Raw genomic sequence first — 69,223 nt, 5'->3', positions numbered from 1 at the left:
TGCTCCTACTGCTGGCGCTAGGTTCAAGCCCTAATGTTGGACCAAACAGGGATGATGATGCTATAGCAGTGAAGAATGAAGTCTCTTCTCTCTCTAACTGGAATCTATTTACTCCCCCTCTGCCCCTTCCTGGCCTGTGACTGTCAGTGATTGGAAGGTTGTGGGGACTGGTCTTGGTGCTCTGAGATGTCTCACCAATGGTGTATGCCCCCTCTTCTGGCTGGTCACATAGCCCCTCCTGGGCTATGGCTGGACAGGATGCTGTGCTGCTGGGTGGATGGAGCAGTGTGCAGCTGAGTAGCCGTGGGGATACTGACTCTTGGCTATGTTTGCTCTGCAGAGCTCCTACCTGACACCATCCACTACAGAAACATCCTCTACTACAGACCTTCTGCCATGGGAGGCATGATCTGAGCCAGTGCCTTCTCCCTCCCCATAGACTGCTTCTACCCCAGGTGAGTGAGCATCCTCCATGCAGTGCTAGGGGCTGAGAACTGTCCCAACTTGCTTTAAGGAGCAAAGTCTCTCCCCATTACCTGGACATGTTCAGCCTCCTGCCGAGGGCGGCCTTGGCATTGCAGGTCTGCCCCACTGAGCTCTGTGAATGGCTAGGAGTCCTGGGTTGTCTTGCTGAGGATGGGGTTGTGACATTGCACTCCATACGTTAATGGAAATATGCTTATGAGTGTAAATGTAATGTAACTGGAATATGCTTTATGCAAAAGGTCTCTTGTAAGGTATTACAAAGATTATGATCTACTGAGTGTTCATCCTATTTGTATGAATGTATCATTCTTGTTTCTAAAACTAGAAATATGAAGTTAACTCTTAGGTCCTATTGTAATTATGCAAAGTGTGGGTCATTAATGGTGGTTTAGAATCTTGATGGCTCCCATTGATTAGGACAATTGGCTGTAGATGGTTTATTTACCTGCAAGCCTCCTTGTGGATGTGGGGGCCAGCCTGTGGGTAATGAAGAATGAGGTCTTACAGTGACAAGTGTCCGTGTCACCTGATACTGGAATCCATCTTAAACCTGGTGCTTTTCCATTTAGAGGGAGGAGTAGGGACCCAGAGAGACACAGGATTCCTGCCTTGGGCCACAGCTATAAAAGGGGGTGGAACAGAACAAAGGGGCCGGCAGTCATGAGGAATTGACTAGTTACCACCTGAGCTGGAACTAACAAGAACTGTACCGGGGAAAGGATTGGGCCCAGATTAGAAAGGAGTCTGGTCTGTGAAAGAAGCTTATTGGAACATCTCTGAGGTGAGATTTATCTGTATTCAGTTTCTTAAATGTATTAGGCTTAGACTAGGGAGGGTTGTTTTATTTTGCTTGGTAATTTACTTTGTTCTGTCTGTTATTACTTAGAACCATTTAAGTCCTACTTTTTATATTTAATAAAATCACTTGTTTATTAACCCAGAGTAAGTAATTAATACCTGGAGGAGTGTAGTGAGGTGGACGGGTCTCCCTCCTCCAGGGTGAGTGAGGGAGTGTTACCTGCCCCTTGGAGGGCGGAGCCTAAGCCTCCCCGCCCCCCTCGCCAGAAGGAGAAGGGCGAGGTCAGAAGTGTAAAAGACCAGACCCGCAGCCCTTTCGGGGGGAAACCTGCAGAGGAGAAGGACGTCCCACTGGTTCTGGAGCCACCCGAGGTGGATACCCCACCTAGCTCGGTCCATGCCTCAGACACGGACGACGACTGGCCTGGAGCTGCCATTTACCCGGAGGAGCTGAACAACGCCTGGACGCCGGAGGTACCCACCCCAGGGGAGGCAGGAAGTGGCCCAGAGGCAGCTACTGTAGGGCTGGCTGCAAAGCCCAGACCCCCAGCGTCGGTGTGTTGCGGCTGGATCCCTGCCGACCCCGGTGCAGCTGACTCTGCCCCTGCCAGGGCCCTGGGCTGGGACGTGAGGGAGTAGGGAGGGGCCTATGCCCCCCTGCCCCTGGGTGGCTGACCCTCGTTCCTCTGCAAGGGGCTCTCACTTGGAAGAGAAGTGGCCCCAGCCCCCTTAAGAATGTGTTGTTTGCTGGCTGCCTGAGCCCTGCAAGCCCAAGCCCCAGCCTACCTGTAAGACTGTGTTGTTTGCTGGCTGCCTGAGCCCCGGCAAGCCCAGTATTCAGGGAAACAGAGACAGAGCTGGAGAGGGAGACAGGCTATCATGGCCCTTCAGGGACCTCTCTCTCTTCCGGGGCGAGTGAGGGAGCGTTACAGGGAACAAACAGCTGTGCATATTTCTCTATCAGTGTTATAGAGGGTGGACAATTTGAGTTTACGCTGTATAAGTTTTATACAGAGTGAAATGGATTTATTGGTGGTTTGGATCCTACTGGGTGCTGGGTGTCTGATGCTAGAGACAGGAGCACTTGCTAAGCCGTTTTCAGTTAAGTCTGCAGCTTTGGGGGTGTGGGTAAGATCCTGGGTCTGTGTTGCAGCAGATTAGTGTATCTGGCTCAGCAAGGCAGAGTTTTGGAGGCTCAAATTGGCAGAGAAAATGGGCTCAGTGGTGGTCTCAGCACATCAGGTGACAGTCCCAAGGGGGTAACTGTGACTGAACCCATCACAGGGGTGACTGGGTCTGTGATGGAATATATCCTTTGGTTCACACCCTACACACTAATGAAATGATGCCTTACAAGGCATACCTTGTGAAAACATTTAAATTCCTCATTTGTTGATCAATATTATGTAAAAATATGCATAGCAGCACTTTATGTGAAGTTATAAACCTAAACAACAAAAGTCCAAACAAAAGTCAGAAACAGAAGCCAAGGTGACACTTCAGCCAGCTGTCAACAAGGCTGATGGCCCATTACCTGCTATGTGGCCATTCTTTAGCAGGAAAAGGGGCAGGGGCAAAAATCTACCTCATGACAAAGAACTGGCCTGGTGTCTCCTTCCACACAGACTATTTCTTTGCTAAGATGTAGGGTGTCTGTTTGCATCAGAAGCAAAGGGCAAGCTGAGGAATTGGTTTTCTAAATAAGCTTGGAACAGTCAAACCAAAGATAAGCCGAGGTCATGACTAAATATAATGGTGCCTATAATGCTGCTATGTGCATTTTGCCATGATGTTTACACATCACAAGGCATACCTTGTACAAACATTACACCACTGTGTAAGGAGTGAACACAAGTATAGTCTGTCATAAAGACATACACTTCTGGGGGAAGTTATGGGATTGGGGGTGCATTGGGGTCATCCTACATTATAACCATGACTGGTAAGAGCCAAGGTGTGGCTAGCTGCTGCAGCCTACACACAGGCATAGCTGGGAGTAATTTAGGGCTTGTCTACACTGGCAATTTACAGGGCTGCAACTTTCTCACTCAGGGGTGTGAAAAAACTACCCCTGAGCTCAGCAGGTTTCAGTGCTGTAAAGCGCCAGTGTAAACTGTGCACCAGCGCTGGGAGCCGCACCTCTCATGGAGGTGGGTGGCTTTTTTAATAATAATAAAAAAAGAGCACTGGGAAACAGCTCTCCCAGCACTCTGCCATGACTACACAAGCCACATTTAAGTGCTGCCACAGCAGCACTTCAGCATTGCCAGTGTAGGCTAGCCCTTACATACTGGAGGTGGTTATTGAGCACTCCAGGTTGGAGGCTGCAGCAGTAAGGCATTGTAAAGGGCCCCAGGTTACAGGATAGGGGGTGACAGCTCCCAACTAGTCTGGACTGTACCCTGGTATATCAGTCTATTACACAAAGGCAGAGTGTCAAGTCAAAGAGCTGGGCAACTCTAATACACGTAAAAAGAACAGGAGTACTTGTGGCACCTTAGACTAACACATTTATTTGAGCATAAGCTTTTGTGGGCTACAGCCCACTTCATCAGTTGCATAGTCTGGAACATATAGTAAGAAGATAGATAGAGATAGAGATATACATACAGATGGTATGGCTACTTCCACTTTTTCATGTTCTCTGTAAGAGGCTGATTAATTAAGATGAGCTATTATCAGCAGGTGGAAAAAAACTTTCTGTAATCAAGATGGCCCATTTTAGACAGTTGACAAGAAGGTGTGAGGATACTTAACATATTTTTCCCCATGTTAGATGCTATGATGTGTAACTGGAGTGTCCTGCTGGGATTAACTTTACAACTATGGGGGGTGGGGAAGGGGGAGAAGCAGGAGGGGCTACACAATGACTACCAGCATACCTCCAGGGGAGAGTGCCATATACCACCAGACAACAGGAGATCTTGGGTGTGTGGAAGAGGTAGTGACTGTCTCCTCTCTGTTCCAGGACTGGGAATGTCTCCTCCTTGGGCCTTTGGAGGAACCCTACAGCTCCACCCTAATGTACAGATGGCACCTGGACTTTACACCTGCACTCACTGTCCATAGACATCCAGGGCAGTCTCCTGGGGATCCCCCTCAATCTGTGGCTAAATGACAGGCCCGCACCTGGGAGCCCACTAGCCAGGCTTTTCTCCAGGGGATGGGCTAGGAATGGACTTCCTTGCCCATGCAGATACTACCTAAGTTGTAGACAAAGGGGGAACTGAGGCACCCCAAGTTTGGTCAATGCACCTCACCTGTATTCTCCCCCAGCCCTGCCAATGCCCCTCCTTCTCTTCCTGAGCTCCTTATCCTGACTCCTAGCCCCCTGCTATTCCAGCCCTATGCTCCCCCCATAGCTATTAGTACCCCTCAGTCCCACCCTGCAGCCTTGGGTTCCCCCTCCCACAGCTCTGATGCCCCACCCCCAATCCTCCAGTTTTCTTGCTGATCTCTCCTGCCTTACACCCCTTGCTCTGACAGACTCCTTGCTAATCTAGGGAGCTGGCTAGGCAGAAACAAGGAGGGCTCAGGTGAGTGTCCTCTTTCCCCCCCCCCCCGCCCTCCATTTTTGTTTTTGTTCTCTAATACCTGTGTTCTCTGTGGGGAAAAAGATGCCTGGCAGTGGGGGAACATTTGCAGCTGCAGAAGGCAGGGGGGCTGCTGCAGCCAGGGGCCGTGTTGAACACCAACACTCTGCAGGCCATCAGGGCTGTAGGTCATGTGTGGGGTGCACAGAGCATTAATCTCTAGATCTTGTGCATCTAGTCAAAGAGGCCAGGGATAAAGGAGCAAGGTGTTTGTCTAAGTACTGTGCCTTTAAGATGAAATTTCTCTGCTGCCCATGATGGGCACATGCTGACTTGTGCAGCAGAGGGGGCTGGCTGTGGCTGTACACTGCAATGGTGCTGCTTTACCTTGGGGGTTGTCTCCCCAGCAGCTTGTGTCTCAGGCCTGGTCTATACTACGCGTTTAAACCAAATTTAGCAGCATTAAACTGATTTAACCCTGCACCCGTCCACACAATGAGGCGCTTTATATTGATATAAAGGGCTCTTTAAACCGATCTCTGTACTCCTCCCTGACGAGAGTAGCGCTGAAATCAGTATTGCCATGTTGGATTAGGGTTAGTGTGGCCGCAAATCAATGGTACTGGCCTCCAGGCAGTATCCCACAGTGCACCATTGTGACCGCTCTGGAAAGCAATCTGAACTCGGATGCACTGGCCAGCTAGACAGGAAAAGCCCCACAAACTTTTGAATTTCATTTCCTGTTTGCTCAGCATGGAGCTCTGATCAGCACGGGTGGCAATGCAGTCTGTGACAAAGTCCCTCTTCTACCTTGGTGGGTCCTGTGCTTCTTGGCAGATTTGCTCACCTCAGTGATCTTCCCCTCTGGTGGAACCCACAGTCTGGATCAACTCCTCCTGTGTCTGATCAGGAGTTGGGAGGTTTGGGGGGAACCCAGGCCCACCCTCTACTCCGGGTTCCAGCCCAGGGCCCTGTGGAATGCAGCTGTCTATAGTGCCTCTTATAACAGCTGCATGACAGCTACAATTCCCTGGGCTACTTCCCCATGGCCTCCTCCAAACACCTTCTTTATCCTCACCACAGGTCCTTCCTCCTGGTGTCTGATAATGCTTGATTGTATGATAATTCCTCAATCCTCCAGCAGCACACCCTCTCAGTCACAGCTCCTTGTGCCTCTTGCTCCCAACTCCTCACACATACCTCTCTCCTCTGGCTCCTCCCACTTGACTGGAGTGAGCTCCCCTTTTTATACCAGGTGCCCTGATTAGCCTGCCCTGATTGGCTGCAGGTGCTCCAATCAATGTAGCTCTCTCCGGTGCCTTCTAGAAAGTTCTTAATTGGCCCCAGGTGCCTTAATTACCCTGGAGCAACTGCCATTTTGGTTCCCATGGTCCTAGGGATTTGCTTAGCCTGGGGCTAACATACCTGTTCCTAAGTACTTTCCTGTAGCCATCCGGCCTTGCTCCATCACAAGTCTCAAATCCAAAAAGAGCTCCAGCATGGACCGTATGGGAGATACTGGATCTGATTGCTGTATCGGGAGACAAATCTGTTCTATCAGAGCTCCATTACAGAAGATGAAATGACAAAGCATTTGAAAAAATCTCCAGGTTATGATAGACAGATGCCACAGCAGGGACTCAGCACAGTGCTGCGTGACAAGCGTAACGGAAAGCCAAAGAATCAAATGGACGCTCATGGAGGGAGGAAGGGGGACTGAGGACTCCAGCTATTCCACAGTCCCTGCAGTCTCCGAAAAGCATTTGCATTTTTAGCTGAGCTCCCAATGCCTGTAGGGTCAAAAACATTATCCGGGGTGGTTCAGGGTATATCTCGTCAATTTACCCCCCCTTTCCCCGCGTGAAAGAAAAGGAAAAAAAAATCGTTTCTTGCCTTTTTTCAATGTCACCGTATGTCTACTGCATGCTGCTGGTAGATGCAGTGCTGCGGCGCTGAACAGCAGCATCCCCTCCCCTCCCCTCCCCTCCGGCAGATGGTACAAAATGGTGGAAAACCATCATCATCCTGTGAGTGCTCCTGGTTGGCCTTGGTGAGATCAGCCGGGGGTGCCTGGGTAAAAATGGGAATGACTCCCTGTTATTCCTGGCAGACAGTACAAAATGTTTGGTAACCATCCTCATCATAGCAGCTGGAGCCTGAGCTCCATCAGCCCCCCCCCCTGCCCCGCTTTTGTGTCTAAAGAAAAGATTCTGTACTCCCTGGACTATCATAGCAGTGGGAGGCTGCCTCCCCCTCATTTTATCTCGCTAAAATGTCAGTGTTTCTTATTCCTGCATTCTTTATTACTTCATCATACAAATGGGGGGACACTGCCATGGTAGCCCAGGAGGGTTGGGGGAGGAGGGAAGCAACAGGTGGGGTTGTTGCAGGGGCACTCTCTAGAATGACATGCAGCTCATCATTTCTGTGGGATCTCTGGGGCTCTGACACAGAGCAGCTGTGCTCTCTAGTAGACTGGCCCCATATTCTAGGCAGGACTGACTCTATTTCTAGACAAAACATAAAGAAGGGAATGACTCAGGGAGTCATTCCTATTTTTGTCCATGCACCCCCCAGCCAACCTCAGCAAGGCCAGCCAGGAGCACCCATGACAGTAGCAGATGGTACAAAATGATTGATAACTGCCAATTTCCAATTGCAAACAGTGCAAAATGACTAATAACCATCATCTCATTGCTAATTTACAATAGCAGACAGTGCAATAGAGATGGTAACCATCTCTGCTACCTTGCAAAGGCAAGTGAATGCTGCTGTGTAGCACTGCAGTACCGCCTCTGTCAGCAGCATCCAGTACACACATGGTGACAGTGACAAAAGGCAAAACAGGCTCCATGGTTGCTGTGCTATGGCGTCTGCCAGGGCAATCCAGGAGAAAAAAGGCGCGAAATGATTGTCTGCTGTTGCTTTCACGGAGGAAGGATTGAGTGATGAGATTTACCCAGAATCACCCGCGACACTGTTTTTGCACCGTCATGCATTGGGATCTCAACCCAGAATTCCAATGGGCAGGGGAGCCTGCGGGAACTATGGGATAGCTATGGGATAGCTACCCACAGTGCAACACTTCGGAAATCGACGCTAGCCTCGGTACATGGACGCACACCGCCGAATTAATGTGCTTAGTGTGGCCGCGTGCACTCGACTTTATACAATCTGTTTTACAAAACCGGTTTATGTAAAATCGGAATAATCCCGTAGTGTAGACATACCCTCAATGGGGAAGCATCCATCCCTCTCCAAGGGCCGACGCTTCCTACTAGCCCCACCCAACCACCACAGTGGGCCTCCAGAGGCTTCCCAACAATAGGTCGGCCTCCGGTGCCAGTTTTGGTTTGATGTATTTCTGGAGACTTCATCATATGACAGTCTTTAATTAAACATTAATCTTTAATTTGTGGAGATGCCAGGACAATACCAGAGGGTTGGCAACCCTGCTGCGCTGGCTGGGTTGCTGTTCAGCTGGATACCTTCAAATATTTCAAGAGGCTAAAGCAGGACCAAAGCCATTTGGTTTGACCGGTCCGCTTCTCCATAGGTGCAGACAGAGGGGGGCCAGGCCAAACCTGAGTGATGCTCTAACCGTGTGCACCAGATGGCAATGCTAACTTGATTTGGGGGGCAACTGAAACTGGGAGCCTCAGGCAAACTTCCCCTCTTCCCAAACCCTACCCCAAGTGGATGGGGAAAATATTCTCCTTCAAAGAAGACAAGGGTTTTTGGGTGTCAACATGGGGCAGTCTTGCTAGCCCCAGAACTGGTGGGAAATTTGCCACTGTGATTCCAATTTTGGTGCCATTCACACAGTGAAAGAGCCTAAAACGCACACTGGGGGTGGTCAGGGAATGGAACCTAGGGAGATCAGAGTAGAGGGACTTCAGGGACTATGCAGCACAGAGTCACTGGGGGGGGGGGACACACACCCAACGAGCTGCCCCCATTGCCTTGAAGTTATACTGTAGTCAATTTGGGGCAGAGACCATCTTTTTGTCCTGTGTATGTACAGCACTCAGCAAATGGGGACCTGGATAAATATGTAATAACTAAAAGCGGATGAATTCCATTTACAGTTGGTAGGAGAAAGGCAAGACTGTTTCTTCTGATTATTATTATTAGTTTTGCAAAATCAACATTTTTCCCCACCCCATCTGATAATTTTGGGGGTGGTTGATGCTTCAAAAAAAACCCCCAAACCTGTTTTGTTTAGGCTGAGAAACTGCTATCGAGCTGCAGAAAGGTGATGAGATACAGTGGGAGTCTGCAGTGATATATCAACTGAACCCCAATGCCTTGCCTTTGTCCCAGGCAGGATGGGTAAGAGTGGTTCTTGGGTTATCAGAACTGCTCATTCAAAGAACGAAACCCAGCACTGCTTTCACTGACCCAGGAAGCAGGAAGACTGCCACCAAAAATGTACAGAGACAATACTGAAGGTTTCTCTTGTGGTGGCTAATTTGGTGCTTCTTGTTGCATGAAGCCTACAATACAAACAGTTACCAGCTACAAAGGGATAGCAGGGGTGTAGAATCAGGATTAACAGGAATTGCCAGAGCTGGGTGGGGGCTCAGTATGGGAATGGGGTGAACGGTTCTGTGGTCCAGGACTCCAGTGATTTCAACTGAAGCTGGAGTCATCCAGCACCTGTGAATAGCAGGCCTCTGGAGTCTCAGATTAGACACTCAAATCTAGTGGGTGCTTGAAAAATTAGTCCTTGACTGTTCTGTGTCTCAGTTTTCCATTAGTACAATGAGGAGGATCATTCCTTCCTCACTCACCAGAGGGGGGGGGGGGTTCATCCATCTGTACATAACACTAGAAGATTCCCTGCCTAGGAGAGAGGATGTTGTGGTCTTGCCCGTGTATGAGGATTTCATCTCCAAGTGCTGGAAGGGTTATAGTGAAACAATGGGTGGAAATTTTGCAACAAACCCAAAACCCCACCCCTCTCTTATCACAAAGGGGTTGTGAACAGACATAAGGTCTCTTATGGAAGTGGATGGGTGGCTTTTAATTTACCTTCACTGGGAAGGGGGCACATCACCACTCCTGGGAGATGAACCTACAACAGCAAGGGTTCTGGGTATTACAGGCCTGCTAGCTAGATCTCTTCTGGCCTGACAAGGCCCTGTCCAAATCTGTAGAGCAGGGGTGGCTTACCTGTGGCTCCAGAGCCACATGCGGCTCTTCAGAAGTTAATATGCGGCTCCTTGTATAGGCACCGACTCTGGGGCTGGAGCTACAGGTGCCAACTTTCCAATGTGCTGAGGGTTGCTCTCTGCTCAACCCCTGGCTCTGCCACAGGCCCTGCCCTCACTCCACCCCTCCCCGCCCCCTCCCCATAGCCTGCAGTGCCCTTGCTCCTCCCCCTCTGAACCTCGTGCATGCTATGAAACAGCTGATTGGGAGGTGCAGGGAGGTGCAGATCAACAGGGCTACCGGTGGGTGGGAGGCGCTGGGAACGGGGTGGGGGAGCTGATGGGGGGCTGCTGATGTATTACTGTGACTCTTTGGCAATGTACATTGGTAAATTCTGGCTCCTTCTCAGGCTCAGCTACGGCATCATCTATCTTCCCAATTTGGTGTTTGATAGGCTTTATCGCCTCCACTCGACTTTCCCATCATGTGGCACTCAGTGGTTTCAGTGTCAGAGAGGATGTTCCCAGATGTTGCTTCAAAATTTGCCATCGATGAGTTGATGCAGAGAAAAATACATAGATGCTTTGAATTACATTAAAAAATTCAGCAGCCTCACTAGAAGCTGATGCTGCATCTCTGAGTACCAAGTTCAATGAATGAGAACTGCATGGGACAAAAAAGGCTCAAGGGTTTAACTCTCGGATCTGTGTCTGCACTCCTCTGTTCTTTCCTCTCATGTTGGCACCATTATTGTAGCTCTGACCTCTCATGTCAGCTATCGCAATTTCCATATCTTCCAGCTTTCAAGAAGCACATTTGTCATACCAGCTCCTGTAGTATCATCAATGTCAATAAATTCTAGAAAATGCTCTCTGACAGTCACCATTGCAGGGACATTTTCACTAGGTTCTGTTGTTGTTACAAAATGCACCATTAAAGTCATTTGTTCTGTATGGCTGATATCAGGTGTGCAGTCCAGAATAACAGAGTAATATCTTGCTGACTTCAGATCTGCCACAATCTTGTACTTGACTTTTGTTGCCAGTAACTGTGTGATCTCATTTTGAATTGTTTTTCCAAGGTAGTGGTCTGTGTACATTTCTTAGGTGGTAACCCTTTTTAGATGCTCCTGGAGTACAGCATCAAACTCAGTCATCAGCTCCACAATTCTAAGGAAGTTTCCATTGTTTGGCACATACAGCTGAACTGAAGTGCCAGGCAGTGCTGATGTAACCAGCCAGAATGAGCTCTCTCCTGACATCTGGTGGTGAGCTGTGGAAAAGGACTTCAGTGGCTGATTTTTGTTTGGATGTGCACACCCACCCTGCCTAGCATGATGGACTGCCTGCCCAAATGGTCACTTTGTCTGCTGTGGGATCCCCAGTCTCTGTTACTGGGGGAAAGAGTAATAAAGCGTTGTTATCCTGGTTATGTGAATCAAGGACATTAGAACTGTCCTTGGCATTTTATGATGGAGGGACTCGCTCTCATCTAAGTAGCACTCACTAGGCAAGGGACATGGGTTTCAAACCCTGGTGAATTGACAGAGAGGCAGGAGATAGGTTTTTGTCGTGTGTGTGTGTGTGTGTGTGTGTGTGTGTGTGTGTGTGTGTGTGTGTGTGTGTGTGTGTGTGTGTGTGTGTGTGTGTGTGTGAGAGAGAGAGAGAGAGAGAGAGATGGATGGATGGATGGATGGATGGATGCTGCAGTAGCTGCCAGGTCACCTGTGTGTGTGTGTGTGTGCAATAAACGCTACTTATTTCTTCTCTCTTCAGTGTGCAATAAGAGAGCTATTTTTGACTCTATAAGAAATCTTGGTATACGCTACAGAGCAGGAATCACTGATATCCAGGTCTATGCATTAGCCCTAGTTTCAGCTAGTGGTGCACTAGCAGCTAAAATCACTATGAGCTGAAGTCACTAAAAAGCTGAAATTGCTGAGAGCTGTATTAAGTTGAGGGGGGCAAAGACAAGTTGGTGAGTAGCTAGTAGAAAGGCATGGATAGCAGGGCGGCTGGCAGTGAAGACTGCAGCAGAACCCCACAGAGAGACGTGACAATTGACCATCAACCCAAGCAGCAGAGCATGTAAGATGCACCCCCCACTTCCACCCAGGCTGGGAGGTAAATTGCAGAGGAACTTCTGAACTCTGCAGCTGCACTGACCAAGGTCAGAAACTGTGGGTGGGGTGACTGTTGGATTGCTGGACTTAAGAAACCAGAGGGGAAAAGGACACTGCTAAACTTACTTGGGGTGGATCTTTTGCTCATGATTTGTGTTATGAATCTTGTTTGTGGTGTTTCCCCAACATAATGCTGCATTGTTTCCCTCCTTTATTAAAAGGCTTTTATTACACTCAGATTCCGTGCTTGCGAGAGGGGAAGTATTGCCTCTTAGAGGCGCTGGGGGGGGGGGGGGGAAGGAGAAGGGGGTTTGTAATTGCCCCCACTCAGTGACCTGGGATGGGGCTCGAGCAGGTTTTGCATTATGTTATTGAAACAGAACCCCTAGATACTGAACCTGGCCCTGGTTGCTGCCAGCTCTGATGGGCAGAAGGATTACACTAGGGTTTGGGTAGCAAGCATTCTCACAATGGCAATAAGCCTTTTCAGAACATGTTGCCAGTAAAGAGACTCTGATGCAATCTTCTCTTGATGCTGATCATCTATGGTAGCCTTTAACCTTAGTCTCATCTCAAGCTCTTTCCACCTATGGAATGCTCTCTGGTGATTTGCTGTCTTCTCATGGCATGCCAGATTTCTAGTCAGATTTTTCCAGTCCTTTGTTCCTGTAGAACCCAATGTGGCTGGAACATTAGACTGGAAGAGTTTGCAACAGAAACAGTATGCAGCATTTTTGCAGTGTTTTTGAGTACCTAAGCCATGGCCTCTCCCCTTTGACACCATTGGGGATTTCATGCCAGTAACGTGTTGGATGGAAACTTCTATTTTCATTGTCTTTGGGGAACATGAAGCTTTTCCCTTCTGTGGCCCACGCAGTACAAGGAAGTCCCTCAGACTACTGCTTAAGTGGGAACTCAGCAGCAGCTATTTCTTGTGCCTCCACCACACTCTGATCTACACTTTTCTTCAGGAATGTGCATGGTTACATCCATTTGAGATGGAGATATGGATGCTGCAGTAGCTGCCAGGTCACCTGCACTCTGACTAACTGGAAGATCAGGCATCTCCTCACCACTCACATCCTCACTGGGGCCAGAAGGCTCAGCGTGAACATTTGTGTCTATGTATCTCAGGAGAGCTCCTTCCTGTTTAGATACAAAAGCTTCCTTTGCTTGCTTGCTTTTTCTGAATGCTGCCCCAGAGGGGCGTTTTCTTCTTTCACTCATGGCTGCTGTTCTGTGCCAGCTATAGTGGCTCTCAACACTCAGTTGAAGGGGACAAATAAGCAGGCTGGTAGCAGGGCCTGAGCGAGGGAAGATATCAGCGTCTTAAGGGCCTAACTGGCTCCTATTACTTCAGTTGATGGCCTGTTCTCCTCAAGTGGGTTCAGGGAAGCAGCAGGAAACTGGAAGCTCCCTGAGAAGCTGGTGTTAATCAGTCCAGACTCCTGGGGGTGCTAGAGAGATACATAAGAGGCTCCTCCTCCTCTTTCTTCCTGCAGCTCCTGCTGCTTTCTGTTATTCCCTCTCACCTTTTCGCCTGCCAGCCTGTTATGTCTCTTTTGCCCTCCTTCCTCCAGCACAGCACTCCACCATCTCTGTGCATCTAGAGCAGAGAGAATACATATGCACCAGCAGCAGACACAATTTTCTACACTTTGGGTCCTTGTGGCCCCCCGCCCCAGTCTGGCACCTGAGGTGGCTGCCTCAGTTCGCCTGATGGTAAGTCCAGCCCTGGTCCTCTGTAACAACAAACTCGCTCTTCCATCACCTCATTAAACCAGTAATACCCAGGGAAACTGAGTCCCACCCCCTCTGCATGCAAACCATTGGGAAAAAAACCAAGGAAATCCCCCACTTCATCACAGAGGTGACTTGGTAGAATGTGTAACCCAAGTTAATGGGTCTGATGGAAAAGGGAGCCAAGTTTGGTGAGGAGATGAGAGATGGGGAAGAGTGCTCACCTCACCAAGGGGATTGAGCCTGTGATTGGGTTAGCCTTGGGGGCTGGAAGAGTGACTAAGCCACTCAAGGAGGGGATGAGAGGAGAACTGCTGTGCCTCAGCGGAGCCTGGGCTCTCCCTGGGCCCACCTGAGGGGAATGCTGGCCCTCCCACTGCCACCTCTCTCTGGCTGGGGTGTTGCCTGGTTTTACCCTGAAAGGTATTTTCTGAACTGCTGTTTCTCAGAGTAGTTCAGAAAACAACAGGTCTTGGAAACAGTGAGGAAGCCACCTGTGCCATGGGAGACTTTATCCACTGAGTAATGCCTGGTGTTGCTGCCGAAAGTTTGGGCCCCTGAACAAATCGGGGCCCTCGGCACCTCACCACAGTCAAGCACCAATAGGCCTGCAACACCTCATCAAGGTACATGGGTTTCTCTGTTACAGAGCCCACTAGTGCGGAGTAATCCGGACTTGTAAATCCAGGGAAATCCACCCTGGGGGTTGTGTGGTGTTACTGATGTACCCACTCCACATCCATCTTCCCCTTTCCTTGATATGCTTCCTCTATATTTCCTCAGTAAATAAAGTGTTAGTTGCTGGTTCATGCATTACAAAGGTATCAGAGTGTATGTATACAGTATCTAGCTAGTCCTAGGGGTAAGTGCCAGGTTAGGGATAGTTGAAACTACGGGGAATGGCAGAGTTCCTGAGTCCCTTACACAGTCAGGGAGAGGCACCACCACTTAGTAGCTAAGAACCCAGGCTGCTGAAAGCCACTTCGGCCAAAGCAGAGGGACACCGGGTAACAGTTCCTGTTGATGATTAGCTGCCCATAGGAGTATTGGATCCAGTAAAAACCCCTTACGGGTGCCTTTCAACACTCCCTCCCCTGCTGTGCCTAACTGTGCATTTCTTGCATGCTGATCACTGGGGTTTCTGGATCCCAAGGGGCTGCTGCTGCATCACATTTCCCAAAGGTAGAAGGAGCTCACCCACAGCTGTGAGGATTCCTCGTCTGGACCGATCCTCCCTATGTTGTGTTTATAGTGTAGATGGTGTCCTTGCTTTACTTAGCATTGCTCTGCATCAAAGGGGGACTGAGGGCGAGTTCTGAGCCAGCCTCCATAGGTTTCATTTTAAAAGGCATTCTCTTATGGGCTTGTTTTGTCCTTTGCTAGGAAAAAGATACCACACTCCACCATTGGCAGTAGTGGGAGCTCTTGCAGCTGCAGAAGCCAGAGAGGCAGCTGCCACCAGGTTAAGCATTAAAACACCAAGACTTTGCAGGCCATCAGGAATGTTGTGCTCTATGGGATTGCAAGGCCCTGTGTGGGGTGCACACAGCATTAATCTCTAGCCCTGGTGCATCCAGTCAAAACAGGCCAGGGTCAAAGGGGCTTTGATTGGCTCCAAGTCCTATTGCTCTCCTTATCTTTCTCCCCATATTTTTTTTTCCCATCTCCCTAGGCAGTAATCTCATAGTAGGTCATGATGGCAGGAGTGGGGTACTGGAAGGGGAGGTGCCCACAGAAAGAGCAATCTCCAAAGACACAGCCCACAGTGTCAGAGCCTCCTCTGACCCAAGTCACCCTCCCATTGACCCCAGCCACTGGTGGGGGCTTGGACATAGCATGACCCAGAGTGGGTGAGGCAAGGAGCCCAGGTAGCGCTGCTACTGGGAATCCAGGCAGAAGGAGGGTTTAACTGGGCTGTTAATACCGTTAGCCGCCCATTCTCCACCAGCAGTGCCCTCCAGCCTGCCCTGCTACACCAAGGGCCCCAACGACCTCCCAATAACGATGCTACAGCTAGTGCCACAACAAGGGAGATTCCAGGCCTGGGGACTGACTACCCAGTGCCCCATTGGCCAGTGCCATACATTAAAAGGGGGCTCCAGGGTAAGCCCTTAATTATGGTGGAGGTCTGTGACTCTGCTGTGATGCAGCCTTGCTGCTGTGCTGTGTTTCCAGATGGAGGATGCCCTCCAGAGGCCCCATTACCCACATTCCCAGTTTCTCGTTGTCTGGAATAACTCACATGGTGCAGACGGCTGTTGCAGAGGGTTTATTTCAGGAGTGAGGGACAGAGACAGGCAGAGTTTGGGAATACAACCCACAGTCATCCCCAAGGGTCCATCCCACCAAGAGAGAGAGAGACCTGCTCTGGGGGAATGGGTGGGGCTGCTGAACGCTGGCATCCCTCACAGGAGAAAGGCCAGGACAAGTTTCACCTTCATGAGCACCCATTGTCATCAGGCTGGCCAGTGCCCTGGAGCTCAGTATGTGGAGAACCTGACCTCCAGCCTCTCCCCATGGGAGACGGCATAGCACCCAGCACCTGAAACATGAGGAGAGGACAGGGAAGGTAAGGGACGCAAATGGGGTCAGTGGCCTCTCAGCACTGGCCACCCAGCTCCATGCCAGCCCCTCCCTGTTCTCCTGGTTCTCATCCCTACATTCTCTTGTGCCTCTCACCCCCCTGTTCCCCTCCCCACACAACCCTCTCCCCCTCACACTTCCCCCTGCCACCACTCTCCCTTGCCATCACACCTAGTTTCAGTGGAATGCCGTTGCTCAGGAGCTGCCAGTAGGTGTGCTGGTTGTTATCGGCCTCCAGCCCCCGCACGGAGGTGATGTATGCGCCCCACACACTCAGTGTGTACGTGAAGCTACGGAGAGATAGAGTGAGTAACGCAGGAGGCCTGTTTACCACTGCCTCATAGCCTCCCCAACCCCCACTCCACAGGGACATGCAACCATGAGACTGAACCCCCTGCCATAAAGGTTGGGGGGAGGGGGATTGAGAAGCAGCCGAATTGGCCTCTGCGTGAATTCTGATCTCCTCATCCCAAGGAGACTGTGTCCAAATGAATGATGAGGAGGAACCAACCTTGATCCCCCAATACTTTAACTTGTCCCCAGCAAACTGCTGGCTGTGGGAGTCATGCAGGGTGGAGTAGCAGGGGCATTTCCCCCCCATGATCCTAGGAAACCCCTCCAATTTTTCCATCTCTGTTGCCCTAGTAGTGCCATGCTGCCATCTAGCCTGCTCTCTGCCAGGGCCCCTGGTACCAGCGATGAATGCTGGGTTGCCAGGCCGAGCAGGTACCTGAATCTTGTGGGATATCTCTTCTGGGCGACATCCATCACATTGAAAAAGAAGGAGTCCCGGGGCACGATGACACAGATGGAGTCATTAAAGGATTGGTTCACGCCATCCACAACAGTGTAGGTGACACCAATGTGGGGTTGAAGATGGGTGCGTGGAGCAGCTGTGGAAGTGGAGAGAGGGAGGTTATCTGTGTGGGTAGGAGAGAGGGTGAAGACCAGCCACTTATACCTTGGAGGAGGGTGAGTCTCCCACTGCAGGGACTCCTGTACCATTGGAGTCAAGAGGAGATCCACAGATCCTACCAGGAATTGGGTGGAGGTACAGGATTGCAAAGGGAGAAGCAAAGACAGAGAGGATCTGGGTGATGGCTCTGTGGCCAGGAGGTTAGCTGGAGTTGAAGACAGGGCCTCTGAAGCTATGACTCCCTACTGCTTGAGCTAAAAGCCAAGGAGCTTGAGCACTAGAGATCCATAAATCTCTAGGTCATCCAGCTACTAGAAGGAGACACAGGGATACATATAGAGCTGGCCTGGAATTTTTCAACAAACACATTTTTCACTCAAAAAGGCTGATTCGGTGTCAGAACTGTTCCGGAAGCAGTGATGGGTTGGAAGAAACTCTCACCTTGAAAAATGTTTGGTTAAAAAAACATCCATATTGGAAAGCTTTGGTTTTTCAATCGAAGCAACATTTTGTTCAGAAATTTTCGTAAATTTACACAGAAAAAAGTGAGAAAAGTGTGAAGTTGAAACATTTCAAAGTTATAGAAAGGACACATTTTGATTGACCCAAATTGTGGGTTTTGTTTTGTTTTGTTTTTTTGGATTTTCAGTTTGTGAAAATTTTTGACATTTTTTACTTTTTGGCCTCATGCTTTGAAATGTAGAAAATTCTCATGGAACAGGAAAACACCACCCCCTACCCGCCAGCCTTGCTAATGTGCTTCTGACTACCTTAGGTACTTTAGATGGCCCCATCACCATCCTTAACAACCACCCAATGAGGCAAGGCAGTGCTATTAAGCACATTGTATAGATGGGACTGAGACACAGGTTACATCTACACAAGAAAAAAACAAGCAAACCAAAAACCCTGTGACAGCAAGTCTCTGAGACTGGGTCAACTGATCTGGACTTGCACTGGGGAGTTAAAAATAGCAGTGTAGACGTTCAGGCTTGGGCTGGAGCCGGGGCTCTGAGACACAACCCCTTTGCCTGACACCTCCCACCCCGCAACCCTCACTGGCATTCCAGCTATGCAGAGATGCTCTGCACAGGCTGTTTCCACCTGGTAAAGGGAAGGCACAGTCTCTGCAGCCTTCCAGGTAGATAGGGTGTGACTCTGGCACCTGAGCCAGCCAGCATTTCCAGTGCCTGGTGCTGGCACAGTCCCATGCTGCAGGTCACCTATTTATTAGCCCAGAGACACCTGCATCCTTGATCCCTGCCCATCCCCCACCATGCCATGTGTGAAATTTTCCAGGCCGGGTGCAAGAGGCAGGAGACAGGGGAGGTGAGAGGCTGCCATGGCCTGGATGGTAGAGACAATGAGGCTATTGTGGTTCAGACTTTGTGTCAGGAAGGGAAACGCCTCCTGAGTCACCAGGAGAACTAGACGGCCCAGCTTTCAGGGAGTCACTGTGTTTGGGCAACATCCACACTGCACACCAGTGTCAGCAGCAGGAAGAGCAGGTATAGCTGGTGCCACAGTGAAAAGCAGGTTGTGCACACGCTGTGGTGTGCAGCTACATGTGCAAGGGGAAGGCTCCAGTAGCTCCCCACTGGTGGAGCCTTTCACTGCGGGGGGAGGGGTGGGAAGGCTGTGTTAAGGGGGAGCTGGCAGAGCCTTTCCCTGCTGCAGGAATCTGTGCCTATGCTGGGGAAAGGCTTTAGCAGTGCTAGTGCAGTGGGACACGGCATTGTTAAACATACCAGCCTAGATGGGGACGCGTGGCTAGGGCAAGTAAAGAGCCAGGTAGAGTGTGCATGTGGGTACATATCCAGGGCCGGCGCTTCCATTTAGGCGACCTAGGCGGTCGCCTAGTGCACCAGGATTTGGGGGAGCAGCATCTTGCTGCCCTTGGCGGCAATTCGGCGGTGGGGGGTCCTTCTGTGCTCCGGGTCTTCGGTGGCAATTCTGCGGCGGGTCCTTCACTCGCTCCGGGACCCGCCGCCGAAGTGCCCCGAAGACCGGAAGCGCGGAAGGACACCCCCCCCGCCTCAGAATTGCCACCAACGAACCGGAGCGTGGAAGGACCCCCGCCTAGGGTGCCAAAAACCCTGGTGCCGCTCCTGTACATACCCACTCCCTTCGGGTGTGTCTTTACCTTACTCACCCAAGCCACAAGCTGGACACTCACCCGTTCCTGGAATATCAGACATTCCGGCACTTTGGGGAATGGCAGAGGCATGCCTCTGTCAGTGTGCCAGCGCATGCAATGTCCTGCTCCATGGTGGGGGGGGGGAAGGGCACCATTTTAAAGAACTGGATGGGTAGAGTGGTGTTTCCCATCGGATACTGGACAGAGCTACGTTCAGTTTTGTCCCCATACAGATAGGGAAAACCTCTGAAAAAGAGGCCTGGCCGGTTTAATACCAGACAAGTGGCCTCCCTACTGAGCCATGCCTCATCAGCTACACTGCTATTTATACCTGTGCTAGTGGGGACTACTCATGTACGTACCCTACATTCCCCCAAAAGCAGGCAGTGTAGATGTACCTATAGACTCAACCCTGTTTCCGGGGGGGAAGGGATGTCTCTTTAAATCACTATGAGCTAAGCTGGTCTGACTCTGAACTCCATTCCCCTGCCCCCAGTGTGTCAGCTCCCTGGAAGCGAGGGTCATCCATGTAGATATCCACAATCCTCTAAAGTGATGCTGGCTTTGCTGGGTCTCTCCCATGCTACTGAGCTGGGGCAGGGGGAGAGGGGCACTCTACCCCATGGAGCATGCAGGGGGCAGTTTGCTCTGGAAGGAGGAGTCCAGACTCCAGAGTTCACATCCCAGCTAGATCACCCAGTTTCCCCATGCATAAGAGGAGTTCTGCAGAGGGCCCATTGATTTCTGGGTTCTCTCCCTTCCCCCTGCCACCCCAGAAATCACACTACAGAGGGGAGGAGCATATGGCACAAGGCCATTTGACTCACCACAGCCCTGGCACAGCCCCCCAGGGGTGAGGTACAGGAGCAGGAGCCCTGCTAGTGTGATCACCAAAGTCCTCATCATCCCTCTGTCTCCAGTCACTGTCTGGCTGTGCTGGGACCTGGACTAGGACCTGGTATTTATCAGCTGGAAGGAGGCGGGGACACTAGGGTGCCCTGCCCTCCTCCCCTGGCTTGCCTCACCCTGCTGCTTGTCCATAGCAGATGGGAGACATTGAGGAATTCCCAGTAATATGGGCAGTTCTGTGTCCCAGAGTCTGGCACAGACAGAGCCAGCCGGGGCTGTCAGACCACTACTCCCTCCCCATGGCCTCTGGGTGCTACAAGGAGCTAACTGGCACCTAGATGGAATTCTCTCTGTCACAATCCATACTCCCACTTCCCCAGTTGACTTGGTGTCTCAGGGCCCTGGATCGCATCTCACTGTGGGGCCGTAGGACTGTGAGACCACAGCTGGTTAACACCTCTGCATGGACACTCGGACACCATGGGCCACCCCAGTGAAGTTGTGCACCAGTGTAAGGGAGAGGGAATTTGGGCGTCTTGGTTTTATCCCTATCTGTTTTCCAAGGTCATTGTGTGCAGGTGCTTGTGGCTATAGGTGGGATTGAGGGGCATTACCAGAGCTGTCGTGGGGAGCTCAGGGCTGGGCTAGCAGGGGATTGTGGGTTGCAATTGAAGGGTATCAGTCGAACAGTGGGTGGAGGGAGCACAGGGCTAGGATACCAGAGTATTGGAGTTTGGGACTGAGGGACATGGGCAGAGCTGCGAGGCCAGGACTGGGGGGACAGGGGACTGTGGGTTGAGATAGAGGCTCATCACCAGAGTGGTGTGTGGCAGGCGTCCCAGGGATAGGATAGTGGGAGTCTAGGGTCAGGTTTGACAGGCATCGGCAGAACTGGGTGGGGGCTCAGGATGGGATTGAGGTGAGTGGTTCTGGGGTCCAGGACTCAATTGATTTCAACTGAACCCAGGGCTGCCCAGAACCTCTGAATAGCAGCCCCAGGAGTCTCAAATTAGGCACCCAAAACTAGTGAGTATGTGAAAAATTAGCCCTTGAATTTTCTGTACCTCAGTTTCCCATCAGTATAATGGGGGTAGTTATCCCTTCCCCACTCACCAATTGAGATGAGGGGAGAGTTAGTTCATCCATCTGTGCGTAGCACTTGGAGATCCTTGCCTGGGAGGTGGGGTGTCATGGTATTGCCTGGGTATGATAGTTTCATCCCCCAGTGCTGGAGGGATACAGGGAAACAATGGGCAGAAACTTTACAAACAAACCGGCTCTTATCACAAAAGTGCTGTGAACAGACATAAAGTCTCTTACAGAAGTGGGAGGTCGTTTTCAATATATGCTTACTAGGAAAGGGGCAGAGTTACCACCCCTTGGAACTGACCCTACAACCCCAAGGGCTCAGGGTTGCACACGTCTACTAGATGGAGCCTGCCTGGCTTTGGCCAGCTATTCTCATCTACCCCATTAAGGCTGCAGAGGATGGGACTGGCGCTGTGGCCCATGCTGGTAATGGAGGAATCGCAGACACCTGAGTGCTGCTGCCCCCAGTATAAAATGAGTCAATGTGGGCAGCTTTTTCTCATGTGGCTGTTTCCTGAAAGGGGTGGGTGGAAGATGGGAGCTCCTGTGGGTTGCTGGGCTTTGCTCCTCTTAGTCACTGGTGCTTGGGGTCAAAATGCTTTGGGTAAAGTGGGGGGAATGAGGGGTGCTGGCTGGGTGCAAACTGAGCCTCTTGCTGTGGTTTATCCTTTAGCTTTGTGGGGCCTTCCTGCTCTGGCCTCAAGGAAGGGTTGATGTGGGGCAGAGCTGGATCCAAGTCCTGTTTATTGCATATCTCCTTGTAACTCTATGTTCTGGGAAAGTAGAGCCTGGGGTTTCTTGATAGGAATGTATTCTGGGCACCTGCTCAGTGACTGATCTCCTGGCAGGGCGCCTACAAAGCTTCATGTATCCCTGGCCTACATGGGAAACCTCAGTCCCCCTGCAGATGCTGGACGTGGAAGTGGCTCTGTGCCATCTATCAGTCCATGTAAAACTCCCTCCTCGTGCAATTTCCCTAGGGGTTAAATGGCCACTCTCCTGTTTAGTAAAACAGTGGAGGCTGCTGCTGGTTAAGCCAGATGTTTAACAGTCTACACTCCAGCCTGTTGGTGATGGGGGTTGGGGAAACTGCTATCGAGCTGCAGAAAGGTGATGAGATATGGCTGGGATCTTCAGTGATATATCAGTTGAACTCCAATGCCTTGCCTTTGTCCCAGGCAGGATGGGTATGAGTGGTTCTTGGGTTTCAGAACTGCCTGCTCAAAGAACAAAACCCAGCACTGCTTTCACTGACCCAGGAAGACTGCCACTGAAAATGTACAGAGACAATACTGAAGGTTTCTCTTGTTGGGGCTAATTTGGTGCTTCTGGTTGCATGAAGCCTACAATACAAACAGTTACCAGCTGGACACTCTGTCTGCCCACCTGAGAGGCTTGTGGGGTGGTGTCCCTTAGTAGCTAGGCCAGGTGAGAGCTCTGAGTCTGAGGCCCTGGGTTTGAGTCCAAGCTCTGCAGGGGTGATGTTGCTGAAACCAAAGCTTTCCAGAGTAGCTGCTGGATTTCTGGGTACCTCATTTGGGGGTCTTGCTTGAGGCACCTATAGATTCAGTGGCTGCTGCCCAATATCTGACTCCATTTCCTGCCCGCCTGGCAGCAAGCTGCTGTGCATGTGGCATGGTGCTGTTGGAAGCATTGGTGCTCCTGAATGCCTTTTGGGTCCTTCAAGGATTAACGCTCTCGCTTTCTCCTGGCTTTATCAGCGAGATCTGTCACAACTGGTGTAACCTGCTGGCTGATGCAGAGCTTCCTTGTTCCTCCTCCACAGTCAGGGGGAGATGGCTGAAAGGCGGCTGTCTGGTATTTCAGCTCTGGGGTTGGTAGAGCCTGGCACTGCTCTGGCTCCAGTTTCCACTCCCCTGAAATGGAGGCGATTCCTGAAGGCCCATGTGTGTGAGATGTGGTTGGCTGGGGGCTATTTGGAGACCTAGTGTTGGCAGATTGGGGCCAAGTGAGCAGCCAGGGTAAGGGGGGGAACCCACATCCCCTAGCCAGGTATGCTGGCAAACCCCCAAATCTAGATGCAGCTATGATAACATAAGAGAACTTCTATCAGGTTAGCAAATGTCTTTCGGGGATGGTGACAGTGGTGGTATTACTGTGCAGACATGAAAATCGTCTTCTGTTGGCCTAAGCTCAGCCCACACTAGAGCGCTCTGCTGGTATAGCTGTGCTGGCAAAACATCTTTAGTTTAGATGGTACCTGAATCACCATAGACCCTGCATGTCCATGGTGGGCCATGGCAACTCAAAAGCCATCTGACCGCTGTGGGTATGACTGCACTGCCATTACACACTTGGGGCTGGTGCGTGTCAGCCGTCTCAGGCTTTGGCTGTAAAACTGCGGTGTAGACCTTCAGGCTGGAGCGTTGGCTCCAGAACCTGATGTTCTATCCTGAGCCTGAAGGTCTACACTGCAGTTTTACTGACCAAGCTCAAGCTAGCTGACGTGAGCCAGCTGTGGGTTCCTAATTGCAGTGCAGACATACCCTAGGGGCTCCAGGGACTCAGTGGCTGCCATAGGTCTCCAAGGACTGTCTGGTGTAGTGCAATGAGGTGGAAGGGACACATCACTGTCCGTCATGGATCCTCTAACAACATCACTGACACCCACCCTTTCTTCAACCAGGGGATGATCTGTTGGGGTGGTGGGGAGATCCCCTCTCCTGCTAGCACAGATCTGGTAGCTGGACCCTGGGAGATGTTTGGAATGGAGTAGAAGGAGCATGCTGGGGTCACAGCTACTGGATCAAATGTAATTATGGCCCTGAGCCTTGTAGTGATGTACGTAGATATCCAGCATCACTGACCATGTCTGGGCTGCCTGGGTTTCCCTGAACTCCTGTGTCCTGGGAGTGGTGTAAATCCCAAGATAGGATCTCTGGGTTTATGTCTGGAGGATGCTGTGGCTGTGAGTCTGGTAATCTCTGTGCGCCCTGTCTGCAGTGTCGATGGTGTGCGCAGCTCACAGCTCCAGATCACGGTGCAGGCAGATCTCTTTGGGAATGGCATGACCCTCGCTTCCAGGGAGCTGACACACTGGGGGCTGGCTGTGCCATGACAGCTGTTGGGCCAGATAGATTCCAGCTAGAATATCTGCTATTGGCATGCGGGGCCACCATGGAAGTGAGAGCAGAGACCAATGGGGGCTGGGTAGGTGAGTGGGTGTCAATCTCTCTTCCTGCTGAGGAAAGGCTGGTTTCAATCTTCAGCCTCCCCAACTTCCCCTTTATCCTGAGTAATTAAAATCCAGCCCTCTACATGTGAATGTCCAGCAGTCCACTCCACTGCTGGACACTGCAAGGAGGCTCTTCTTAAAAGTGCATACACCCTGTCCCATGCAGAAGAGGACTAATAAGGGGTCTATCTTGGAGCAAGCCCTTGGTGGAGGGAACCCCGGGGGAGAGGCTTTTTGGTATTGGATGGGTAACCCAGGCCATAGCATCTCGTTTCCTGACTACAGCTAAAGTGGGGGTGTTGTCAGTTGTGTTCTCTCCATGCGCTGTCCCAGCTCTGTGCAGGTAGCTGACACAGCAGACCTCTACAGTAATACCCAGAAAGACCACAAACTCCGTTTGGTGGAGAAGGTGCTCTGCCATGTTTATTGTCAATGAAGCACAGTGTGATGCTGTGTATAAGAAAGGTGACTGTTTATATCACTGTTACCATAAACCTTGTACCAAGTAATTGTGTATGTCATGATCAATAGAAAAGTTATGAATTGCTAAGTATGATTACCTTGTTTATATGCATATATCATCTTTGTATCTGAAGTTATGGATATTGGCCATGTACTTGTATTTTAAACACATGTTGTATTCCTGGTTGACACCTCCCCTCCCCCCGAGATAGATTTAAGTCAGGGCTAGACAATTATGTCTTGATGGCTCATTAAAGGCACTCTACTCTCACAATGGGTCATTGGAGAATTTCATCTGCCCAGTAGATCTTCCTGTGGACACCTCAGCCAGCGAGGAGCCAATGGCCACCCCTTGTGATTCAGCAAAACATGTAGGGGCAGGTGATATGCTCATGTGACCCTAGAGTCCATCTTGGGCCAGTAACTTTCCACATACAAGGACTGTGGGCTTTGTTTGGGACAATACATTTCCAGGCACGTGGCAAAGGATATAAAAGACCCCTGAGACACCTCCATTTTGCCTCTTTCCTGCTCTGATTCTCTGGACTGTGGATTTACAACAAAAAGGAGCATCTTGAACTATGGACTAAGGACCTTCCAATCTTTTGGAAGTTACCAGAGTGACTTTTGCAAGCCAGCAGTCTAGTCCATCACTGCTACAAACTTGATAGAAGGAGACTTTGAATCATTTGTATGGATATGATCTATTAACCATTTATCACGCTCTTCTTTTTAGTAATAAATCTTTACATAGATTACTAAGGATTGGCTGACAGGGTGGTATTTGGGTAAGACTTGAGATCCAGATTGACCTGGGGGTAAGTGTCTGATCCTTTGGGATCAGTAAGAACCTCACATATGGTGAACTGGGTTTTCAATAACCTCTCACTATATTAGACTTTTTGTTTTGGACTGTTTGGCTTCTAACCAGGGTTGTACTGCAGAAGCTCTTTTGTTACTGGCTTGATTAACCTAATTATAGAATTGCCCTGATTCTTGCAGTCTGCTCTGACTGTGGCATTCTCATTGTTGTCCATCCCAGTCACATACAGTACTAGCACCTCACAGATTCTACAGGTACACTAACACATGTATGCCCATTACAATAGACCATCTCAGTCAGCAGTGGGACTTTCTGCTGCCCCATAGGCCAGACAAAGGGTTAAGGTGAGGTACCCCAACATTTATAGACTGAGACAAACAACTGAGATAAATAACTTACGTATCACCTTACGTGTTTCATGAGGACATCTGTTCCTCTTGTTGTGATATCTCGGACAAAACATCTCTATTTGTTGTTTTGTGTCTAACTGTCTTGTACTAGATTGGGATGTATCTATACTAGCTGGAATAGATTTATGTAAATATCTAGTGCTTAATACACTAGCAACAACTTTGCCAAATTCCTGCACTGCACAGTGAACTTGTAAGCATCTGTTTTAATACATGATGTGACTTTGGTTCACAGCCTTGTCTCGTACCAGGCCTAGTGCTCCAGACTCGTGCTCTCTATTATCAGGGGAAGGGTGCACAGACTCAAGTGTGCTGCAGGGACAGTGGAGAGCTTAGTCAGTGCTGCAGTAATACTGCTGATGGGCTGGTGCCACACAAGGGCTGAAGCAGATCTGTGAATGCTGGCTTGTGAAATTGCTTGGGTAACTCCTGCCTTCCTCAGATGCCCACAGGTTCCTGCATTTGCAGGAGGAGGTGGTGCATGGGCTGATCTAAAGTGGGAAGTTACAGGCCTGGGAAGTTGTGGAGCTGGAAGCAGAATCCCGGGCGCCTCACATACTCTCTGTGCTCCTATGGGAAGGGACTCTCCTCTCTCTGTGTCTCCATTTCCCACAGCTGGAAAATGACAGACTAACTGCCTTCACCAGTGGTGAGAGGCTCTGGGTCTTAATTGTTGTTCACATGGGATGATGCACTCATTTGGAAGGTACCATTGTAACCCCTTCTTAAGGGCCCTGCATGTCCCTTCTAGTGGCTGATCCACCGAGGCTTGACTCTGCTACAGCTCCTGGCTAGGAGATGAATTCCTCTAGGTCTTGTGGTAGCAGCTCCTGCTCTTAGGAGTCCTGGCGCTAGGTCCAAGCTCTGTTGTTGGATCAAGCCAGGCTGATGATGCTATAGCAGTGAAGAATTAATTCTATTCTCCCTCTAACTGGAATCTATTTACTATTTCCCCCTCTCCATTCCCGACCCCTGAATGTCAGTGGCTGGAGGGGCCGAACCTGGTGCCCTGAGGTGTCTCTTAATCGTGTGTGTCTCCTTCCCCCCACCCCACCCCCAAACTTTTGGTTGATCACAGTAGCCAACCTCCTGGGCTATGGCTGGACAGGATGCTGTGCTGCTGGGTGGATGGAGCAGCTGAGTAGCCTTGAGGGATACTGACCCTTGGCTGTGTTTGCTCCGCATAGCTCCTCCCTGACACCATCCACTGCAGAAACTTCCTCCACTACAGACCTTCTGCTGTGAGGGGCGTGATCCGAGCCAGTGCCATCTCCCTCCCCATAGACTGCTTCTACCCCAGGTGAGTGAGCATCCTTCACACAGTGCTGGGTGCTGAGACCTGTCCCAAGTTGCTTCAAGGAGCAAAGTCTTTCCCCATTACCTGGACTTGTTCACCCTCCTGCCAAGGGTGGCCTTGGCATTGCAGGGCTGCCCCACTGAGCTTTGCTAATGGCCAGGAAGTCAGGAGTCCTGGATTGTCCTGCTGAGGGTGGGATGTGGCTGCTGGGTCTGTCACACCAAGGCTGGGTAGTCAGTCAACCAGAGCTGGCCAGGTCTTTAATACTCATAGCTCAGCTGCAGGGACACACAACTGAGCAGAGCCTTGGTGGGGCCTGATGTCCATGTGACCTGCCTGTCACCTGCACCAGTGCAATGCTGATTTGCTAGTGCCATGCACACACTCCACTGGTGTACATGGTGAGGTAAAGTGATAGAGACTGAAGCCCTAATGCACTAGGGCTCATGAATGTCTCAGCTGGCCTCTTCACCACAGCTCTGCTCTGGCCTGGCTTAATGTCAGGTTCACCGGGGGAAGGAGACCAAAGCCCTGAGGTAAGTGGGGGAAATGGGATACCGGGAGGAAGCACAAGAGCACAAGAGGGGAGGACTCCTGCCTCATACTGAGAAAGCAGGGCAATCAGTGAGTTATCTTAAGTGCCTATACACAAATGCAAGAAGCCTGGGAAACAAGCAGAGAGAACTGGAAGTCCTGGCACAGTCAAGGAATTATGATCTGATTGGAATAAAAGAGACTTGGTGGGATAACTCACATGACTGGATTACTGTAATGGATGGATATAAACTGTTCAGGAAGGACAGGCAGGGCAGAAAAGGTGGGGGAGTTGCATTGTATGTAAGAGAGCAGTATGACTGCTCAGAGCTCTGGTATGAAACTGCAGAAAAACCTAAGAGTCTCTGCATTAAGTTTAGAAGTGTGAGGAAGAAGGGTGATGTCATGGTGGGAGTCTGCTATAGACCACCAGACCAGGGGGATGAGGTGGACGAGGCTTTCTTTCAGCAACTAGCAGAAGTTACTAGATCGCAGGCCCTGGTTCTCATGAGAGATTTCAATCACCCTGATATCTGCTGGGAGAGCAATACAGCAGTGCACAGACAATCCAGGAAGTTTTTGGAAAGTGTAGGGGACAATTTCCTGGTGCAAGTGCTGGAGCTGCCCCAACTAGGGGCAGAGCTGCTCTTGATCTGCTGCTCACAAACAGGGAAGAACTAGTAGGGAAAGCAAAAGTGGATTGGAACCTGGGAGGCAGTGACCATGAGATGGTCGAGTTCAGGATCTTGACACAAGGAAGAAAAGAGAGCAGCAGAATATGGGCCCTGGACTTCAGAGAAGCAGACTTTGACTCCCTCAAGGAACTGATGGGCAGGATCCCTTGGGAGAATAACATGAGGGGGAAAGGAGTCCAGGAGAGCTGGCTGTATTTTAAAGAATTCTTATTGAGGTTACAGGAACAAACCATCACAATGTGTGGAAAGAATAGTAAATATGGCAGGTGACCAGTTTGGCTTAACAGTGAAATCCTTGCTGTTCTTAAACACAAAAAAGAAGCTTACAAGAAGTGGAAGCTTGGACAAATGACCAGGGAAGAGTATAAAAATATTGCTAAGGCATGCAGGAGTGAAATCAGGAAGGCCAAATCATACCTGGAGTTGCAGCTAGCAAGAGGTGTTAAGAGTAACAAGAAGGGTTTCTTCAGGTATGTTAGCAACAAGAAGAAAGTCAAGGAAAGTGGGGGCCCCTTACTGAATGAGGAAGGCAACCTAGTGACAGAGGATGTGGAAAAAGCTAATGTACTCAGTGCTTTTTTTACCTCTGTCTTCATGAACAAGGTCAGCTCCTAGTCTGCTGCACTGGGAAGCACAGTATGGGGAGGTGGGGACCAGCCTCTGTGGAGAAAGAAGTGGTTCAGGACTATTTAGAAAAGCTGGATGAGCACAAGTCCACGGGGCCAGATGCGCTGCATCGGAGGGTGCTAACGGAGTTGGCGGATGTGATTGCAGAGACATTGGCCATTATCTTTGAAAACTCATGGCGACTGGGGAGGTCCCAGACGACTGGAAAAAGGTTAATGTAGTGCCCATTTTTTAAAAAGGGAAGGAGGAGGATCTGGGGAACTACAGGCCAGTCAGCCTCACCTCAGTCCCTGGAAAAATCATGGAGCAGGTCCTCAAGGAAACAATTCTGAAGCACTTAGATGAGAGGAAAGTGATCAGGAACAGTCAGCATGGATTCACCAAGGGCAACTCATGCTGACTAACCTGATTGCCTTCTATGATGAGATAACTGGGTCTGTGGATGAGGGGAAAGCAGTGGACGTGTTATTTCTTGACTTTAGCAAAGCTTTTGATATGGTCTCCCACAGTATTCTTGCCGGCAAGTTAAAGAAGTATGGGCTGGATGAATGGACTATAAGGTGGATAGAAAGCTAGCTAGATCATCTGGCTCAACGGGTAGTGATCAATGGCTCCATGTCTAGTTGGCAGCCAGTATCAGGCGGAGTGCCCCAAGGGTTGGTCCTGGGGCCAATTTTGTTCAATATCTTCATTAATGATCTAGAGGATGGTGTGGACTGCACCCTCAGCAAGTTTTCAGTTGACACTAAACTGAGAGGAGTGGTAGATACACTGGAGGGTAGGGATAGGATACAGAGGGACCTAGACAAATTAGAGGATTGGGCCAAAAGAAATGTGATGAGGTTCAACAAGGACAAGTGCAGAGTCCTGCACTTAGGACGGAAGAATCCCATGCACTGCTACAGACTATGGACTGAATGGCGAGGTAGCAGTTCTGCAGAAAAGGACCTAGGTGTTACAGTGGACGAGAATCTGGATATGAGTTGACAGTGTGCCCTTATTGCCAAGAAGGCTAACGGCATTTTGGGCTGTATAAGTATAGGCATTGACAGCAGATCGATGGACGTGATCATTCCCCTCTATTTGACATTGGTGAGGCCTCATCTGGAGTACTGTGTCCAGTTTTGGGCTCCAAACTACAAGAAGGATGTGGAAAACTTGGAAAGAGTCCAGCAGAAGGCAACAAAAATGATTAGGGGGCTGGAGCACATGATTTATGAGGTGAGGCTGAGGGAACTGGGATTATTTAGTCTGCAGAAGAGAAGAATGAGGGGGGATTTGATAGCTGCTTTCAACTACCTGAAAGTGGGTTCCAAAGAGGATGGATCTAGACTGTTCTTAGTGGTAGCAGTTGACAGAACAAGGAGTAATGGTCTCAAGTTGCAGTGGGGGAGTGTGATGGGTCTGGTACCTCAGCACCCCCTGGTGGCAGGGATGAGCTGGGGCCTAGCGCCGCGCCACTCCCTTGTTTTTCGGTCTGCCACTGGTAACCGGCGTATTACGGCCTACTGGCCAGAGTTCACGTAAACACCCCCTCTCGGAGCGGGGTAGCACGGCCTAGCGGCCGGAGTCCAGTAACCCCCCCTTCGGAGCGGGGTAGCACGGCCTAGCGGCCCAAAGTCCATAGACACCCCTTCGGAGCGGGGTAGCACGGCCTAGCGGCCGGAGTCCAACAACCCCCCTCTTCGGAGCGGGGTAGCACGGCCTAGCGGCCAAAGTCCACAGACACCCCTTCGGAGCGGGGTAGCACGGCCTAGCGGCCGGAGTCCAACAACCCCTCTCTTCGGAGCGGGGTAGCACGGCCTAGCGGCCAGAGTCCATGGACACCCCCCTCCGGAGCGAGATTCAAGGGGTGGGGTAAGGGGACTCGGGCCCGCCCTCTCCGCCGAGCCCCAACCCAGGGCCCTGATTGTGGCAAGCTCTCCTTGCTCCCCTCCCCGCTCGGCGGGGATCCGCCCGCAACACGCCGAGCGGTGCTGCAGCTTTAAGGCTGTCAGTCTCGACGATCCCCTGGGTCACTTCCTACCCTGTCTAGCCGGACGTCAGCGTTGTGGGAGCGGTTCCCCCGTAGGTCCCTCCCGGCAGGCGTCCCCCTCCGTCCCCGGGGTCTCCGGTACGGCCGCTGCTCGGCTGACGCCCCGGTCCAGGCGTGCTGGCTCTCCTTCGGCAGGAGCTGACGGTCTGCGTCCTTCTCCCCCGGTGGTCAGCCCCGACTGAGCAGACCTGCAGGCTTTTATACCGGTCTGCCAGTTGGAGCACGCCCAGCAGAGCTTCCTGGGCATGGCTTCCTCTGCTAGCAAAGAAAGGTTAACCCCCGCTGTACCAGTGCGGGGCTGTCCCGCCCCGTCACACACCCTCCCCCTTAAGACAGCCGTCGGGGCCGGCTGACCCTTGACTCCCTCCTCCCCCTCCTCCTCCCCGATTAGGAAGAAGAAGTCTGCGTTCCCATGAGCCTTGCCTGGACGATGTGACACACGGAAGGCGTAGGGTTGGAGGGATAGGTACCACCGCATGATCCGGCTATTCATCTCCTTTATACTATTGATCCACCGGAGGGGCGCGTGGTCAGTCACTAAGGAGAAGGGGTTCCCCAATAGATAGTACCTTAGTGCTTCGACCGCCCACTTCACTGCCAAGGCCTCGCGTTCTATGGTGGAGTACTGGGTTTCGCGGGGGAACAGCTTGCGGCTAAGGTACAAGACCGGGTGTTCTTCTTCCCCTACCTCCTGTGACAGTACGGCCCCCAGTCCCACCTCAGAGGCATCCGTCTGTAGGATAAAGGTTTTTGAAAAGTCCGGTTGGACTAGTACCCGTTCCCGTGTTAATTGTTCGCTCAGGGCGTGAAAGGCTTTTTCGCAGCCTTCCGTCCAGCGTACCTTCTGGGGTTGCGAACTGCGTGTCAACTCCGTCAGGGGGGCAGCAAGTGTGGCAAAGTTAGGCACAAACCGCCGATAGTACCCAGCCAGCCCCAAGAACTGCCGGACTTGCCTCTTGGTCGTGGGTGTAGGGTACGTCCTTAGAGCTTCTACCTTGTCTACGAGGGGGCGGATCTTCCCCCGGCCAACCGTGTAGCCCAGGTAAGTCACCTCCCTCTGGCCCAGGTGACATTTCGCCGGGTTCGCGGTGAGGCCGGCTTCACCCAATGCCCATAGAACTTCGGTCAGGTGTTGCAGATGTTCCTCCCAAGTGATACTGTAGATGACAATGTCATCGATGTACGCTGCGGCGTATTCGTTGTGGGCGCTCAGCACCTGGTTCATGAGTCGCTGGAAGGTAGCCGCGTCCCCGTGCAATCCGAACGGCATCATAGTAAATTGGTAGAGTCCGAACGGCGTTGGAAATGCTGTCTTTTCTCGTGAGGCCGGTGTCAACTGGATCTGCCAATATCCCTTCGTCAAGTCCAGGGTGGAGATGAACTCGGCTTTTCCCAGCCGCTCCAGCAGCTCGTCCACCCGGGGCATGGGATAGGCGTCAAAACGTGAAATTGCGTTTACCTTGTGGAAGTTGATGCAAAACCTGACTGTCTATGGGGCTCCGCCATTCACTCCGCGACTCTTCAACCACCCCTAAGGCTAGCATCAGCCCGAGCTCCTCCCTCACTGTCTCCCACATCTTCCTGGGGAGTGGGTGGTGTGTGTCCCGCACTTTGTGCCCTGGAAGGGTAGCAATGTGGTGGTTTGCTAACATGGTTCGTCCAGGTCGCGCCGACAAAACCACGGGGAACGCCGCCACCAGTCGTTCTACCTGGTCCCGCTGGGCTGGGGTAAGCTCGTGGCCTAAGTCCGCTGTCCCGGCTGCCTCGGGTTCTCCCGCCAGCGGCCCCAACTCCGGTTCTGGCGGGTATGGGGCTATCATCAGGCCTTCTCTGTCCCTCCAGGCCTTAAGGAGGTTCACGTGGTAGACCTGGGTATCCCTCCTTCGCCCGGACAACCGTACCTCATAGTCGACCGGCCCAATCCGCCTGACCACTTCAAAGGGGCCCTGCCACTTGGCCAGCAGCTTGGACTCTGAGGAAGGGAGCAACAAGAGGACCCTATCCCCCGGCCCAAAAGTTCGCACCTTGGCCCCCTTGTTATAATGATTCTCCTGGGTCCGCTGGGCTCTAATCAGATTTTCTTGGGCCAAGGTCCCCAGCTCCCGGAGGCGTTCCCGCAGGTGGATGATATACTGCACTGACCCTCGAACGCGGGTCTCCTGCTCTTCCCAGGTTTCCCTTAGGAGATCGAGGATACCCCTAGGCTTCCTCCCGTAAAGGAGATCAAACGGGGAGAACCCTGTGGATGCCTGGGGTACTTCTTGCACCGCGAAGAGGAGTGCGGGGAGTAGTTTATCCCAGTGCCGTGGGTCGTCCTCTACAAACTTCCTCAGCATGGCCTTCAAAGTGCCGTTGAATCGTTCGACCAAGCCATCTGTCTGGGGGTGGTAGACCGAGGTCTTTAGCGCCCGGATGTTCAGCAGCCTGCACAGCTCCGCCATCAATCTAGAGGTCACATTCGTTCCTTGGTCAGTTAGTATCTCCCTCGGGATACCCACCCGAGCGAAGATCTGCAATAGCTCGCTAGCATTGACCGGTGCTGTGGTGGACCTCAGTGGCACCGCTTCAGGATAGCGCGTGGCATAATCGACCACCACCATAATATACTTATGGCCTGTGCCGCTCTTCTCTAGGGGTCCCACGAGGTCCAGGCCTATCCGGTCAAAAGGCGTCCCCACCACCGGCAAGGGTACGAGGGGGGCCCTTGGTACACCTTTTGGACCGGCTCTCTGGCATTCGGGGCAGGAGGCGCAATAATCTCGTACCTCCGCATGGATGCCCGGCCAAAAAAACCTCTGGGCCACCCTTTGTAATGTCTTCTCCCTCCCTAGGTGTCCGGCCCATGGCACCGAATGTGCCAGACGAAGCAAGTCCTGTCGGAACCGCCGCGGGACCAATAGCTGGCGTAGTTCTTCCTTTGTCTGTGGTTCTGGAACCACCCGATAGAGTAAGTCCCGATGGATCTCAAATCGGGGTCCTTGTGGCTGGCGGTGGGGCGGGTCTTCCTCCCCTGGTGGGCTAGTCGCCTGTTCCCATGCCCGGCTGAGAGTGGTATCCCCTCGTTGCTCCTCGAGGAAGTCGGTGTCCACCTCTAGCCAGCCTTGGCCCTCGCTTGCCGGCGCTTCGGTCGGGACTTGGCTCCTTACCCCTCTCCCGGGGCCCCCCGAGGGCCCCTCTAGGGGGTCCTCGGCCATTGGCTGGCCTAATAGTCCCGGTCGTCTAGCCCGTTCCCCAGTTCTCCTCCCGGGCGGCGTAGCCCCTTCCCTTAAGAGGTTTGTGAAGCCCAGCCAGTCACGCCCTAAGACCACGGGGTAAGCCAACTTAGGGGCCACCCCCACTAGACACCGCGCCTGGTGCTGGGCCGCCTCTAGCTGTACCCAGACAGTGGGGTAAGGCTTCACATCCCCATGGATGCACTGTAGCCGGATGGGGGCCCCGGCGGGGCCGGTGGGCTTAATCAGCCCTTCCCGAATAACCGTCTGGCTACACCCGGAGTCAACTAAGGCCCAGGCAGACGTCCCATCCACCTTCACCGGCAGAACTATTTTCCCCGGCGCCCGGGCCCGGTGACCCGCCGTCCACACCTGCCCATAATTACAGTCCATGTACGGGCAATCCCTCCTGAAGTGCCCTACCTGACCGCACTCGTAGCAGCGGTCCCGTCTCCCTTCTTCGATAGGGTTGTGGCGGGGGCTGCCCTGCTTCGCTGGTGCCTCTTCCTGTCGTCTCGGGATATCTCCTCAGGGTGTCGCCCGAGGGCCCCGGGTTACTGGTATTCCGGGGGGCTGGACATGCCGGCGAGGATCTCCCCCGTCCCCCTTACGTGCCCCCCGGGCCTGCCCTGGGCTCCGTTCACCGGGCTCTCCCCCCTTGGGGTTGGCCTTCAATTCCCCCTCTGCGGCCTGGTAGTCCTCCATTAGGGAAGTCGCGCTCGCGAGGGTCCTGGGGCAGTGGCGCTGCACCCATTCCTTCCCTCCCGGCGGCAGGGCTTGCAGGAACTGCTCTAAGGCTACCATCTCCGCCACTTGAACGCCCGTACGCCCTTCCGGCTCCAACCACCTCCAACAGAGGTCCCGGATTCGCTGGGCCACGGCCCATGGCCTGGCCCCTAGCGTATATCGTTCCCGGCGGAGTCGCTGGCGGTAAGTCTCAGGGCTGACACTGACTTCGTCCAAGATGGCGGCCTTGACCTTCGTGTAGTCCAGTGCGTCTTGGGGGTCCAGGTTATGGTACGCCGCTTGAGCTGGGCCCGTCAGGTAGGGTGCCAGTATCATGGCCCAATGGGTGAGGGGCCACTGTACGGCGGTTGCGACTCGTTCAAATGTCACGAGGAAGGCCTTGGGGTCGTCCCCCGGCCCCATCTTAGCTAGGCATACGGGTAATCCTCCGAGACCCTCGCTGGGGTTGCCCCTGACGGACCTAGAGGCGTACTCGGTGCCGATCCGATTAGTGTCGCCATCTGTTGAACCAGCCGCTCCTGGTTCGCCTGCTGCTGGGTTGTCAGCTCCCGGATCAGCTGCTGCTGCTGTTCCTGTCGCTGTGTGGTTTGTGTCTGCTGCTGGGCTGCCAGCTGCTGGAGCAGCTGAGTTTGCTGCTGCTGCTGTTGATTCTCCAGCAGCCACTTTAAAAGTTTCTCGGGGTCCATTTTGGGCATCTGGGACCTTATCTCAGGCCCGGATCAGTCCCTGGTCAGGTGCCAGTTGTGACGGGTCTGGTACCTCAGCACCCCCTGGTGGCAGGGGCGAGCTGGGGCCTAGCGCCGCGCCACTCCCTTGTTCTTCGGTCTGCCACTGGTAACTGGCGTATTACGGCCTACTGGCCAGAGTTCATGTAAACACCCCCTCTCGGAGCGGGGTAGCACGGCCTAGCGGCCAAAGTCCACAGACACCCCTTCGGAGCGGGGTAGCACGGCCTACCGGCCGGAGTCCAACAACCCCCCCTTCGGAGCAGGGTAGCACGGCCTAGCGGCCGGAGTCCAACAACCCCTCTCTTCGGAGCGGGGTAGCACGGCCTAGCGGCCAAAGTCCACAGACACCCCTTCGGAGCGGGGTAGCATGGCCTAGCGGCCAAAGTCCATAGACACCCCTTCGGAGCGGGGTAGCACGGCCTAGCGGCCGGAGTCCAACAACCCCTCTCTTCGGAGTGGGGTAGCACTGCCTAGCGGCCAGAGTCCATAGACACCCCCCTCCGGAGCAGGATTCAAGGGGTGGGGTAGGGGGACTCGGGCCCACCCTCTCCGCCGAGCCCTGACCCAGGGCCCTGATTGTGGCAAGCTCTCCTTGCTCCCCCCCCCCCCCCGCTCGGCGGGGATCCGCCCGCAACACGCCGAGCGGTGCTGCAGCTTTAAGGCTGTCAGTCTCGACGATCCCCTGGGTCACTTCCTACCCTGTCTAGCCGGACGTCGGCATTGTGGGAGCGGTTCCCCCGTAGGTCCCTCCCGGCAGGCATCCCCCTCCGTCCCCGGGGTCTCCGGTACGGCCTCTGCTCGGCTGATGCCCCGGTCCAGGCGCGCTGACTCTCCTTCGGCAGGAGCTGACGGTCTGCATCCTTCTCCCCCGGTGGTCAGCCCCGACTGAGCAGACCTGCAGGCTTTTATACCGGTCTGCCAGTTGGAGCACGATCAGCAGAGCTTCCTGGGCGTGGCTTCCTCTGCTAGCAAAGAAGGGTTAACCCCCGCTGTACCAGTGCGGGGCTGTCCCGCCCCGTCACAGGGAGGTTTAGGTTGGCTATTAGGAAAACCTTTTTCACTGGGAGGGTGGTGAAGCACTGGAATGGGTTACCTAAGGAGGTGGTGGAATCTCCTTCCTTAGAGGTTTTTAAGGTGAGGCTTGACAAAGCCCTGGCTGGGATGATTTAGTTGGGAATTGGTCCTGCTTTGAGCAGGGGGGTTGGACTAGATGACCTCCTGAGGTCCCTCTCAACCCTGATATTCTATGATTCTCATGATAGTTTTGAAAGAATCAAAGCACTCTGAAGGCAAAGCCCATGAGTAGTGGAGAAAACAGTGTTGTCTTAACTCTGCATTTCCACATGAATTCCTTGCTTCTTTTGTACCACAATTGCTGCCTCAACCCTCATGAAGACCTATGAGAAGTGACTCCTGGAATTTCATTTCTTTGTAACCAAATGTTGTGGGGGGCTATGGTGGGGGCGGCCATTTTTCCAAGTGAGTTTAAACTAGAATTGATCAAAACGCTCCTGGGGAAATGGGGGTTTGTTGACATTATTCTCCACCACAAATATTTACTTGTTGACAACTACCAAACGAGCTTGTGGTGAAATTGAATTTTTTGTTTTAGGTTTTGGAAAAGCAAAAACTTTCAGATTATTTTGGAGGCAGGGGAGGCAGTGTGGGGTTTTCATTTCCCTCACTTTGTTCTGTCTACTTTTTTGGGGCGAGGTGAAGGGGGATGGAAGGCTGGAGACAGCTTAAACAAACTGCTCCAGAAAGGAGCCTTCTAAAAATATTTGCTATCAAAAACTAAACAAAATCTTTCACTTTAAAATATTTTAAGGAAATTTTTTTGTTAAAACAAAGAATCTCACTCACCCTTGTGAAAAATGTTGGTTCTTCACAAAATGGCCATACTCTATCAGACCAATGGTCCATTGAGTCTGATATCTCGTCTTCCGATGGTGGCTGGTCCCAGATGCTTCAGAGGGAATGGATAGAATGGGGCAACTTATCGAGTCATCACCTCCTATTGGCCAGTCCCTGCTCCTAGCAGTCAGAGGCTTAAGGACACCCAGAGCATGGGGTTGTCTGACCATCTTGGCTAATAGCCATTGATGAACCTCCATGAATTTATCTAATTGTTTTTAACTCAATTATACTTTTGACCTTCACAATATCTCCTGGCAATGAGTTCCACAGGTTCACTGTGTGTTATGTGAAGAAGTACTTCCCTATGTTTTAAGGCTGCTGCCTATTAATTTCACAGGGTGACCCCCCCTTCCTCTGTCATGTGAAGGGGTAAATGACACTTCCTTATTCACTTTCTCCACAGCAGTCATGATTTTGTAGAACTCAATCAGATACCCCCTTAATCGTATCTTTTCCAAGCTGAATGGTCCCCGCCTTTTGAATCTCTCTCTTCAATCCAGTCTAATTTAAATCTGCTCTCTCAGAACCCTGCTGTCTCCGGGCATGGATGCTGATTTCAAACAGGCACTGGTGCTCAAACCCTAAATGCAGCCCTAGAAAAGTGTTGACACATTGGAGGGGTTTCATGAAAGAACCATGAGGATAGTTAAAGGATTGGAAAAGTTGTATAAGGATAGACTGGAGGAGCTCAATCTATTTAGTATAAACTATAGCTGCATAGTGGAACATTCTGTGCCCCTCTAGTGGTAGGTAGGCCAACTAGCGCTTGTGCCTGCTACAGCTTTGGCTAAGACAGGGGTGGGCAAACTTTTTGGGCTGAGGGCCACATCTGGGTGGGGAAATTGTATGCAGGGCCAGGGCAGAGAGTTGGGGGTGCGTGAGGGGGTGTGGGAGGGGGTGTGGTGTGCAGGAAGGGGCTCAGCAAGGGATTGGAGCAGAGGAGGGGTGTGGGATGTATGGGAGGCTCAAGGAAGGGGGTTGGGGTGCAGGAGGGGTGCAGAGTGCAGGAGGGGGCTCAGGGCAAGGGTGCAGGAGGTGTGCAGACTGTGGGAGGGGGCTCAGCGCAGGGGGTGCAGGGTGCGGTGGGGGCTCAGGGCAGGGGGTTGGGGTGCCTTGGAATCTATTCTAGGTGAGTGGTGCTGGCAGTAACTATGAGAGTTGGTGTTTCTCTCTCTCTTATACAGTCACTGCAGACATTACAGTATATGGGGCTGTGATCCATCCATCCCCACTCCAGGCCCCAGCACTGATTGTTCTAGGATTGGGCGGGGCGTGGGGTGATGGTTACTGGTGGGGTGCAGGGAGGTAGCTGTGCATTAGCAGAATTGATAGTCTGGCCACAAAACCAAAGCCACAAGGTTTACTGGCTGTACATGGCTGATGGGGTTGCCCCCAGAGAGAAGCCTTGTAAATCAACAGGCACTTGCAGCAGCTTTCCCCAGCTGAGTCCTCTGCCTGGCCTGGAGGGAGCAAAGGCTGGGATTGTAACAGGTTTGTGGGGGCGGCTCTTGGATGGGCAGAGAGAAATATTGCTGTCTATTGGGAAGTGAGGAGGCTGCCTGGAGCCAAGGTGTTTGTCTATCTGGGAGGTGTGTTGGGTGGGGGCAGACACAGGAAATGGCCCTGTGATTAGGCTACTTGTGGAGGGGAGGTGCTGTGGCATGGGCACAATGCCAGCCCCTGCCCCCTCAGTAGATAATTATCACCCTAGGTGCGACTGCCTGAATAACTGTCCCAGGGGGTGAAGGCTGTATGTGGGGAGTGGAGTACTTGCCTCAGTGGGGAGACAGAGTGTTGTATGGGGTCAATTGGGAGAGCTAGAGATGAGGTAGGGGGAGATGTGTGTACCTCCTGGAGGAGATAGGGGGGGCAGCTCTCCAGGAATGGCTGGTGGTTGTGATAATCTCTCCCTGAGTGCTGAAGGGTAGTGGAGTGGAGTGGGTTGGGGAGAGGGGTGACCTCCTTGGTGTGGCCATCTTGGTATACATCTCTTTCCCTGGTGGCCTCCCCAACATAGTCACATCTCCAGAACTGCAGATCCCCTCAGCCACCTGCAGCCACTCATTCCCATCCCCTGGAGCCACCCAGCCACACAGGCAGATGCGTGGTTGGCCCCCAGATGCCCCTTGGTGCCTGAGCCACTGTGATCTTTCCTGGGCTAGGTGGGAGCTGACAGGCCCCTTCCTGCCTCAGGCTCCCCATGCAGGAGGAGAGCAGGGGCATGGTGACTGTGCAGGGAAGCATGTGCTGAGTTGTGTTGAAAGCTCCTTCTCTGTGGTAAGCATCCGGCAGCCCCACAGGAGGTTGGGACACTTCCTGGCAGGCCTCCAAGGAGACACAGAGGATCAGCTCGATCTGGGGGGAGCAGCAGGAGAACCAGGCATAAAGCTGGTGATTAGCACCCACGCTGGGAGCCTGGAGCCCACCTCTGTGCCAGGACAGAGAGACCCAGGTGAGTGTGGGGAGGGAGATATGGGTGAGGGGGTGTCAGTGGAGAGGGCAGTGGATAGGATAAGGGGTTTGGGGGCTGGATCACTAGAAGAAGGGGTGACTGGCCTGAGTGGGGTGAAGGACCCTCTGTGACAGGACAGGACCCCTGGCCAGAGGAGTATCTCATCCTGGGACCCCTAAATCTGTGCCCCTATCACAGTCCCCTCTGCTTCCAACTTGTCTCCTAGCTAGAGAGCAGCCTGTTTGCCCTCCCTTGGGGCTTCACCCACGGGGACCAGGCAGATACTCCTGGGGGTGCCTCTCTCATGAGGGGGCTGCATGGGCTGGGGTGGGGGAGATGACTCTTCTCCATGTTCTCCTCAGATTGACACTACCCCATTACTCTCTTCGCAGGCTCGTTTTCAGGAGTCCACGAGGGGGTTGTTCTGTGTCACCACACCTGGGGGCCACCATGTCGGAGCTGGAATCCCTGCTGCACAGCTTCCTCAGGGTGCAGCCCAGAGTCTTTGGGGTGAGGCCTTTCCTGGGGAGACACAGAGCTGGGGCTTCCTTCCCATGTCTCCTGCCTTGGCCTCCCTGATGTTCCCTCCACCCACAGCTGGGGCAGAGCCCCCATACCTGGCTCTGTGGGCAATGGGGGCCCAGCTCCTTTGCCACCCCCTAGAGATGAGGGTGGCACCCTGGGGGATGGGGAGAAGGTGGGTGGGGATCCAGCAGTGCCACTACCTGCTCTGGTTAAAAGGAGAGGCCAGTCTTCTCCCGGGCCTGCTCCTCTGCTGCCAGGACTCCAATCACCCATCTAAGGGTCTTCAGTGCTCTGGGTCTCAGGGCTCTGCACTGGCCCATAGGGCTACTTGGGCTCCCTTCTGATAAGGCTTGAAACTCAGAAGAGTTGGGGCAAGTAAATGCCCATGTGGTTTATCAGCACACAGCCCCCCACCCTGGCCCAGATGCCTGGTTCAGCAAGGCTGGCTTGTGCTCCCTGCATTCCAAGGGATGGCATCCCTGCACATTGGTATCTGACTGGCATCCTTAGTGACTGCGATGCTCCCCGCCCCCTTGCCAATGGCTGCAGCATCTCTCGTTGCCAGGCGGTGCTAATGGTGGTGGGGCTGCTGCAGGTGGCCTTCGGAACCCTCTTCGTCATCGACAACTGCGCTTACACGGATAGTGTCGGCATCCACTTCTTCCCAGGAATCCTGGTAAGAGAATGAGTTGTCTCAGCTACCCATGCTGGCCCACCCACCTCTGCCAGTGCCCTTCAACCCTGACCTATAGCCCCCCTGCCCTGGGCTCCTCACATGCAGAACTCCGGTGCCTCTCAATCCCAACCCTGCCCCTCCTGCAGCTCTGCTGAGGCCCTGCAGTGCCAGCCCTGCTTTCCTAGTGCTGAGTAGCCATCTCTCCTCCAAAGCCCTGACTGTTACTACTTGTGCTCTGACTCTTTCCTTATAGTTATCCTTGGCTGGCATCATTGCCATCGCTGTTCACAGAGCACCTAGCATGGCCCTGGTGAGTGACCAGTTTTGTTTCCCCCCACCACCCTACTCCCGTGGACACCATGTTAATCCATAGCAGCTGTGATAAACACGGGGGGAGGGGGAGCTTCCTTTTGTGGACACCCATCCAGTCAGTTAACTAGAGAATTCCTTTTGGTAGCAGTTCTCTACTTGCTTTACCTGTAAAGGGTTAAAAAGTCTGACTGCATGCATAGGTAAAGGGAAGTGAGTGGGCACCTGACCAAAAGAGCCAATGGGACGGCTAGAACTTTTGGACCTTCCTGGGTTCCAAGGGGTTTTGCATTTGGGTGGTGACAGCATCTACCCATCCAAGGTCAGAGAGAAGCCGTAACCTTGGGAGTTTAATACAAGCCTGGTGTGGCCAGTATTAATTTTTAGAATCCTTGCAGGCCCCCACCTTCTGCACTTGGAGTGCCAGAGTGGGGAATCAACCTTGATATGGGGGCAGAGGTGGGATCATTTTGAACCAGAAGCACAGACTTCAGGATTTTAAAAGGACACATTTTTCCTTTTGGCTGCTTGAAAGCCAGAGAGGTTTTTTATTTTTCTTTGCTGCCTGAGGGGGAACAGGCACACAAAGGGTTCAGCCTGCAAAGCCAGGGAGTCCAACAAGCAGTTTATTTTTTTTCTAGCTTTGTGGCAACAAAATAACTAGGCTAGAGTAGGGCAGCCTGTGCATGAGGTTTAGGTCAGGCACCGAAACCTTAGAAAAACCAGTCTTCCCAAAGCAGCACGCCACGGAGAAAACAGACCCAGATCAAGCCCAGACATCCAGCTCCATGAGGGAAATGCAGGGAGGGGATGGGGGACCGGGAACTTCCCAGCAGGGAAGGGTCAGCCCTCCCCCAACCAAGATCCAAGTGACAAGATGAAGAGATGCCCTTAAGCCAGACTGAGTTCTGACTGTGGAAGACAGGAATTTCGTCCTATAGATGATGCGCTTGGAGTGAAGCAAAAAAGAGAGGCAAAGCATTTGGAGTTGGAAGTGGAGGAGAAAAGAGAGGTGAAATGCTTGGAAACGAAGTGCTTGGAGTCAGAGTTAGAGCTGAAGCGCTTAGAGCTGGAAAGGGCTAAGCTGGGTCCACCAGGTAACCCTAACAGTCCTTCTCCAGGTACTGCTCCCCATTCCAAGAAATTCCCCACATACAAGGTAAGCGATGATACAGAGGCCTTCTTAGAAAATTTTGAAAGGGCCTGCCTTGGGTACAACATCCCTACAAACCACTGTATGGTGGAGCTGAGGCCACAACACAGTGGACCCTTAGCAGAGGTGGCAGCTGAAATGCCTAAAGAAAACATGAACGAGTATGAACTTTTAAAACAAAAGGCCAGAATTAGGATGAGGCTAACACCTGAGCATGCCCATCAGCAGTTCAGAGCCCTAAGCTAGAAACCAAATGTGGCATTTTCCTGACGCCTACCACATTGTAAAAAATTGGGATGCCTGCATATCAGGGGCAAATGTTAAATCTCTGGAAGATCTGTGTCTCCTAGTACAAATGGAGCAGTTCTTAGAGGGTGTTCTTGAGGAAATAGAAAGGGAAGCTCAAAACTGTAATCGAGGCGGGGGAGATCGGGGCCAAATGGATGGAGGTGGCGGAGAAGAAGAAAGCTAGTAGCAGTCGCTGTGGACGCCAAAAGGGGCAACCCTAGACAACACCCCACCATCGGGGTCAGCCCAAAGCCCCACCTTGCAAGGAGGAGCCCTCCACAAATCCAGGGAGACCCCAGATGCCCTCTCGTCCCACCACCCCACTCTCCAACCACCCACCTCACCCCAGCCCACAGCTGGGTGATGCTTTAAATGTAAGGAGCTGGGGCATGGGAAGGCCAACTGCCCCAAGAGCACTAGCTGACTGCAACTCATCACCCCGGAGTCCCACCGAGAGCCTTCAGGCCCAGATACCTTTCAAATACCCTAGAGCGAAGGGAAACTGTGAGTGTGGGTGGGAGGAAGATTGCTGCATGGAGACACACTGGAGCACAGGTGGCAGCTTTCCACCAATCCCTAGTGGACCCCAAATTCATCGACCCAGAGGCCCAGGTGATGGTGTAACCCTTTAAGGCCAACTCTTTTTAACTTGTCTTCAGCCAGGTTGCCTGTCCTCTACAAGGGCTGGTCAGGAATATGGACTTTTGCAGTCTATGACAATTATCCAATTCCCATGCTGCTGGGAGAAGACTTAGCCAACCATGTGAGGCTAACAGAAAGGGTGGGGATGGTCACTCACAGCCAGGCTAAACAGGCCTCCACACCTAACTCCATTCCTGAGCCTCCTACAGGGACCCAGACAGAGGTGGTGAAACCAGTCTAGAGTCTGACAGCAATTGTAGATCCAGTTCCTGGGACCGAGCCAGAATCAGCCCAAGGATCAGAACTGGCGGAACAGTCAGTACCAGAGCCTGTGCGTGCAACCCCACCAGATTCAGGGGAGCCAGCACCAAAGGGTGCTAGAAAGTCTGCACCTGCAGCAGCAGCTACACTGGTGCAAGAAGCTCAACTGGAGCCTGAAATACAACCTAGTGCACTACTGGAAAGCAATTCACAGTCAACAGAGACACCCCCATCACCTGCATCGCTTCCATTGGGACCAAGCCCAAGTCCACAACCCAGCAAGGAACTAATGTCTCCAGCATCCAGGGAGCAGTTCCAGGCAGAGCAGGAAGTGGATGAGAGACTCAGGGAAGCTTGGATGGCAGCACAGAGCAACCCACCTCCTCTCAGCTCTTCCAATAGGTCCAGGTTTGTTGTAGAAGGAGGACTCTTATACAAGAAAACCCTTTCTGGTGGGCACAAGGAGGACTGGCATCCTCAGAGACAGTTGGTAGTTCCAATTAAGTATAGGGAAAAGCTCTTAAGCCTAGCCCCATGATTGCCCTAGTGGTCATGCTGTGGTGAACAGGACCAAAAACCATTTGGGGAAGTCATTTCACTAGGAAGGAATGTCCAAGGACATTTCTACCTATGTCCGGTCTTGTGAGGTGTGCCAGAGGGTGGGAAAATCCCAAGACCAGGTCAAGACCCCTCTCCAACCACTCCCCCAATAATTGAGGTTCCCTTTCAGCATGTAGCTGTGGATATTCTGGGTCTTTTCCCTAAGAAGACACCCAGAGGAAAGCAGTACATACTGACTTTCATGGAGTTTGCCACCCGATGGCTGGAAGCAGTAGCTCTAAGCAACACCGGTGCTAAAAGCATGAGCCAGGCATTGGCAGACATTTTTTCCAGGGTCGTTTGGCCCTCAGAAATCCTTATGGATTCGGGAACTAACTTTGTGGCAGGGACCATGAAACGTCCTTGGGAAGCTCATGGGGTGAACCACTTGGTTGTCACCCCTTACCACCATCAACCAAATGGCCTAGTGGAGAAGTTTAATGGGACTTTAGGGGCCATGATACATATATTTGTGAATGAGCACTCCAATAATTGGGACCTAGTGTTGCAACAGTTGCTTTTTGCCTACAGGCCTGTACCACATCCCAGTTTGGGGTTTTTACCCTTTTTGAACTCATTTATGGTCACAAAGTTAAGGGGCCATTACAGTTGATGAAGCATCAATTGGAAGGGGTTACATCTGCTCCAGGAATGAATATTTTGGACTTTGTAACCAACCTGAAAAACACCTTCAAGGACTCTCTAGCCATTGTTCAAGAAAACCTACAGGATGCTCAACAGGAGCAAAAGGCCTGGTATGACAAACATGTCAGAGAGCGTTCCTTCAGAGTAGGTGACCAAGTCATGGTCCTAAAAGCACTCCAGGCCAATAAGATGGAAGCATCATGGGAGGGGCCATTTATGGTCCAAAAGCACCTGAGAGCTGTTAATTACTTCATAGCATTCCCAGACCCTATCCTAAAACCTAAAGTATACTATGTTCATTCTCTAAAGCCCTTTTATTCCCAAGAAATCAAGGTTCTCCAGTTTACAGCCCAGGGGAGAGATGACGCTGAGTGGCCTGAAGGAGTCTACTATAAAGGAAAAAGCAATGGTGGCGTGGAAGAGGTGAGCCTTTCCATCACCCTTGGACATAAGCAGCAACAGCAAATCCAGGAGCTGTGCACCAGCTTCACGCCAGTGTTTTCAGCCACCCCAGGATGGCCAGAACGGGCATACCACTCCATTACACAGGTAATGCTCACCCAATTGAAGCCCAACCCTACTGGATGGCTCCTCAAGCCAAAACTGCGATAGAAAGGGAGATCAAGGACATGTTACAGATGGGTGTAATCTGCCCCTCTGAGAGTGCATAGGCCTCTCCAATGGTTCTGATGACCAAACCAGATGAGGAAATCCGCTTTTGTGTGGACTACTGTAAGCTAAATGCTGTAACTTGCCCAGACAACTATCCCATGCCACTCACAGATGAGCTATTGGAGAAACTGGGACATGCTGAATTCATCTCCACCTTAGACTTAACCAAGGAGTACTGGCAAGTGCTGCTAGATGACCTAGCCAAAGAAAGGTGTTCATCTCCCAGGTGTGGCTGTATGAATTTAATGTGCTCCCTTTCAGACTGCGAAATGCACCCGTCACCTTCCAGAGATTGGTAGATAACCTTCTGGCTGGATTTGGGGAATTTGCAGTTGCCTACCTTGACAATGTGGCCATATTCTCGGATTCATGGACAGAACACCTGGAACACCTCCAAGCTGTCTTCCAGCACATAAGGGAGGCAGGATTAACCATTAAGGCCAAGAAGTGTCAAATAGGCCTAAACAGGATAATGTACCTTGGACTCCAGGTGGGTCAAGGTACTATCGATCCCCTACAGGCCAAAGTAAATGCTATCCAAAATTAGCCAGTCCCTAAGTCAAAGAAGCAGGTCCAATCCTCCTTGGGCTTAGCCAGGTATTACGGATGATTTGCATCACACTACAGCCAAATTGCCACCCCACTGACAGACATAACCAGGAAAAAACAACCAAATGTAGTTCAGTGGACTGAGAAGTGTCAGAAAGCCTTTAACCAGCTTAAGGTGGCCCTTACGTCTGATCCTGTACCGAGGGACCCGGACTTCGACCAACCTTTCTTCGTAACCACAGATGTGTCTGAGCATGGTGTAGGAGCAGTTTCAATGCAGGAAGGACCAGATCAACAATTCCATCCTGTAGTGTTTCTTAGCAAAAAACTTTCTAAAAGGAAAAGTCACTGGTCAGTCTCAGAAAAAGAATGTTATGCATTGTGTATGCTCTGGAGAAGCTACGCCCATACACTTGTGGGATGGCGGTTCCACCTGCAGACTGACCATGCTGCACTGAAGTGGCTTCACACAGTCAAAAAGACTAACAAAAAACTTCTTCGGTGAAGTTTAGCTCTTCAAGACTTTGATTTTAAAATACAACACCTTTCATGAGCCTCTAACAAAGTGGCTGATGCACTCTCCCAGGAAGGTTTCCCAGAACCAGCTGGGTAAAAATGTCCCTGTATTCTGTGTCATTGTAGTCCTTGAAATGTGAAAAATACTGTTCAGTTCTTCATGTAATTAGTAAAATTAAAGATGCATATATCTTATTAACTCTGTTTCCTAAACCTCCAGGAAGAAATCCTAGCTGGTGTGGACCTGACCTGAACCAGGCTAGCCAGCACTGTCTGTGATTTGGGTGTGCGTGTGATAAATGAGAGCGGGGTAGCTTCCTTTTGTGGACACCCAGCCAGCCAGTTAGCTATAGAATCCCTCTTGGTAGCTGTTCTCTACTTACTTTACCTATAAAGAGTTAAAAAGTCTGACTGCATGCATAGGTAAAGGGAAGTGAGTGGGCACCTAACCAAAAGAGCCAATGGGATGGCTAGAATTTTTTTAAATTTGGGGGAAAAAACTTTCTGTTTTTGTCTGTTGTGGTTCTCCGAAGAAGAGGGAAACAGAGAAGCAGATATGCTGTGAAAAGCTGAAGGCCGGGTATGAAAATCATCAAAATCATACCTAGAATTGTTTATTTGGAACCCAGATATGTAAGAGGATCAGAAAATGTCTAGAAAGATGCAATTAGGTTTATTTTGTTTATTTCTTACGGCTTGTGGACTCCTCTGTGCTAACCCCAGATGCTTTTGTTGCTTGTAACCTTTAAGCTGAACCCCCCAAAATTATTTGGGGTGCTTAATTTTTTAATTGATCTTTTAAAAATCTAGCAACAGCTGGTGGCAACAGCTGATTTCTTTGTTTTCCTTTCTCAGCTCTTCCCTGGAGGGGAGGTGAAAAGGCTTGAGGGTACCCCATAAGAAGGAATTCCCAAGTGCTCCTTCCTGGGTTCCAAGGGGTTTGGCATTTGGGAGGTGGCAGCATCTACCAATCCAAGGTCAGAGAGAAGCTGTAACCTTGGGAGTTTAATACAATCCTGGAATGGCCAGTGTTTATTTTTAGAATCCTTGCGGGGCCCCCACGTTTTGCACTCGAAATGCCAGAGTGGGGAATCAGCCTTGACAGCAGCATTGTTCATAGCTCTGCTGTCTTCCAGATGAAGGCCTGTCTGGTGATCCAGATCATTGCTGCAGCTGTGGTCATGGTGATCAACTTCCTCTACCTGAGGGACCTGCTCTCTTATCTCAGTTTTGCCTGTGATCTCCAGGACCAGCTCCAGAACTGCCGTGTGCACGATCAGATCCTGGTGGGTCCCCCCAATCCCATATCCAGCCCTGCCTTGTTTTGGGAGGCCATTGACTGTTTTCTGGGGGAGGTATATGATCCTGGGGGATTCAGCATCCATCCTTTATGCTTGGGCTTCCATTCCACTCCCTCAGTTGCTGAAGGCCAGAGGGGACTATTGTGATCGTCTCGTCTGACCTCCCGCATAGCATGGGCCAGAGAATGTAATGTCTTAAGTTCTTTTCTCACCCCATTACTGTAGGATCTGAACACCTTACATGCTTTAATGTATGGATCCTAGGAGGCAGGGCTGTGCTATTATCTCCTTCTTACAGATGGGAAAGGCTAACTATCATCACGCCTAAATACTCATGAGGATCTGGGCCTAAGTGACTTGCCATAGATCACACAGGACATGGATGGCAGAGCCAGGGATGATTGGACCACCCTTCCTCTCCCAATAATTGGACTTTCCCCAATAATTCCTGCCCTTCTGAACAATACCTTGTGGGTTGAATTGCAGCATCTATTCTAAAAAGATCCAGTCTTGATTTAAGGACTCCAAGTAGTGGAGATTTCAGCCCATGGGAAGCCGTCCCAGCGGTCCAGTGTCCCAAGATAGGCACCCCCCATCACTAAAGCCACTGGATAACTGTGTGGAATTGTGGGGGTTTTGTTTTCAAAATCCTGCTCAATTTTCCTTTTCCTCCCACCCCACCCCAGTTTGTGTTGGAAAATCTGTAGGATAGTCCCTCAGTGCCCCCAACATGAATAGGATGGTTGGCGTTTGGATTGGAGGTTACTAGAAATCACATTGACTTTTATTTGTCTGATCATTTGGTCTTTTCAAACAATTCTGCTGACTTTATGCAATGTGCCTCTGAAACTGCATGTCTAAGTTAGGGCAACCTGGGACTCAGGGGAGCTGGATTGAAGAAACCTTGTGGTTAAGGCACTGACCTGGAAGCCAGGAGTTCTGGGCTGAGTTCCTCAGTCTGCCACAAACTTTCTGTATGACCTTGGACAAGTCACTGCATCTCTCAGTGCCTCAGTTCCCCATCTATAAAATGGGGATAACAGTCCTTCCAGTCTCCCAGTTTTTGCCTGTCTTGACTATTTAGACTGTAAGATCTCTGGGACACAGATAATCTCTTACAATCTACTCTTAGCACAATGGGATCCCAAGCTTATAGATCCTACTGTAATATTAAATCATAATCATAGTCCGGTAAAGTGTCCAGCACATATTAGGTGCTGCATAACTAATAAATGAATGATGACTATTAACAGAGTATAGAATTCCTATGGTGCACATTTCCTATAGTCCCCGGCATCACTTACAAGGGGGCTGGATGAAGCTCTTAAGAAGATATTGCAGCAGTATAAGGGACCATCCCCCACAGACTGCCTGTGGGGATAGATGTAGTTGGGTAGCTATAGTTTCTATGCTGGTTTCCAGGGAATTGTCTGTAACTCTCTGTCCCTGGTCTGTTCTCTAGATCTACTGCACAGGCATGCGGGGCATTGCACTGTTCACAGCGACTCTGGGGTTGTGTCTCACTGTTTCTCTGGCAGTGTTTGGATGCAAAGCTGTCTGTTACCAGAACTCTGAAGATGATGTGGTAATTAAACAGTTGAATAGGGGAGAAGGGGAAGAGAGATAAAATAAAGATCCCCATTTTCCTATTCTAACAAAATAGCTATAACTACAGACACATGCAGCTCCAGTTCCAGCTTTGTCTCTCTTGTTGACTGCAGGCTACACCTTGCTTGGAACTTTATACAGAACAGACACCTAGTGGCTGAATAATATGCTACACATAAATTATATCATTACACCAGGGGTAAGCAACCTATGGCACGCATGCCAAAGGCGGCACGTGAGCTGATTTTCAGTGGCACTCACACTGCACGGGTCCTGGCCACTGGTCCAGGGGTCTCTGCATTTTAATTTAATTTTAGATGAAGCTTCTTAAACGTTTTAAAAACCTTATTTACTTTACATACAACAATAGTTTGGTTATATATTATAGACTTATAGAAAGAGACCTTCTAAAAACGTTAAAATGTATTACTGGCATGCAAAACCTTAAATCAGAGTGAATAAATGAAGACTTGGCACATCACTTCTGAAAGGTTGCCGACCCCTGCATTACACAGACAGTGGGCGAGAATGGAGAGGGGCCTGGGGTGAAGTTTCTAGTTACTGTGCCTTTTTATAGCAGGGCAATCAGGATAGGTGGGTGCTGGGAAGAAGCAGGATGGCAGCCTGGGGGTTGGGTTTCATCACTGCTGTATGTGTGGATTACTCAGCATGCTGTGTTTCATTTCTTTTCCAGCCCATTGTTGCCCTTAGCTCTCATGAGGTAAAAGCAGATCCTGAGTGAGAAGGGCGCTCTTCGTGCTACCAGCCTGAGTGACGCCACCAGACAGCTCCCCCATGGAGATGCCAGTGGTTCCCCTGCCCCGAGCAAGTGCTGCTTCACTTGTGAGCAATAACCCATGGCAAGGGGTGGGGCCAAGTACCCAAGCAGTGCAGGATTCTGTGCCAAGGGGCACAGACAGGCAGACCTTTTTCCTAGTAGAGATTGGCAGATTCCCCACCAACCCCTGCCCCAGTGACTATTCCTACTGGCTTCTCCACCCAGCTGGCAAATGGCCTGGATTCTCCCCTGGTCAATAAATGGCCTCTATTTCCCCACCTGGGTACAATTAAAAACTGTACCCAGCTAGGCAAAAATACAGGCCACTGACCAAACAGATCAGAACACTTTCATGCCCCTGGGCCCCTGAGCCACTCAGCTCCAAAGGAATGAGAAAGGATGGGGTTATCCACCAGAACAAAGCCACTGGGCCATTTGCAGCCCTGGCCTAGGGAGATGCCCCTACACTGACTTCAAAGGGAGTCTGCACCCATTTACACCTGGACTGAATTTGACCTGTTTTGTCACCACATCACATGATAGTGCATTATCCCCCATATGGGACCTGTTCATATAGGACAGCACCATCAAAAGTGGGTGTATGCAGGGATAATAGGGGTGGTGGTACTTGGTAAGTGTGTCTTCAGGGACAGACACAGGCATCAACTTGACCTGGGTTATTGCTGATCTAAAATGTCTCTGGCTTTCATTTTTTTAAAACAAATTAAACATTTCATTAAACCCCAGAATTTCTTCTATTTCTGGTGTATCAGGAAAAAGATATTCCATGGATGCAGTGTCTCCCATCAGCGATGGGATGCCACAATCCTGACTTCAGAATGGTTCTATACACTAGAGCTGAGCAAACACTAGAATTTCCATCCAGTAGGAATTTCTGACAGTTTGATGCTTGTTTCCATCCAAATCAGGACAAAATATTAATTGTTCACTGAACACAAAGTTCTGAAAAATTTTAATTCAGAAATGTCTAAACACTTCCTTTTGCCATTTGCTATTGAAATGTTTTGAGATACTTCAGTGTTTACAGCATTTGCCTTAGATGCTATAGTGCCTCATGGGAGTTATAGTTTGGATGCAGGATGCCCTAATTCTTCTTTAGGGGTTTGTTCCCTTGCAGGACTACACTTCCCAAGATGCATCATGCAGCTTGGTTAGAGGGGAGGCTGAGTTGCAACATGGGAGATGTAGTCAGTCCAAGGTACCTGGCCCATGGAGGAGAATTGGAGAATGAGGCACAGTAGTGCCATAGGCAGACCTAATTTAATGTCAAACTGTCTCAAAACAAAACTTTGCTTCAGTTCAATGACCTGAAATGTGTTGATTAGGGTTGAAATGGTCCAAAATTAAATCTTTCATTTTGATTTTTCTGACAGAACTGAAAAAATTCAGCAGAAATCAAAACCTTTCCACAGATAATTTAGATTTTGTAGAAACTGTTTTCTGTCAAAACCCCCTTGAAAATTCCTAACCAGCTGTAATATATACCTTTCATATGGAAAGCCAATGGTGAAGGATAGAATCTTGTCACAATTTGTGGTTACCCCTGTCACAGAACCCATAAATGTTGCCATTAACATGGACCCTGTGGCTGTGCATTAGCATGTTGTTAGTTCACTTTGATTTAGTCCTGTTTCTGAGAGGACTAGATCAAAGCAACCTAACCAACTGTTAATGCCTGGAAGCTGACCTTATTTTTTTGTTGCATGAGCACACTATTAAATGTGCTTTTTTTTTTCTTTTCAAAGTGAGATTGGGCTGTGACTGATACTATCTTGTCATGGTAAAATTATGCATCTGTACCAATGGCATATTACAGATACTGAGTTTTGCATTCAGTCAGGAAGTGCCAAAGTTTTAGACTGCAAGCTCCCCAGGCATGCATTGTCTCTTCATCTGTACCTATCTGCCGCCTAGCACTACAGAGTCCCGACCCTGAGTAAGGTATGTGGCTGCTACCCTGCTATACTTTAATGAGAAGAGAATTCAGAATCTCTCATCTTTCTTCACATGCATGAAGCTGCAGTCAGCAAGACAGGAAATGACATGGACAGATAGCAATATTCTGCAACTGGCATGCAGCCAACACAGTTATTGTGGACACTATGACAATCGGGATCCATCTCTCAAACTCTTTGCAAAAGAAATGGGTATGAGCAACATGGCCTAGATTTTACCCTGCCCCTTGTGGTCAAAGGATGAAAACATCTGGGATCATTGCTTTCCCTGTATCATTCTGAGGCTATATAGGGCCCTGCTTAGTACTCAGTGTATGTTAGGGCAGCTCTGAGACTCCTGAACTTATGCTTTGCTTCCATGGCCCTAGGCAGCTGAGAATATCCATCAGGGGGTGCACTCTGACCATATGCCTGCCTCTCCCCTGATCTTCCCCGCTCCCAGGGGCTGGGAGCTGATCCGGTGTAGCTCTGTACCAAGGGGAGGCAGGCTTGCACCAAGGCAAGGAGAGATGGATATATAGCATGCTCTGTTTGGGGGAGAGGAGGGCTGGCTGCAGAACCAACTCCCACAGGGGATCACTCCAAAACCTTCCTCCTCAGAAAAGCTTTTCCAGCTGGGAAGGGATAAATACCCTATACTGGCTTTGAAAGGGTTAATTGGCATGAGGCCAATTAACTCATCTGGCTGCCCCTATAGGCCTAATTAAAGATGAAGCCCAGCTGGAGATGAAGCTGCAAAGTGGTGACTATAAAGAAAGGAAGCACAGATTAGGCAGAGGCTGTTGGGGAAGAGGGAACAAATGGTACAGTCCCTCTTTGGGGATGGATAACTAGGGAGATCAGGAGGGTCAAGGGGGAAGCCCAGGGGGAGAGTGAGGCAGTACTGGGATCCTTTTCTGAGTTAGAGAAGTCTGGTAGGAGGTTAGCAGAAGCAGATACTTATAATAGGGCAAGTTTTGAACTTCTAGGGAGAGAACCTTGGGGCATTTCAACAGAAGAAGGGGCACAAGGTCAAGCCTAGGAAAGGCAGAAGCAGGTTTACATTTGTATTTCAGTTTGATGTTTTGGTGGGGGAAGGTCCTGAGAGAAGGGTGAACTTTAAAAGGGGGAGGAGGAGGCTTCTGTAGGAAGAACTTCAGGCAGGTAGCAGCAAGGATGCTGATGGAGCAGACCTTGGGTGAGTTATAGGATGAAGATTGTGTAATATCCCCTGACATTAGAAGGTAAGGACTTTTGAGAGCTCTGATATAAGGACCATGGGACCCACAGCAAACACAAGGAGTGGGAATATTATTTGTTGAACTTAGTTCCACCACTTTTTGGGTAACAAATGTAGCCTGATTGAGTTGTGAGAAGATATGGACCACAGTGAGACTGAAGCAACCATGGACAGGGGGTACTAGAAACAAAAGAGCTGCTACGCCATGCCCACCAATGAGGGGGCACACCTGCTGTGAGTCAAGTCTTCTACACCACCATAAGAATGATGCTTGTCCAACAATCAAAACTCCCCTATCCCAAGCAGAGTTTGGACCCTCTCATGGGAGAAGTGCCAAACTCTGTTTCTCTATTGCAGTTGATTTTACATGGAAAGTAACCAGATACCAGGGTGATGAGTGGTAGCATAAAACTTTAAGATAGATCTATTGTAGAAGATAATGGAATTCTCCTGGGGAATTAGTGGCACTGAATAACCTCGTGGCTAGAAAACATGATGTTTTTTGCAGGGGGGATAGAACTGGCCAAAAAAAAAGTGTGGTAGCGGTACAATGCAGAGCTCATAGCCCAGGGAGCAGCCTGTGACAGCCGGGCACAAAGCATTGTCAGTCAAGGGGGAGGGATAGCTCAGTAGTTTGAGCATTAGCTGGCTAAACCCAGGGTTGTCAGTTCAATCCTTGAGGGGGCCATTTAGGCATCTGGGGCAAAAAAAAAAGTGGGGATGGGTCCTGCTTTGAGCAGGGGGTTAAACTAGATGATCTCCTGAGGTCCCTTCCAACCCCCATATTTCTATGATCTGGCTATGGAGCTATCATTCAGAAGAGATCAAGCTAAGCCAGAGTCTGACTCTTTAGGAAATGTTGCAAAACATTCTTCTTTGGGGAAGCCATTCCACCCTGAGTGATGGTCCCAACTCAAACAGTCCCTTCTCTTTCCATCCCCTCTCCCCCTAAACAGTAAAACCCTGTCCCAAACAGAATTTTTTACTGTAAAAATAGAAAAGTGGCAGTGACCCCAGGAAATCTGCTAGGGACTCTATTATTTATTTCATGTGGACAGTACTCAGATGCCACAATGATAGGTGGCAGGATAAACCCCTAAATAGATTAAATAGATTTATTCAAGGGGATAATAGAATAATATATACATAACAAACAGCTGTATCTATGCCATACCAAGAGTCCTAGACCACTGTGATATCAGAGGCAACTCAACCAACCACCACTCTTATTCTACAGATAATTTGCATACAACAATTTCATTGGCTGCATAGATGGTGGCTTACTTGGACCACCTGCCACAGTTCTTCAAAAACATCCATATAACAACACAACTAGCACACACAGTAACCAAAAACATGTATAGCCTCTCACTGTAGCACACCCCCATCGTTCATCACCTGCACAAATCAGCACAAATCTTCTAGCACAACACAACCCACACACACAATAAACTTGAGTGGCACAGCATAGTGGGGCAGCTCCCCCACTCCAGCAGAAAAAGGGTTAAAGTCAGCCCTGGGAGAAGGTTGTGGCTGAGAGTTGCTAAACTGGGCTGATTGGGGGAAGTGGCTGCAGCTGGTCCATGTCACAGCTGGCCTGTATAAAAAGGCTGTGAGTCAGTAGCCTAAAAGGAGTCTCTTTCTGGGTTGGGAGAGATAGGGTCTGGCTCCCTGCAGAAAGGGTACTGGGAGTGAAGTAGGGCTGGGGCAAGCCAGAGGAGCAGGGGAGCTCCAGGATGGCAACTCCCCAGGCTTCAGGGCCTAGTCTGAGGTATTAGGAGGCAGAGGAAGACAGCAGGCCCAAACCCCCTTGCCTATGATGAGTGGCTTTTACACTGCAGTCTGCCCCTGGGAGTGGGGGCTTGGTGATGACTGCCAATATCCCAGAGTGAGGCAAGGTGGCGATTAGAGGGTTGGGGGTTCCCCAGAGAGGGGATACCCATAGAGACTGGTGGGGTTATTGCTAGGGAGAAGCCGCAGGGTAAAAGGCACTGGGGTTGGGAGGGACATGGGGGGCCAGGAAAAGCAGGACACTGGCCTGCAGAGGGCAACCAGGTTGGAAAAGAGCTAATTCCTGGAGATGACCAGCAGGAGGTGCTGCAGTGGTGAGTCATGCACATTTACACACAGCTGTGGGTCATCACTGGGGGGAGGAGGGCAATAAATGGCATTGATGAAAGAATAGATCACCCCAGGAGGTGTTGCTAAGGAGGGATTGGTTAGAATCACACAATTAGCCCACAATTGTGGCACATAGCGGGTATGAGCTACACTTCTTGTAGCCAAGACCAGCAAGAGGAGAGGTGGGGGGAGGGAAAGGAGTATTTTGTAGGGGTAGGGAGAAATATTTACACCTATTGTGAAATGAACAGGAATAAGCAGTGAGCCAGGGACCAGGCTGACTGAGCCCTCAGAGTTGTAAGATTTCAGAGGTTCTCGATGAACCCTATCACAAGAAGAGAGTTACCAGTGAAAGCCAAATGCTATGTGTTATGGAACCTGGGGATGGCCCACTCTAGCCATGTGATGGCCACGCACCAATCCTACTGATGATGCAGAACCCAATAGGCTCTGTGCAGCTCAGTTCGGCTAGTGGGCCTCACAGGGCAGAAGTGAGATTAAAGCCTAACCCATCAGTGGGAGCATGTAACAGGCACGTGTGCTTTTGGAGAGGGGGGGTTACACCCCTACAAAATCTGTGGCTGGAAAGGGCTTTCCAGTAGAGACTTGTGAATAACTTTTTTTTTTTTGGTTCACTGACTGTACCAAAATGTTGGGGTGGGGGGATTCACTTTGGATCGAACCACAACAAAAATAATGTCAACTTTTTTGGCAAACTACAAAGTCAGCAAAAATATCATTTAGAGTTAAATGGAAGGTTTCATATAACCAACGTTTCATCTTTGAGCTATTATTTCTTAATGATTTCCTAATATTTTTTAAAAAGATCCCTTATTTTTTAAATGGAAAGGTGTGTTGAATCAAAGTTTGGTTTTGAAAACGTTGAGTTGAAACTTTTCAATTTTTGTTCAGAAAGTTTTACGTTTTTTTTCCCCTCCTCTGATTTGGAGCATTCAACACAAATTTGCAAAATATTTGTTGATCTGAATCTGCATTTTTCACCAGAAAAAGGGTCAGGCCAAATATTTCACCTAATGCTCCTTTCCAGGACCAGGAAAGCTGCCCCTGTATTGGGTCTAAGGCTGGAGGAAGTCTCCTGAAGGAGGAATGGGCCAGATGGGGCCTGTGGATGGATCACTCCTGTCCTCCCCAGGAGTCATGGATGTGTTAAGTATCTACAGATCCCTGAGCGAGGACGGGGGTGGGGAAGCAGACCAAGCCTGATGTTGAAAGTTCCTTGTTTGTGGTAAGCGTCCAGCAGCCCTGTGGGAGGTTGGGACACTTCCTGGAGGGGGTGTCCTAGCTGTGAGATAACAAGGAGGATCGGATCGGTCTGGCAGGCAAGTGGCAGGAGAAACAGGTGTGGAGCTGGGGAACAGCACTCGTGCTGAGAGCCCACCCCTGTGCTGGGATAGAGCAACACAGGTGAGTACTGGGTGGAAGATGCAGGGCTAGGTGGGTGAGGGGACAATGATGAGGACATTGGATGGGATGAGCGGTTTGGGGGTGGATCACTTGAGGAAGAGATGGCTGGCCTGAGCGGGGTGAAGGACCCTCTGGGGCAGGACAGGACCCCTGCCCCTCATTCCTCCTGGCCAGAGGAGTCTCCCACCCTGGGAACCCAAAATCTGTGTCCTTATCCTCTGCTTCCAACTTGCCTCCTAGCTAGCGACTAGGCCTGTTCCCCCTCCCTTGGGGCTTCCAGCACAGGGACCAGGCTGATCCTCCCAGAGGTGCCTCTCTAGGGAGGGGCTGCACAGGCTGGGGACAGAGAGAGAGAATGGATGACTTCAAAGGGGAAAATACAGCGGGATAGAGAGGGTGGAAACATGAGAGTGAAGAGGCAAGGGAGACAGGCTCTTAATGGGGTCAGGACATGGGAGCTATTCTGTCAGGAAATGGGTTGCATGGAGGTGGTATAAGCTCTCCAATTGCTCTCAGGTTTCTGGCTGGGTCGACCCTGTCCCATATTTCATGGATTCCTAGATTTAAAGGCCAGAAGGGACTGTTGGATCATCTGGTCTGACCTCCTGGGTGGGACAGGCCAGAGAATGTCACTCAGTTACACCTGTGTGGAGCTCAGTAACTTGTTTGGCTGAAGCTTCTTCCAGAACAGCCTCCAGGTTGGATTTGAAGCCATCAAGAGAAGGAGAATCCACCATTTCCCTTGGCAGCTTGTTCCAATGGTTAATCACCTGCACTGTTAAAAATGTGTCTCTTGTGTCTACTTTGAGTTTGTCTGGCTTCAGCTTGCAGGCAATGGTTCTTTTTCTCTTTCTCCATTAGAGTAACGAGCCCATTAGCGCCTCATATTTTTATACCCTGTAATAGCTGTAGCCAAGTGGCTACTATAACTTAAGAAAAGACACTGGAGACTTAAGTAACAGTGAACACTTCTCTGAACTTGTAGCTGCGAACTGTACAGATTGGTATTGACGGCTTGTCTGCCTGGCTCCAAGCCCTGTCCTTCTACTCATAAGGCTCACTGCATAATGATTTTTCCCCCCATACAACACTTGGTTCCTACTCCAAAGTTCCTACTAACATTACATCTGCCCTTTTAAAAAAAACAAACAAAAAAAACCCCATTCAAATTAACTTGAATGGAATTTTAGTTTCTGTGGGTATATCTACACTGCAATAAAAGACCCAGGGTTGGCCCAGATCAGTTGACTTGGGCTCATTGGGCTTGGGCTGCAGGGCCATACAATTGTAGCATAAACATTCAGGCATGGGCTGGAGCCTGGGCCCTGAAACCCTGCAAGGAGTGGCTCTCAAGCCTTGGCTCTTGCCTGAACTCCAACATCTATATTGCAATTTTATAGCCCTTCAGCCTGAACCCTGCAAGCCTGAGTCAATGATCTGGGCTCAGAGACTTGTTGCCGTGTTTTTTGTTTTTTTTATTGCAGTGGAGACGTGTGTATCTAGCAGGTTTTCTTATTGCTCTGCCTTTAGAGGTAGTAACAGGAGTATCAGACTCCCATTTTTTTTCTTCTATATTCAAACTGACCACTTGAGACTCAGTAGACTGGTCTGGTATTGCCTGCATGTCTGAGCTGGATGTTGATACCATTTCTGTTTGTTCCATATTTACATTCCCCTCCTGCCCAATTCTTTCAGTGCCCATCAAATCATTTGTTTCTTCTGCAGACATCTCCTTCCTCTGTGTTAACAAGATCTTGGAGCAGTGTATTGGTCAATCGCCTTGGCAGGTTTCTGTGCTTTTTTTTTTTTTTTACAAATACAAACCATTTCTCCTTTTTCCAGGGGTGATAAAGGTTTTGCACCTTTGTCAAAAAATTTCTGCTTTGCTTGTGTAACCCCTTAGGGGTTTAGAGAGCATGGCCCCTTTACATTTTTTCCAAGAAGGAGACTTTGGGGGTGGCTCTGGAGCTGAGAGGGAGAGAGAGGTAGTAGCCCACAGGTCCTCACAAAGTGAAGCAGCAGAGAACCTGCCTGAGGCCTGGGAAGGACAGGGGGGCTGATTGGGTACACCCCAGGACAGGACCCAGGAGGAGCACTGTGCCAGGGAGGAATTGCCTGAGATGGACAGGCCAGAACTGGACCCAGTATCATGGCTGCCCAGAGCTGTATGGGGCTGTGAGTATTGGGGCTTGTGACTCTGCATTGGGAACAAGGAGGGAAGCTGCTAGATAATTAAGTTGGGAGGTGGTCGCTTTGTGTGGCTTTGCAGAGAGCAGCAGAAAAGGGCACCGGAGGGGTTTTTTTTGGGGGTGGGGGAGGGGGGTTCACTGGTGCCAAAGATCACTAGGAGCACCCCAGACTCACCATTGGACTGGAACTTTGCTCAGGACTCCTGAACTCTGTGTGCAGACACATTGCTTGGTGTCTGCCCTTTCAGACTGTGCTACCACTGGGCCAATGGGGCCTTGGTTTGAATGCAACCCTGTTCTACTGCTCCACCTATATTTTCTCCTTGGTTTTTCTCCTCTCATCCCTCTGTAAATAAATATCTCCCTTTCTTGTATCCATTGTACCTTTCCTGGGTGGGTGGGTGTGTTCACTCTGGGGGATTTGGAACACGTGCCCCTGGGGTGGAAGGGATTTCTCCTGCTGCATTCCTGCGCGTACCTTCTCTTGGCCACAAGGGCACTAAAGTTACACTTGTCTCACTTTTAGGCTAGTTTGTATGTCTCCTTGTATTACCGTGGGTTGCAACAGCTTTGATGAAGTTGGCCAGCTGGTCCTTAGATGTCTTCCCATGAAGAGTTGAGCAGATAATCTTCAATCTCCTTTACTGCCTAGGTGTATGAGTCCAACGGGCTAAGATATGGATCTGTGTTATCGATGCTAGATTCTTTTTTTAAAGAACCCTTTGTAAATTTGAACTGCTCTCTCAGCCATTTCATTTGATTGTGGGAACAATGGACTTGATGTTTTATGAACCAAGTCCCACTGCTTTACAAAAGTTTTGAAGCCTCTGGAGCAAAAGTGTGATTCATTGTCACTAATGAGTTCTTCAGGGCCTCCATACCTTCTAAATATAGACATGCAGCATCAATGACAGATGCACTGGTGGTCCTGAGGCAAGCAGACTGCTGAGTATGTTAAATAACAATCCACCAGAATAAGAGAATCTGCACCTTGAAACACAAACAGATCTGTCAAACTGTCCTGAAGTGGCTCAAGAGCATGAGTAACAACCTCTCACTAGGCTGTTAAAAAGCAAGGCATAAACCCCATATTAGTTGTTAGTTCTATACTGAGATTTCACCAACCAGATATCAAGGGTAAACTCCTCAGGCACTGTAACCACCTACCCAAGGAGTCTCAGTCCCCTTGGCTGCGTCTATCTTACCTAGGGAAGCCTTCCTTTGTGATAGATGGTCCCTTGCACCAAAAATCACAACAATATTCAGGTTACTCCTAATCCCAAAGGACTGGTCACTTACCCCAGGTCAACAGTGCTTTGGCTCTCACACCAAAGACAACACTTGGAGCCAATCCTATAATAAACCATCTAAAGATTTATTAATGAAGAGAAAGAAATTAGTTATTTACAAGGTTAAAGCAGGTAAACATACACATGAACGAGTTAGAGTCCTAGGTTTCTGAAGGTGATGGCAGGCAGCTGTTGCAATATGTAAGCTCTATATATCCTTTAGGGCTAACCCAGGCAGAGCAGCTGGGGATTCCTTGCTCATGCTTAGAAATCTTGCCCTCCCAAAGTCCAAGGAGCAGAGAGATCCACTTTCTTCTTGTTAGGGATTTTTATTCCCTTCCTCCGAGAGTTCAAGCTGATGGGATGAGTTCATGTGCATGTCTCCTCTTCATAGTGACTTTTTTTTTTTGGTGGAGATGTGTGGGTGTGGAATTAACAGAGTCTTTGTTCTTTGGTGTTTCATGATGACTCATTTGGTTTCAATAGGCCTTCTGGTGGGCAGGATGTAACACCGTCTGTACCATTTGACATTAGTTAATGCATCTTTCCTGTTCAGTGTGTTACACAGTTACAGGGGTTTATAATGCAAATGCTTACTATTACCTTATCAGATGTTATCAGTGAGATTAACACATGCCGCATCCTACAAGTATTTCATAAAGTCTAAACACTACACACTTAACATCTATTTTAATACCACTAGCTCACAGGTGAGCCAGACTGGTTTCCAGCTATGCATTGGTCAGTGTTTATTTGAGGCCTACGGACCTTAGCATGAGCTGGCACCTAGTCTGCCAGCCTCACAAGGTCCCTGCCAAGGTCTGTATGGGATCTCTTGTGGTAGCATTGGTTCCTTTCGATTTTGTTTCAGAAGGTTTGACATGCATTGCAAGCACATACTGTGTCCTCAGTCTGACTACACCTGCCTGGCAAATAGATAGCATCTTGAGCTCTCCTTTTACATAATTCTGCTCCCAGTTGACACTCATGAATAATAGCCAATATCTCTTTTCTGAGACTTTTCAGTACTATAATTCTGTCACTTTTAAAGACAAGCCCATTTTGCACACTTAGTTCCTCTCTATGTGACCAATAAGCACGAATAACCTCTGGTACTACAGATCTATTGTCGGGCCCTCTTTGCCAAATAGTTTGCAGACGACATCATTTGCAGTATCTGCTTGAAATTCCTTCAATTTCTGTCTGGCAATAGGCAAATAAAAGCTAATCTGATGTAGTGCAACATCAGCTTCCTCTGAACTTACTCCTTCATCATGCAATGTGTAGACTCTGGATAAAGCGTCAGCAATTACTACAGTAATTCTTTACGTGGTCTGTATCCAACTTCCAGTTGATATTTCTGGAGTAGTAGCAACCACCTTTGAATCCTTGATGGAGTACTGTGAAAAGGTTTTCTGAAAATGGCCTCAAGACACTTGTGGTTGCAGCCTTTTCATCTGCATGTCATACATCCACAACACATTCAAGGGTTAAACTCACTCGCACAGTCAGATACAATACCACACACAATGGGGTCTCTAATGAGCGAGTCACACACTTCTCCACATTTGGAGGATTGTGCTGCCGGTTTTCCATCAGTCGCATGCTGGTCTATATTTACCCCATCTGTCAGACGTCTAGTGAAAACTGTTTGAGTCTCATATGGGATATTTCTTGGCAGTGGACAGTAGGCCTCAAACCTACTCTTTAAGACCTATATATATCTTTTTATCTGCTGTATCATCAAATTCAAAAAATGAGAGAAGTATTTAACATTTCTTCACCTGCCACATGAAGAATTAATGCTCTTTGCAGACACTCGTCTTTTTTGTCTGTGCCTCTCCCAGTGCTGTCTTTGCTTCCATTTTCCCCAGTTTTCTGCTGCATTTCCCCTGGAGACTTTAATTGGTCCATTGTTTTCCAGATTCATTCTCTTCTAGTCTTACTTTCAGTTTGGTTCTGACACTGTGGAATAGCTGTTGCCAACTTGCTATTATGATACCAGAAAAGATATCAGAGACTTAAGTACAGTAACTCCTCACTTAACATTGTAGTTATGTTCCTGAAAAATGCAACTTTAAGGGAAATGATGTTAAGTGAATCCAATTTCACCATAAGAATGAATGTAAATGGGAGGGGGTTAGGTTCCAGGGATTTTTTTTGTTGGCCATACAGTACTATAGTTGGGAGGTGCCCCTGCCTTACCCCACACAGGCACAGCCCACTGGCACTGGAGGCAATGAGGCAGGCAAGGAGGCTGAAGGTGCTTTAGGCTAGGAGAAGCACATTGCGCAGCAGCATCAGCAGCTTCCCCTATGCTGCAAGCACCAGAGGGATGGGGCTCAACCCTCGGCCCCCCCACTCCGCCCCTTCCCCCAACCCCCCCTTTACTCCACATGCCGCATCCTCACTCCTCCACCTCCCTCCACTGCCTCCTGCCTGCGGCAATCAGCTGGCTTGTGATGTTCAGGGGACAGGAGGGAGGGGGGAGGAGTGAGGACTCGGCGTGCAGGCTCCTCCCTGTCTCCCCTGCCTCCTGCCCACAGCAATCAGCCGGTTTGCGGTGTTTGGGAGGGAGGGGGAGACTGCAGGCTGAGTTCTTGCTCCTCCCGCTCCCTCCTGAATGCCGCAAGCCAGCTGATTGCTGTGAGCGGGAGGAGGAGGGGGAAGGCACTGATCTGTGGGGTCTGCCAGCGGGCGGGAGGCGTAGGGGAGCTGATGGGGGTGGGGGGCGGCTGCCAGCTGTGGACAAAGCAAGCAGACAAACAATGTTATAGTGAAGCATTGCACAACTTTAAATGGAGCATGTTCTGTAATGGAGCAAGGATGTAAGATCGAAACAATGTTAAGCGAGAGGATGTTAAGTGGGGAGTTACTCTAACAGCAAACACTTTCCTGAGCTTGTGGCTGAGAAATGTACAGATAAGCGTTGCTGGCTCTGCTCTAAGTATAAGGTGATAAGGCTCACTACATAATGATTTCCCCCATACAACACTATGGGTAACTGGTTACTCCAAAGTCCCTGCTAGCATTACATGCCCTGTGTACGTTTTGTGCACACGGGGCTGCTGAGTTGCTATTAGCAATTCAGGCTCTTGTGCCAGATATGGACTGGCAGCAGAGCCTTTTTCATAAAGCCATGTGTTTGCTATAAGATCCTTTAGTGCACTGCCAGGAATGGCTGTTGTGAGCTTAACTAAGATATATTCCACACGGTGGCACCTAGCAGCTGAATGGTATAATGCAGTTTAGCATTCCAGTGCACCCAATGACCCAGTCCCTCTTGCACCCACAGGGCTGTCTTTCCCGCTCCAGAGCCTGTGAGGAGTTTGGTCTATATCAAGACTCTGGGTTCTGCCATGTCGGAAGCGGGACCCCTGATGCAGCGGTTCCTCCAAGGGCAGCCTAGAGTCTTGGGGGTGAGCAGCATGTGTGGAGGGTTGGACATACACACACACACACCCCTGTTGCCCCATGTCACAGCTCATCCCTTGGTGCTCTGGCCTAGCACCTGGGGTCTTTGGGATCCTCTTGTCAGACAGGCCCTGGTGCCTGTTAGCCAGTGACTGGACATGGCGCCTGTCTCTGCCCCCTGCTGGCTGTCCTGCCCCCGCCCAGAGCTGCATGCTGATGGTGGGTTTGTTTCCCATTTGCAGGCCCTCTTGCTGTTGGTGGGGCTACTGCAGATGGCCTTTGGTGTCCTCTTGGCCATTTCCCCCTGCGTCTATAGGGATGAGCTGCACGTCCACTTTTACTCGGCAGTGCTCGTAAGTGACCGACCCATTTCCTGAGCCTCCATGTCCAGCTCTGCTGGTGCCTCTCAGTTCTGACCCCCAGCCCCGTGCTATCTCACCCCTGGGTTCCCTCCCTACCCCCAGCCTGACTGATGTCCTCTAATCCCAACCCACAGCCTTCTTGCTATCCCAGCCTCAGGTTCTTCCCCCCCTCCCCAGTTCTGCCAATACCCCTTAACCCTAGCCTGCAGCCTCCTGCTATCCCTTCCCACCCCAGCTCTGCTGATTCCTCTGATTACTTTCTCTCATTCTCTCTTCCTCTCCAGTTGCTCTTGGCCGGCATCATCACTCTGGCTGCAGACACAACACACAGCCTGGCCCTGGTGAGTAACCTCTTGTTAAAACCTGGGCCAGGGCTGCATCAGCGCTCAGTCACATCCCTCCTCATTCCTCTCCCCAGACAAGTGGCCCTCCTAAGAGGGACTGTACTCTCTGGGCCAGTTGGGGCTGTGAGGCCCGAGGTAGCTCTGCCTTGCACTGGGGAATTCTGTCAGAGGGCAAGGTGGGGGAAGAGGAGGAAGCCATTTGTGAGGGATGGGCCTGGAGCAGTGGCTGAGATGAACCCCATTGGTAGTGGTGCTCTGAGGGGCAGCTGTGGTACCCAAGGCCCAGCTGCATGAAGGGGAGATGAAGCCATAGGCAGATCGAGGGGACAGAGCCAGGACGGGGCAGCCCCAGGGAAGAAAGAGGTGATCCTGGCCCAGTCCTACGGAGAGGCAAGGCAGATCTAGTTGGGAGGGAAGGACAAGTCAGGACAGGAGGCCGAGCCCATATGTTAGTGTGAGATGGATCCAGAGAGGGGCTCTACTAGGAGGTGATCTCTTGACGGGGCAGCTCCCCTCTGTACACTGGAAAGACTCTAGGGGAGCAAGCTGGGGTTTATAAGTGTTATGTGTTCAGGAGCATTGGCAGTCTCTCATTCCTACTCTTCAGCACCCTGGTGCTTCCTAGCAGTGACAACCTTATCCCTTCATCTTCCAGGTGAAAGCCTGCCTGGTCATTTACATCATCTGCACGGTGGTGGTGGGCGTGATCAACTTATTCTACCTGGTGGACTTGGTGTACGATCCCCGTAACCGGTACATTCGGTGTCCTTCCCACAACAGGTTGCACTGCAGGCAGCTGTACCAGATCTCGGTGGGTGCCTTCTCCATGGAGAGCTATAGAAGAGCAATGTTGGGGCAACCAGCTGGCTGAGATTGGGGCAGGGAGGATCAGGGATGGGAATTGGAGGAGGGGATAGATCTCCTGAGGAACTCAGGTCTGGGCTTCATTTCTCTGTCCCCCTGGGAACTGTCTCCTGGGGTAGGTGGGGGAGTCATTAATTCCTGGAATTCTTCCTCCTGTTGACGGCTTCCTGGAGCTTGACTCACTGGAACTGGACAGGACATGAGAATAGACTGCAGGGAACACACCTTCCCATTCCCACCAGGGGATGGACAATGGAACAAACAGGGCTGTCCGGTCGTTAGTTCCTCTGATCCATGCTGAGTCCAGGGGTCTGTTTGTGATTCCCCATCTCCTGCTCTGTTTCCCAGCACTATTGCACGGGCATGCGGGCCATCATCCTGATCTTAACCTCGCTGGGATTCTTTGTTTCTATTGCCCTGGCAGCCTTTGGATGCAAAGCGGTGTGTCGCCAGAACTCTGCCGATGATGTGGTAACTACCCCACTGCTACTGGGAGATGTTGGGAGGAGTGGGGTTAATAAAGAGAGCTGGGGGGAAAGGGAAGGGAGGAAACTAGGGATGGACCCTGGGAGGATGAGCAGAGATGGCGAGAGCGTGGGAGACAGGCAGAGGATGGCTGAGTAGAGAAGAAAGGGGAGCAAAGGGGTAAGACAGAGAGGCAGATGGGAGCCCATGGGGTGTCTATGAAGTGTTTATGTCTGTGCCTAGATAAGGGCAGGGAGATAGTAAAGCAGTGAACAGACAGGCCAGGGAGCAGCTGCCCATGGCTGGCGGGAGATCGGCCAGGGCTACCCCTCCTGAGCCACCACACTCACTCCATGACTTTTTGTTTCGCTCCCAGCCGGTTGCCGCCCTGACGACTCCACCTGCTTCCCATGAGGCCGCCACGGAGCCCGAGCCTGTGGCATCAGAGGGATCCACAGTGTGAGTGTCCCCTGGTGATGAGACCAACAGCCCCCCTCAGCAAGCAGCTACGCTGTGTCCCTCAGTGAGAGGTGTTTCTGTTTCACCCTCTCTGCCTTCCCTCCATCATCCCCCACCTCGTGGAAAAGCCCCTGCTAATTGCCATTGTGTGTTGTTGCTGCTCACATGCCCCCTGCTGGGCTGCCTCACCATTGCACCGCGGTGCAAGCACCCCCCAAAATCTATTAATGTACTGCAAGCCAAGGGCCTGTCCTGCAAAATCCTGGATGGAGAGAGGATGGCATAGCTAGCTGCAGGGCCCATCAGATGGCGCTAACAGGAAGTGGGCTAGAGAGAGGCCCAGAGCCTGGCACAGTTTATGGAGTCCCTCAACCAAGCTCTGAACCCAGCTTCATCCATTATGTATAATTGTTATCTGAAGGCATCTCCCTGAAACCTGGAACTCTCTGATTCATGGAGCCATAGATTCTAAGGCCAGAAGGCACCATTAATCATCTACTCTGACCTTCTGTATAACACAGGTCAGCGCATGTCACTCAGTTACCCCTGCACTGAGCCTGATAACTTGTGTTCAACTGAAGCCTCTTCCACAAAGGCATCAGTCTTGATCTGAAGTCATCAAGAAATGGAGAATCCATCGCTTCCCTTGGTGGTCTGTTAATTGTGTGCACCATTAGAAATATGTGCCTAGTTTCTAATTTAATTTGTCTGGCTTCAGTTTACAGCCATCAGTTCTCGTTATGCCTTTCTCTGCTCGATTACAGAGCCCTGGTATTTGATCTTCCACAAGAAGTCTACCGGGGGCATCTCCTCCTGCTTTAATGGGTGGGTCTATCAGCGAAGCTGCAGGCACGGATCATGACATGCATTATTGCTCCAGAGGAATGGCTTTGCGGCTGATTGAGGTGTGCTGCCATTCCCTGCAAGATAGTTTCTTAATGCATAGAACACCCCCTTCTTCAAAAAATAAACAAACAAACTAGTTTTACCTTGCTCATGGTTTGGTTGGTTTGTTCGTCTCTGTGATGAGGTTTACAGACCCCACAGGGGTCAGGAAAGGATTAACAGGAACCCAGTCAGCCCTGCCCTATGACACATGAACAGGTGTCAGGCTTTGAGGGAAGAGCTAAAAAGGGAGAAGCCAGCTCCGTTGCAGCCTGGTTGGGTAGGAGAGCAGATCTGGAGTACTCACTGAGAGAGAGAAAGCTGGTGAAGGCCAGGAAGAGGGGGAGACAGCTGCCTATTGCAGCTTCCCTGTGGGAAGGGAAGAGTTTTTGTTTCTTTGTGTTCAGTTTGGACTTTGGTTGCCCTGGAAGTGGCAGAACATTGATGTGACCTAGCTAGCAGTCTGCTTCACCTCAGCCTGGAAGGTGTTGGAGGCTGGGTGGATCAGCTGAAGGCCTGGAGGAAAACAGAGGCCAAGTCTCCGCGGTGCTGGTGGTCTATGCCATGAGGGTATGCAGCCACAGTCTCCTGAAATCTCTCACTCCTGAGTGAGAACATAGAGTGTTAGCCCATCAGCTCCAGTCGCCTGCCCTGCCGGTATCCCCACTCCTCAGTTGAATCATGGAGGACTCTAAAGTAATTTCTGCCCTGTTCCTGCCAGTCCAGTTGATTATGCAGTGGCTTGGGTATCTGTGGTTCCCTTGTAGCATTCCATGTCTGGAAGCTGCATGCAGCCAGCGGGCTGGTTGCCTGACACTTTGGGATCTGAAAGTCAGCTGCGTTTCATGCTTGGTGGAGGATAAAATTAAAAATAATTAAATTCCACAAACTGTTCTGAATGTAGAAGGACTCACAAGCCTGCTCCTTCCTAGGCCCTTATGGGCTGTTCACCCACAGCCCTGAGCCACCAGCCAGCCCTCCATCCAGTCACAACGTAACACCCCAATGCTCAAATGCCAAAGGGCAATTTACCATAAGGAAAGATGACCCCAGCCCTCTAAGGCCTAGAGTAGAATTCTGATTGTTTTCCTCAATCGGACACAATCGAGGCTCCTGATAGGAGCATCCGAATATCAGTCATAACAA

General features: G+C 50.7%; 3 protein-coding genes across 14 annotated transcripts; 2 read left to right on the top strand and 1 right to left on the bottom strand.

Annotated features, from left to right (window-relative positions):
• Positions 1–16,313: 16,313 nt before the first annotated feature.
• LOC120393386 (transcobalamin-1-like) lies at positions 16,314–20,378 on the bottom strand. The gene is made up of 4 exons (XM_039517885.1): positions 20,297–20,378; positions 17,147–17,309; positions 16,588–16,706; positions 16,314–16,375 (listed from the first exon to the last, which is right to left on the bottom strand). The coding sequence occupies exons 1-4, from the start codon at positions 20,373–20,375 to the stop codon at positions 16,314–16,316; spliced, it is 423 nt and encodes a 140-aa protein (XP_039373819.1). The 5' UTR covers positions 20,376–20,378.
• Positions 20,379–21,913: 1,535 nt separating this feature from the next.
• On the top strand, positions 21,914–51,988 carry LOC120393469 (membrane-spanning 4-domains subfamily A member 4A-like). 6 transcript variants are annotated; one of them, XM_039518065.1, is made up of 9 exons: positions 21,914–21,930; positions 27,486–27,598; positions 40,284–40,542; positions 40,935–41,052; positions 41,633–41,743; positions 41,997–42,053; positions 48,515–48,664; positions 50,142–50,264; positions 50,982–51,988. In XM_039518065.1, the coding sequence occupies exons 4-9, from the start codon at positions 40,993–40,995 to the stop codon at positions 51,027–51,029; spliced, it is 549 nt and encodes a 182-aa protein (XP_039373999.1). In that variant the 5' UTR covers positions 21,914–21,930; positions 27,486–27,598; positions 40,284–40,542; positions 40,935–40,992; the 3' UTR covers positions 51,030–51,988. The 6 variants fall into 6 exon arrangements, with proteins under 6 accessions (XP_039373999.1, XP_039373997.1, XP_039373995.1 ...); XM_039518063.1 differs by having other exon boundaries at positions 21,921–21,930; positions 40,373–40,542; XM_039518061.1 differs by lacking the exons at positions 21,914–21,930; positions 40,284–40,542 and adding exons at positions 25,377–25,436; positions 50,401–50,486.
• A 921-nt stretch (positions 51,989–52,909) lies between these two features.
• LOC120393468 (membrane-spanning 4-domains subfamily A member 4A-like) lies at positions 52,910–68,162 on the top strand. 7 transcript variants are annotated; one of them, XM_039518058.1, is made up of 10 exons: positions 52,916–53,027; positions 57,430–57,547; positions 59,532–59,593; positions 64,580–64,703; positions 64,941–65,051; positions 65,345–65,401; positions 66,060–66,215; positions 66,617–66,739; positions 67,110–67,192; positions 67,911–68,162. In XM_039518058.1, the coding sequence occupies exons 4-10, from the start codon at positions 64,644–64,646 to the stop codon at positions 67,969–67,971; spliced, it is 651 nt and encodes a 216-aa protein (XP_039373992.1). In that variant the 5' UTR covers positions 52,916–53,027; positions 57,430–57,547; positions 59,532–59,593; positions 64,580–64,643; the 3' UTR covers positions 67,972–68,162. The 7 variants fall into 7 exon arrangements, with proteins under 7 accessions (XP_039373990.1, XP_039373986.1, XP_039373992.1 ...); XM_039518052.1 differs by lacking the exon at positions 59,532–59,593 and having other exon boundaries at positions 52,915–53,027; XM_039518055.1 differs by lacking the exon at positions 59,532–59,593 and having other exon boundaries at positions 67,957–68,162.
• The last annotated feature ends 1,061 nt before the right edge of the window (positions 68,163–69,223 follow it).

The sequence above is a fragment of the Mauremys reevesii genome, unplaced genomic scaffold, assembly GCF_016161935.1.
Source record: "Mauremys reevesii isolate NIE-2019 unplaced genomic scaffold, ASM1616193v1 Contig2, whole genome shotgun sequence".
Lineage (NCBI taxonomy): Eukaryota > Metazoa > Chordata > Testudines > Geoemydidae > Mauremys > Mauremys reevesii.
The sequence above is the reverse complement of the archived record's forward strand: the minus strand, read 5'-3'. Positions and strand labels throughout refer to the sequence as shown.

What these genes read in the sequence shown, in the direction of transcription:
- LOC120393386 (XM_039517885.1), bottom strand. Translation starts at nt 20,375, where the DNA reads ATGATGAGGACTTTGGTGATCACACTAGCAGGGCTCCTGCTCCTGTAC. An exon ending in AGATATCCCACAAGATTCAG is followed by an intron (nt 16,707 to 17,146) that starts GTACCTGCTCGG and finishes ATCTCTCCGTAG; the next exon opens with CTTCACGTACACACTGAGTG. An exon ending in CGGCATTCCACTGAAACTAG is followed by an intron (nt 16,376 to 16,587) that starts GTGTGATGGCAA and finishes CTCATGTTTCAG; the next exon opens with GTGCTGGGTGCTATGCCGTC.
- LOC120393469 (XM_039518060.1), top strand. Translation starts at nt 25,407, where the DNA reads ATGGCCACCCCTTGTGATTCAGCAAAACAT. An exon ending in CTTGTGATTCAGCAAAACAT is followed by an intron (nt 25,437 to 27,485) that starts GTAGGGGCAGGT and finishes TGCTCCGCATAG; the next exon opens with CTCCTCCCTGACACCATCCA. An exon ending in ATAGACTGCTTCTACCCCAG is followed by an intron (nt 27,599 to 40,934) that starts GTGAGTGAGCAT and finishes CTCTCTTCGCAG; the next exon opens with GCTCGTTTTCAGGAGTCCAC.
- LOC120393468 (XM_039518052.1), top strand. Translation starts at nt 57,489, where the DNA reads ATGGGCCAGATGGGGCCTGTGGATGGATCACTCCTGTCCTCCCCAGGA. An exon ending in CAACACACAGCCTGGCCCTG is followed by an intron (nt 65,402 to 66,059) that starts GTGAGTAACCTC and finishes TTCATCTTCCAG; the next exon opens with GTGAAAGCCTGCCTGGTCAT. An exon ending in GGCAGCTGTACCAGATCTCG is followed by an intron (nt 66,216 to 66,616) that starts GTGGGTGCCTTC and finishes TCTGTTTCCCAG; the next exon opens with CACTATTGCACGGGCATGCG.